Genomic DNA, 72,089 nt, shown 5'->3' with positions numbered 1-72,089 from the left:
AAAATCTTTATTATGCTAACGTATAAATGCAATTACGATGGTTAATTAATGGTTACCTCTTAAATCCTAGGATTCTTCTCATTTTTATAACTTGATAATTGTGTAAATTTTATCTTAAAAGTCTATAGTTTGAGACTTGGAATGATTGGATTGTGTATGACCAATAATACAAGATGTGTACAAATGATTTGTCGATAACTTGGGACCTTTCGGCATAGGGGAAACTCTGCTGAAATTTTGGTAGAAATTTCATTAAACTATGTATGAGTTCAAATAAAAAAAAATTATCATGTTTCTTTTTTTAAGTTTGATGCATTGGTTCTGGTATGGAGAATGTTACATGTCGTCATATCCTTTTTTTATTGACACAACACGTAATATCTTTGATTTTCTGTTTTTGACCTTTTTTTGAGTTTATTGAGTTGGTAAATTGGTTTATATATATTCTAAGAATGTTTGTGAGATGTTTTGAGGTTGAAAATGAGTTTTTTAGGCAAAAAATAATCTCTCTTGATTTTTTCAGCCTCATAATGGTGGTTAGAATCTTGGTAGATAGATGACACATAATCTAGAAAAAAAATACATACATGCATAAATATGTATGTGTGAAAAGCAAGCTTATATATTTCTATAATGTTATTAGCTAAAGATATTAATATAGTCCTTTTAGATTTGTATCAAAGAATTAAAAAAATAGTTTGGACAAAACAAAATTCATGGATGTATAAATTTAGATATGAATATTAACAAAAGCTAAAACTAGTTGAGAAATTACTGTGGTTGTAGACTCATTGATACTATTTTGTAAAATAGTATAATGATGTATTTTCCCCTCCCATGAAAAAACCTGTATTTAGCTATTGGGAGCATTAACATCTTTTTCACAAGGCACAATAGTCATTTCCAAATTGATCATGGGTAATTATATCTCTTCTAATTTAAAAAACATAGTGAAAAGACCGTAAAAGCAAAAAATTCAATATTGGCATCAAGGTGCAATTTGATACTTTCAAAATGATTTTTTAGTTATTATTATATGAGATGATGGGCAATTTTATATTTGGTCAAATATAAAAAATCAAAAGCACAATGAAATGACCCAAAAGCCCTTAGAAGTCAGAAAAGGCTTAAAAGGGCTTTTTTATCTTTTCTCAAAGGTTTTTTCAATGTTAACATGTCAAATCAAGGGCAATTTGTATTTGGCTAAACAAAAAAAATTAAAAGGACAAAAGTGCATAACATAACTATAGCACATGCGGTGCCTCTATATGTTCAAAAATGCCTTTCACCATGTCCATGGAAGCGTCACCATTTTCTCTTTTTGTTGATGCGATATGTGTCTATGATGATGGTATGATTTATCATTACTAAACCTTTCTTTTTTTCCCCATTCTTGTCTCTTCCCGAGAATTACAACTTGATCATCTTAGTTGGTGGTATTTCAACTTCAATCCTTATTTTTTTAATTTTTTTTTATTGGTCTTTTTGTAGAAGTTTTATTTATTTTTAATTGCTTCAATCACAATTTACCAATTTTATACTCTCTAATTTGGACCTTATTTTTTGGATTTCTATTTTATTTCCTTGATCATTTTGTAAAAGTTTCATTTGTTTATAATTTCATCATTCAATTCAAATTTATGGTGTCATAACCTAATTTTGGGTTCCCCCAAAATTATCTTTTTCTTTAAAATAAAAATATTAAAAAAATGAAAGATGACAAGTAATTTGGTTGGCAAGAACAAGTTGAAAAGGGATTTAAATGCATAAATGAGAGATGGAGGAACCAAAGTGAATCTTTGACAAAATTAGAAACTCAATTGCACCCTTGAAGGACCAAAATGTGAAGGATAGTGCAAATTCATGGTTACCTTAAGTGAATATTAGACAAATTTGCATTAAAATTAAGTTTAAGGACTTAATTTGCATAAAAATCAAGGTTAACTTATTTGATTTAATCATGGGTCTAATTAAAATTTTAATTAAGTTTAAGAATAATTTTAGTACAAAATTAAAAGAATTAATTAAGTGCAAGTACTTAATTAGACTTTCAATGGGTCAAATTAAAAGAATTAATTAAGCGTGAGGACTTATTAAGAACTTAATTGGTGAAAAATTAAATTTGGAAGTCTAATTTGGGTTTAATTGAGAAAATTAGAATTTTGAAGGACCAAATTTAATCTTTACAAGCTTAGTCGGATGAAATCAAGGGTGAAATTTCAAAAAAATCAAAGTTTAAGGGTTAATTAAGGACTAAATTGAAGAAATCCAAGATCAAGAATCTCTTTGCAAAAAGCACATGTATACAAGGACTAAATTTGGTTAAAAATAGAGATGGATTTGAAGAAATTGAAAGTTTGAAGGTTAATTGAGGATATAATTGAAAATATCCAAAACTAGGGACCATGTTGAAAAAAGCAATAAAATCAGAGAGTCTTTTTGAAACATCACGAAGGTGAAATTGAATTAATTCCAAAAAATCATATTCAATTGAACAAATTCGAAGATTGAAGGCTGAAATTGAAAGGGATTCTTATGACCTAATTTGATCTATGGTTACCAAAACGACATCTTTTTATTTAAATAAAATGATGCATTTTGATCAAAACAATTTATTTTGGTTTAAAACAACGTTGTTTTATCTACTATTAAGACAAAATAAATAAATAAATAAATAAATAGAAAAAGGCTAGACGACACATCGTCGCGTACTGTTTATCATTTTCCTCAAAAGCACTTGAGGAAGCATGGTTATGAGGCCACTTTTCAAGCCTTTTTTCTCTTCCATCTCCTAACCTATAACGTCTCTACTTTTATTTATAAAATAAATTCTCAATTTAACATAAAAATCCAGGATTTTGTTTTTCGCTTAACATATTAAAAGGATGCTTTAATGAAATTAATTGACATCAAACATTATCTAACGCATGCACATGATTTTTATAATACGCAATAAAGACATCTAATACATAAACAACTTAATAAGTTAAGGGTTGTTATATTCTACATATTCATGCAGAATATTACAATCCTCAAAAGAAGCATCATTTAAATATTACATATTATCTATTTCCAAATATATATTTTCCCAAAAAAATCATACTATAAGTACTCGAAAAGCATCTACAAAAAAGGTAGGAACTACACCATTATTGTGATGGTTCTGAAAAAAAAAATCAACATTTTATAAAAATAATATTATGCAATGCAATGTACTAATTATATTCAATTTCATATAAAAATATTTTTCCCAAATATTTTTAATGATGACTCATACATATTTATATTCGCCCCATTACCAGGCACTGGCCCCTTATCAGGGACACTAGTCCAACCTTTACCAAGCATTAATCATCATTTATCGGGCACTAGTCCCTTACCAGGAACAGTAGTTCAGCTGCCTCTTTACCAAGCGCTAGTCCTTTACCAGGGACACTAATTCAACTTACTAGGCACTAGTTTTTTTTAGTTAACAAACATTAACTTCTAGGATTTCTAGCAAAGTACTTTTAATTATACAGATAAATTAAATAAATTTCTAATAAGAAGAGAATAGGTGTCGGGCACCTACCTGCCGAGTGTACACGATTAATGGCTATTTGTTATTGTCCGGAACCTCCTGCCTCTCATGTTTCAATAAAAATCCACAAGAGTTAAATACTACATCAACTTGCTGTTTTTCTTAAACATTTCATAATATGCTTAGGGTATGTTTGGGATCGTAGTAGCGGTTGCGGTTTAAAGTGCTTTCGCTTAGAAATTCATTAAAATAATGTTTTTTTATTTTTTAAAAAAAATTATTTTTGATATCAGCACATCAAAATAATCTGAAAATATTTATAAAAAATAAGTTTTAGCAAAAACAAAATCAAAATTTAAGGGAACACGGTTTGCACCGCGTTCCCAAACACGCTCTTAATATTTTGATTAATCACACATGAAATTCCATAATTATTTTCCAATATCTCCATTCAATCAAGAATAAGTACATCTAAAATTTCATTGGTCAAATCACCATATCTTTTGAAGTACTTTAACACAATCATGTAATATTCCATATACTAATTCTTCTTTTCATTTATTATAACTACATAATTATTTTCTTGTCCCGGAAATAATTTCATATCTATTCAATTAACATTAAATCCCAATATATTTAATCCATTCTATCATTTTTAAAGAAATGATCAATTTCTTTCTCTTCATTTTTTTTATTTAAGCATTTTTGAATTTCAACCCAAAAGGAAAGGGGTGATTCTTCATTAATTTCAAGTCTCAAATTTTTATCTAGACCCTATTTGTTTGTTGGAAAGTAGTTTCCTTTTAGAAAGTGAATTCCAGGAAAGTAAATTATTTTCTGATGTTTAGTAGTATAATAAAAAATAAGTTAGAAAATATTTTTCAGTATTTAGTTATGTCATGGAAATGAGCTGAAAAATAGCTTATTAATGTTTTATTTTTTTTTCAAGTTTATTAAAATAATGAGGAACAAATCTTACAAATTAAAAAGTTGAATGAGAATGAAATTAAAAAATATATATATAATTTCATAAATTATCTCAAATAAAATAAATAATAATCAAAATAATAGAGATCAAATCTAACAAATAAAAAAAATTAAAAGATGAATAAATTAAAATAATTATAATTATCATTTCATAAATTATTCAAATAAAATAAGAATCAAAAGAATGAGGACCAAATTTGGTAGATAAAAAATTTCAATTAAAAAATGATAAGAGAAAACAAATAACAATTATAAAAATGAGGACTAAAGTTAATATAAAAATCAAATTCTAAGGGATGAAATTGAAAAAAAAATATTCAAAACAAAATATATATAGCAATCAAAAGTTTTGAGGACCAATTTTGATATAATCAGCAAATAATATGACATTTCTAAATTTTTCACAACTTCTGGAAAGTATTTCCGGCCTAAAATAAAAGGAAAACACTTTCCTGAAAATCAAGTCAAATTTTTCTTTAACTGGAAAGTGTTTTCCGTTAACCAACTTTTCTAATGACAAACAAACACATGAAAGTTTAAAAAGTAGTTTTTGAAAAATCACTTTCCGCCAAACAAACACCCCCTAAATATAGTTCATTTATTGCAGCATGATAATTTTATCGTCTAACCAATTCCACACATGTCCTCCACTTTTATTTTATCTTATCTTGGCTAAATTGTTACATTTCAAAGAGGGGAATATATATTTTTTTAATCCAAGTTTTAAACCAATATTTAAACCTAATTCACTCATTCAAACACAATTATTATTATTTTCTCTTTAATAATTTCTCATCCAAAATTATTATTCCCTCATTAATTCTACCTTTGATGCATTTTACTATTTTTTTCTCTTCTATTTGAAATCATTATCTCTTACTTAATATATTTAGCCAAAGTTTTTAATTGGATAAAAATCCAATTTCTTTGTCTATTATTCTTTTTCATTACAATATATACAGGGCACTTGCCCCATTAAATATATTTCCTTTCATATTAAGTTCCAATTTAATCAAATACATCTCTCCTTTTTTTAGTTCCTTTAATTCCTTCATCAACCATGCATTCAATTCTTCAACTAGCCCAAATAAACATAATTAAATCAACATTCATTCAATGAAATCAATCATCACTACTAGGTTTTTTACCTCTAATTAATGAAGAATGAAAAATCCAACTTTTCTAAAACAACCTTTCTCGTCATCCTGGCTCCAACACAATTCTCTCCCATTCAAGCTTACTTTATTCTTGGCCAGCAACAAGAAAATAGGGGTTTTATTTTTAAAATTTTTCATTAATTACACTTTAGTCCTTAATTCTCTTATGTTAGTTTATGTGGTCCAAAAGCTTCCCTTATTTCTTTTAATTTTAGTCCTGTAATATTTCCATTTCCTCTAATTTCTCTCTCCCTAATTAAAGTGGATCCCCTCCAATTTAAATTTAGTCCATCATATTTTCCACACGTAATTAATTTAATTAATTAAATTCAATAATCCATCATTCTAAAGAAATAATTTAAATCGGGATTAATATAACCAAACAAGATAAAAGACACCCATCCCTTACATACTAACATTATACTATACCCCAGCATGGTTTCTATCGAGTGGTCACCCCTGGAGTCCCTGCAACACCAGTACAAAGAGATTGGCCCATTCAACTTTAACAATCTGGTTTTATAGCACCGGGTTGTTGGCTTATTACCAATGATTGAAATTTATCTCTGACGAATCAATGGTCAGGATTCGAGCCTGTAAGGGATTCCAAACACCATCTCCACGTCCTATAAATAGGAATGGATATTCCAGCTAAGGAGGACGAGGTCCTGAAGAGAAGAAGAGAAAAACAAGCCCCTTACACGGTTACACCATCCAAAACACAGCTTACCCCTTCCCTGTTCCAACCGAAAACCAAGCCAACATCATGCTTGCACCGGCACCTGACAAACCCTAGATCATTTGCCATCATCCTAGTCACCCACGATAGCTTCAGGCAGGATCTTCAACCATGAGTAGCCCTTTCCACCAGGTTCAACCGTGAGCCTCCCAGTGTATCTTCTTCATTTCTAGACTAGCAGCGACATCAACTCCAACAACCCAAGGCCGGGTAATGTTCCCTTCCTACTTCACTGTCTCGTACGTAATCCATGCCACTTCTTTTTGTTGAAAAATCCCCCCGCACCCGGCACCTTGGCTTGATAAAAGGGTAGATATTGCATGAGTGTATTTTCCTTTTGTTTTACTTCAATATGTATGAATGGTGAATGGCCACGGGCTAAGATGGGCAATGGGTTGGTCTTTTGGTTTGATGGGCTATAATATGTTGTATGGGATGCTAAGTTTTTTTTATTACGATGGGCCATGTTGCTGGCCAAATTGGACTTGGGCCCAGCCCATACAACTAGGTTGGGCCTCTCTAAAAAAAAGGGCAACTTTGGGTTAGGAAGCCTTTAACTGCGTAGGTGGGCGGAGTCCATTTTTAATAAAACAGTGTATGTATGGTTTTTTTTAAGTAACAGTCTTAAAACATTTTCTTTAAATCTGTGATTTTTTAGTTAAGGACATATTTGATAAACATGTCTTATTAATTTTCTAGCAATATTTTTTTTTTTTGTTTTTCCAAACAGACCTCAAATAATTTCAAGAAATTATAACAAAATTCAATGATCATTTTAAAATTGTTCGTGAGTTTCTCACTTGTTTTCCAATCATTTCATTTAATATATAGACTTTTAGACTTATAATGTAAAATACTTCCCTAATATTAAAAATACTCATTTTTTTATTTTCAAAAAATACCAAAAAAACCATTTTTATCATGCTTTTAAAAATACAAAAATCAATCAATGAGTATCATAACAAGTTTATAATTATCCATTAGAATTTGACTAAAATTTAAAAAATACTACAAAAATTAATTTGTTTAATTAATATTTGATGTATGAATTTTATAAAGTATTGCATATTCTCGGTATTAAATTAAATAAATTTTAAAAAATGAAATATTTGAAATTAATTATAGATTTTAATATTTGAGGGAATAAAGTTATATTGTAAAGTATATTCCCGAATATTAAATATACAAAATAAAAATAGATACAACATTAAATCCATGTCTTATAATGGTTAGATTTTAACTTGATAAGACAGAGATCTCCTTACCGGGGGAGATTTGTCTTTAATTATAGATAGACCAATGAATAGAAACATGATCTAAAAACAATCAATCAATAATATAGTTTATAGCAAGTAGGGTGCACTTTGGGTAATTCATCTTTTCTATACATAATTAATTCCTTTACCCAAAGTCTTGTAGACCAGTAGATTTTTTGGTAACTATAATACTAGATTATGACTTCTCAATCATTCAAATCATAATTTTATGGTTATTCTCAATATATTCAAAACCTTCTTAATCCAAGAGGCAGATCTATTATTCGATGTCATGCACACCATGAAAAATGATATTATGTTTTTCAATTTGATCCTCTTTTTATTTTTTTATTTTTTTCTTAGTTTTTTTGTAAAAGTTATTATTCTTTTCAACTTCACCCTTCAATCAAAACATTGTTTGTATTTTTATGCCAATTTTGATCCTTATTCTTTTGATTTTTTTTCTTTTACTAAATTTATTTTTCTTTTCAATTTCACCCATCAATCAAATATAAATTTTTTTTAAAAAAAATTTTGATCTTCATTCTTTTAATTGCTATTTTTTTTAATTTTTTGTATAATTGAAATTCTTTTTTCAATTTCATCATTTAACATTTAATTAATTGAGAATTAAATTTCATAATTTGTCCAAATCAGATGCTTTGAATCTAATGATAAAGATCACAAGTTTGAAAAATTAACTCGACTTTATAATCTTTTTTATTTTTTTACATGACCATTCCAATCTCAAGATCTAAGTTACGAGTTTAGCAAGATATCCTGAGTAGACGCGACTCTAATCACCATGGTACCAAAACTAATTTTTTTATGTATTTTTTTACACGAACATGTTTTTTTCTAAAAAGAAATTATCCGACCCCACGGTGAAATGCATATGTCAAGGCTAGTAATATCTAAAATCCAATGAACATTTATTTAATATTGAGATAGGAGTCACAAACTTGAAAATACTTTGTTATTTAAAATCAAATTGAGTTTCTCAAAGTATTTAATCTTCTTTTATATCTTCCAATATAAACTTTATTTTGAAATTTAAAACTAAAATCGGAATCGGAGAGACCGGTAAATAAAATAATAAATCTAATTTCAGAAGTGAAACCCGTATTTACCTTATTGAAAATGGACTTTCCATTATCCATATTCCATGCTTCCATACAGTAATTAAGTCAAGCAAAGTAGATCCTCGTTTCTTAACGGCTACAAATCCAAGCTATAAAAATCACAATCCCGCTAAAGTCTAACGGCTCTGCCTTTTTGCCCTCACTATTCAAATCCCATTCTCCAACGGTCAACAACCCCCAACAATATTTAAATCCCCCAAGTTATTTCCAAAACTAGCCGTTGCCATCATTCTCCCTTCCCTCTCAACAAACTCTCTCTCTCTCGCAAATCAGATCCATAACATTAAACAGATTACTTTTTGACACTCAATTCAAGAAATCAGTCAAGATTTACCCGTAATCAGTACTTTGGCTAAAGAATCCATGGCTGCAAGCAAGAAGTTGGATTCTCGCTCTCCAATGCCAAGCAGACCAACCAATCCTAGTTCAAGAAACTCAGAGACTAGTAATCCAATGAGAAGGAGTTTTAGTGGAAGCCCATTTGTCAAACCCTCTATTATTTCCAATCAAAGAGGAGGAGGAGGCTTTAACCCCAACACTTCTGTTAATACTCCTTCAGGTTTGATTTCTTTTCTTTTCTTTTTTTCTTTTTGGCGGTTAATAAACGATTACTATATTTTTATTGGGTTTTGTTTCATCTTTTCTATAATTGAGTTGGGCTCTGTTTTTATTTGAAAATAGCTTGTCGGGTTTGATGTTTGTTTATGGTTTGATTGGTTTACAAGAAAATGTGGGGAAGTAAGGGAAAGGATAGAAAATCGTTGCATTAGGTGCTTGCTTGTATGAGTTTTTGATATAATGATGGCTTAATGGCTTGTTAATTCCTGGTCTAGCAATTAAGTATTTCATTTATGAACGTTTTTGTTTTGCTGCTGGAAACTAGTTCGTACGTCAATTTTGCAATCTAACATGTTGGGTGTTTTAGAGTGAACTCTGTAGCTTCATGTTAATGTTTCGCTGAAGTAAGTTTACTTGAAACCAATAATTACTGTTAAAATTATAAAGTACAAAATGTTACAATCCAGTTCCCTTTTTGTCTTCAGCAGCCTTGGAATTGCTTTATTGGTTCTGTTAAAATCCCCTTTTGTCTTTAACAGCCTTGGAATTTCTATTTTTGCAGATTATCCTCGAAGAAACTCCATTAGCAGAGAAAATATAGTAGTTGCTTTCCCTGATCACGAGGACAAAGAAAATGGTAAAGACCAGAATTGGAAATCAGTGCGAATACGTTCACCAGCAAAGGGTGCAAAGAATTTCATGTCTCCAACAATTTCTGCAGCTTCAAAAATTAATGCATCTCCAAGAAAGAAAATCTTGGCGGACTGGAATGAGCAAATTCGCACTTCAATCTCGTTTTCTGATACTAAAAGCCCTTTGATGGAAGACTTGTACTCAAAGCCGAACAAGGGTTTGAATCAGAAGAAGGAGGTCTCGTTTGATTCAACAGTCACTTACTTCGGAGACAATGAGGATTCCAAAAGTGAGGAACATGTTGATTTAATGGTAGATTCGAGTTCTAAAGATGATTTGGATTTGTCATCAGAGAACCTAACTATGGAGAAGGATTGTGTTAATCTTGATCCAAGTTTTGAGATTAGTCCAAGGGTTTCTTCTTCATTTCCAAACCCTGCTTTGGCACCTCTTGATGCAGATCCATCAGTGCCTACTTATGATCCTAAGACTAATTACCTCTCACCAAGGCCTCAGTTTCTTCATTATAGGCCCAACCCTAGAATTGAGCTTTATCTAAACAAGGAAAGAGATGGCCAACCACTTGAGGAGATTTTTGCATCTGAGTGCTCTTCGGAAACTGAAGTTAGTGAAGCAGAAGACAGTCACTCTGATGATTCACGGAAAGAATCGGATGTTTCTTTGGCTGATGAGATGAAAGAATCGGATGCTTCTTTGGCTGATGAGGTGAAAGAATCGGATGCTTCTTCAAGTGATGAGGTGAAAGAAGAAGAGGAGCTGGAAGAGTTGTTGCTAGCATCCGAGCCCATTTCCATTGGTACTTATGTGGAGGAGGAGGAGCTGCTTGTATCTGAACCCAATTCCATTAGTACTTCTGTGGAGAAGGCTGAAGAGAAAAGGGTGCCTAAATCACGTTTCTATACAAGAAGAAAGTTCATCGCTTTGCTTTCGGTCCTGACTGTTGGATTTTTATATGTTTCAGTTTCTAAATCCCAAGTCATGGATCCTTCTGTGCTCAATAACTTTACCTTTTTCGAGCCATATGTCCCACCTGAATTCTCAGAGTATAACAGGCAAACTTTTGATGTTCTAGCTCAAAAGGTCCAGCTTTGGCTACATCAGTCTCTGTGTTACACGCATAATCTGATAAACTGCTTCAGAGGCGTGCGCATTTTGGGCCCTTTTCAGTATGCTAATTTGACAGTTTTGCTCGAGGATGACATAGTTGATAGTCAATTTGTATTTGACCAGAGCATTTTAAGATCGAAAGTTAAGTATGAAGAGAAAGTTTTGGAGTCCATAAAGGGGGCAGAGGTCAACTTTAATCTAGCGGATGAAGAAGATCAACCAAGGGCAGTTGACAAGAACATTGAAGTCGTAGGAGATAAAAATGAATGGGATTTTAATAGTGCTCCGGATTCTGAAGAGCTTGGTGTTCCCGAGTCCATAAAGGGGGCAGAGGTCACCATTAATCTATCGGATGAAGAAGATCAACCAAGTGCAGCTGACGAGAACATTGAAGTCGTAGGAGATAAAAATGATTGGGATTTTAATAGTGCTCCGGATTCTGAAGAGTTTAGTGTTCCCGAGTCTGAAGTAGCAAATCTGCGCCCCGGATCTGGGGTGACTGAAACTGGTAAGTCAGCACAAGAAGTCATCCAAGAAAGTGCTGAAACTGCTGCCAACGTTGTGGAGCTTCAAAGTAACATGGTCCTTGAAGACCAGTCTGTTCTGATCCCACAAGCTGCAGAAATTCAACCAGAAATCTTGAATTCCATGCCATCTCAAGGTATAAATGATATTAGTTCTGCAGGTATTGAGTCCCCTGCATCAGAGGTCAATTTTGAAATACTTGCAGGTGCTGCAACAGAAAATCTACGGAGTTCAGAATTAGTGAACGCACGCTCAGCACAGATAATGATGGGATTTTCCTTGATTGTTTTCAGTCTACTTGGAACAGCCTTCGTTTATATGAAAAGTCAAACTCCCACAACTCGAAATGCTGCATCTACAGTAGATCAAATGCCAGCCACTAAGAAACTGGATGATAGCCCAATGCCAGTTGCAGCAGAACATACAGACATTGTTGGAGAGTCATGCCCATCGGAAATGAGCAGTTTCAGCTTGTCCTACAGCAAGAAAGGACAGGGGGGTGCAAGTGAAGCTCATAACTGTGAGAGGAAGCCTAGGAAGAACATTTACAGGAGAGAATTCATGGCTTCGCCGGATTACTCTGTTGGCTCCATGAGTTCGCCTTCTTACGGCAGTTTCACCACATATGAAAAGATTAGCAAGCATGTAAGATCCGATTGTCCATTTATGTTGTGTGTATAATTACAGCTATAACTTGAATTTTTATCTTATGTGTGTCTTTCTATTTTGGTTTTGAAGGGAAATGAAGATGAAGAGGTGATCACTCCAGTTAGGCGCTCTAGCAGAATTAGAAACCAAGTCACTTCTCCGTGACCCACAAATCAAAAGCAATTTCTGAATGATGTCCTCTCTAGTGATTGAATCGCTATTTAATTGCCGAGTTAGATTGTTTCATTGTTTGTGATTAAGCAGTGATTCTCAGATTCTGTAGTTTTCCATTGTTAATACAGGTTTTCTTTTTTCTTTTTGTTTTGCTCAGCAATTTTTTAACCAAATATGGCAATTGAGCTGATGTTGTTGCATCTGGAGTTATAAAAAAAAATAAAGCTAATCTACTAAACTCGTGACTAAAATTATAATAATTTTATAAAAACAAAACTATAAAATTTTATTTTCAATAAATTTAATATTAAAGATTGAAATCGAGAAATAAAAATAAATTTATAATACTGGGATAACTCTACAAAAAATAAATTGAAAAAAAATTATGAATTATAATTTCTAAATAACCTAATATTGTACGATGACATTAAAAAAAAGATTGTGTTGTTGGGGGTGAAATTAAAAAGAAAAATATACAATTAACAAAAAAAAAACTAAATCAACCTATTAAACCTATAATTTAAGTCTTGAGATTGAGATAAACTCATAACTACTTTTAATAGATCTAATATATTAAAGGTTAAAATTAAAAAGAAAAATAAATAAATCAAATTAATATATAAAATCAATCAAAAAGAAATATTTTTTAAGAGAGTACAATTTCCTAAACAGAGAAATATATATATATATATTAAAGTGTTAGATTGAGAAAAAACCAAAAAAAATAATATCTCAAATAATAATATTTTGTGAATGTTATTTTGTAAACTTGGCTATATTGATTTGGTCATTCAAAATGAGGTTCTTTACACGATGTTGTCACATAGATTCTTATCACCAGTCTAGCTAAAAAAATTACTAGTTACTTGACACACACTACACCACATGTTATATATTTTTTCAATAAAATAAAGGATATACAAGCTTTATAAACACATTTTTTAACATAAAAGCAAAAGGCCTATACAAGCATCTGATAAAATAAACCATAAACCATCTACTTGAATAAATGAGAAAAAAAAAAGGCATTAACATTAATTGAAAAAAAAACTAGAAAAAATTAAAAAATAAATATAAATTAAAATATTTGATCTCGTAGTATTGAACATTTACTCGATTATATTTAATGAATTTTTTTATCAAAATAAATTTTTTATTTAATCGAATGATAATATAAACAAACAAACACCTGAAATTGATTGAACAAATTAGAGGAAAAAAAACATTTATACAAATTTGCACTTATTATAAATATTTTTTATTTTTTTTAAAAAATTAATCTAAATAAAAGATAAAAAAATATTTATAGATGAACCATATTAATATTTTCAAAAAATAAAAACATAAAAAATAACTCAGAAAAAACCTCTATTAAAAAGAAGTTAAATAAGTGAAAAATAAAATAAAATCATGGAGAATGAAAATTAATCGAAGCATAAATTAAAAAAATATTTTAAAAAGAAAAGACAACTTGGGTTATAGCCCCAATCTTTAAAAAACAAATAATGTTAAATGATGAAATTACAAAATAAAATGAGAAAAAAAGGAAATTGACCCTAATTAACTACATGTGACCTGGAACATTATACCGGAAGCACCATGAATAAAAAACTTGGAAAGCTCAATCCTTAACAAATCAAACACTGAAGAATTATACAGGAAAAAAATTACACGAAAAGATCTAAAATAAAAAATTACAATTAAAATAAACAGGCTAAAAATAAAATAAAAATTAGAGGGCAACCAAATTTTTTTGATTGGAAGGTTAATTTGAAAACAAAATGACTTTAACAAAAAGGAAAAATAAAAGAATAATAATCAAATTAGAAAAAAAAAATACACCGTAAACTTTGATTGAATGATAAAATTAAAAAAATAAAAGGGTCAATAAAAAAATGAAAAACAAAAAGAACAAGGGTCGAATTAAAAGATATAACATATGAGAAATTGTAATTAAAGGACTAAATTGAAAACAAACAAAAATTTAATAAAAAAAACCAAGAACAAAAATAAAAAATCATGAGAATAAAGACTAGAATTTAAATATCAAAACCAAAGAGGACCAAAGTGCACATTTTAGGGTGAGAAGAGAGAGAGAAAAAGAAAAGAAAAGAAAAACAGCCACAAATAACGATGCGACCATTCATTGCCTACACGTACCATACACATTATATTTTATATTATTAAAATACAAAAATACCCCTAATTGCACGTGGCAATAACTTTTAAAAAATATTTAATATTATTAAAATATATAAATACCTCTTATTGCTCTTAAAAATAACAAATAAAATCGATGTAAAGACCTTGTAAGACAATTTCATTTTTTATTTTAGAGATTTTTTGTTATTTAACTATGCAATAAGAAAACAAAATCACTACAAACCAATTGAACATAAAGCTGTTTTTTTTCCTTTCTATAAGGTAACTTTTCTAATTACATTGTTTTGATGAGGTGTTTGGGGTGTGGTAGTAATTATTTTTTAAAGTGTTATTTCTCATAGAAAAACATCAAAATAATGATTTTTAAATTTTAAAAAATTATTTTTAATATTAGCATATCAAAATGATTTTAAAAAAAATCAAGTAAAAAAATATATGAAACATTGTTTAGGTTGCTTTCCCAAACAACGCCTAAGAAAAATATAGGTGTCCCTATGCAAAGACCATAATACCTTGCCTCTTGTTTTGTGTAAATAAAGAGCAAGGTGGGGTTTTCATTCTTGCTATAGTGAAAGCCCCATATCTTTTAGTATTTTTTATTGGCCTTAATATATGTATTTTGCTGTGAGGCCAAACTATTTTTTTATAAAAAAAATAATGTTTAGGTATTGAAATGAGGTTAAAAATACATAAAAACAGTCATGATAAATATATAACAACACTAATTAAGGCTAGGATAACATTGTTTATTTTTGGACAATACGCGCTACCCATAATGAAAGAGGAGACAACGATGAATCAAATTATAAGGTGGAAGCCTATTTTTGACCACCCGAGCCTAAAATGCCAGCATTTTCTTCAAATTTAAAAATATTATTGAAATATTAAATTACATTATCACCCTCAATCAAACATACAATTAACAACAACAAAAAACCTAGGCTAAATGACCCTAACACCCCTAACTTCAATTGCTTACATTTCTTGGATTTAAGGGCTCATGTTTAATTTGATTATTTATTAAAAAAATAAAAATAATAAAATACCATTATCTCTGTTGTGTTCTTTTATTTTCTAGGATATTTTTGTTATTTTACTGTTATTAAAAATATTTAATAAACAAAAATACCTCTAACCAAATCTATAATAACTATCAAGTTGTGTGAAAATATAAAAACACCCATGGCTCTAGGCTAGGCCCTTTTTTAAAGGTCATCGACGTCACTTGACCATTATAATGAATAGTTGATTGTCTTTATAGCTATAGGGAAACCCTTCCTTTTTAGTTGTTTTTTTTATCAATTTCATTATTATTATCATTATTAGTATCATCATTATCATCATCATTATTACCACCACCACCACAACTATTATTATTATTAGCATTGCTATTATTATTATCACGCATTGCTATAATTATTGTTACTGTTACTAATACTACTATTACTATTAATGTTGTTGTTGAAATAACAAAAAATATAAACTTGATTTGAAGATTATTGTTAGTAGTAGTGGTACTACTACAACTAGTACTATTATTATTAATATATATTACCATTATTATTATTATCACTATTATTATTATCATTACCATTTTTATTTTTATTTTTAGTTTAACGTGGGTGTCCGGACCAGCTTGCGCGCATCTTAACTAATCCTACGGGCCCTGAAGTTAACGACCATGTAAGCCTCCAGTGGCCATCATATGAGCAACCACGAGGCTCGAACCTGAGACCACAGAGAGAACAAACCTCTTGGTCCCAAGCTCTTACCACTGGGCCACCACCTAAATGGTTTACCATTTTTATTCTTGTTCTTACTACCGTTGTTGTTGTTGTTATAATCACTACCATTATCATCATTACTACTATTGTCGTGTTTGTTTCTTGGCAAAATGAAATTTTATTATTCAATCACATCAATATTTTTTTTTATCTTGGTATTGACACTCATTATCTGGATCCTATATGTTAATAGCTATGACATATATTCTACATCTAATTACCTATTATATTTGATTAATATACTACATCTAATACATTTAAATTTATATAAAACATTTAATTTAAATAATATATTTTATATATTGGATTTTTATTCCATTTTATTTTAATAGAATTCAAATTTATATTCATTTAGAATTTATTAAAATGTAATTTAGAATTTCTTAGAATTTATTGTTCTAAATTATAATTTAGAATGATGTACCTTATTATTATTATTAAAATAACAAAAAAAACATAAATTTGATTTGAAGAATAAAATTAAAGACCATAATTTTTTTTGACAAAAAGACAAAAAAAAATAGAAGAAAAGGAGCCATATCAAAATTAGTATTATTCCTATTGAAAAAACAAAAACACAAAACTTGATATGAGGGATAAAATTAAAAATCATAGAAACTTTAACAAAATAGCAATGAAAAAAAATCTAGAGTACAAGGACCTAATTGTTAATATTACATATACAAATTTAAAATAAAGGATTAGATTGAGAATAAATAAAACTTTAACATAAAAGAAAATGACAAAGATAAAAAATCAAAACTCAAATGACTGAATCTGAAACACCAACATCAATAAGGATCAAAGTTGATTTTTTAGGGTAGGAGAGAGAAATGAAGGGGGGAAAGAAAGGGTCATCAACGACAAACCAACCATCTTTAACAGACACAAGCCACCAATAAATGAAAACGACTTGAAGGATAGCCAAATGAGACGGTGGAAGCTCATTTTCTACCACTAAAAGACGCCACACGCATTGCCCAAAGTGAATTGCATCTCTCATGCGCCAATAACTTTTTGCATTTAAAAATTATAAATTACATAGTAAATCATATTACTACCCTCAATCAAACCAGCAATTACAAAAAAAAAATTGAGAGAAAAAGATGTCAATACCCTTGTTTCAATGACTTAATTTTTTTGTCCCTAAGATAATATATGTAATCTTACAATATGCTAAAAGAGAAAAAGACAACATCACTGCCTATAGTGTTATTTTTCTTTTTATCCCAAGGGCATTTGGGTTCCTTTACTTTTCATAAATATATTGTATATATAAAAATATCCCCAAACAAATCTATAATACCTAATGAACCATATGCATAGACAAATATGCCCCTGGTTTAAAGGCAAACAATTTGTCATGTGAAAGACAAAAAAAGTCACCACCTGAGGGAGGCTACAATGAATTCTCCTTCTGTTTTAGTTGTTTTCTTACTAGACGCATATTTGCACATAAAAAATTATAAATTTAAATTTAAAATTTTATGCATGCATATAATCAAATATATTGAGAACCATGTGTGTTAAAAAATAAAAAAAAATCGTTAAGAATAAATGAATATAAAAAATAGAAAATTGATAGACATGTATGGATCAAGATATTTGACATTGCTACACATGTCTTTCACTCGGTCTCTTTAAATATTTTGTTTACCAAAATCAAAATTTCATTCAATCAAATAATAATAGAAACATAAATACATGAAATTGATTGAAAAAAATAAAAGAAAAAAAATATTATATAAGGTTACACATATTAGAACTATTATCTTTAAATAAATATCTTTTTTTATATAAAACATTAAAAAAATATAATGAATTAGAATAATTTCTTTAAAAAATAAACACATAGAAAATAATTGTTATTTAAAAGAGGCTATATAAACAAAATAAAAGGGAAAATAGATATTAATTTAAATAAAAATAGAAATAATAATTTTGAAAAAACATAAATAAGAAGCATCAATTTAAAAACAATTTTAAAAAACAATTTAGAAAAAGAGGAAAAGACCAGGCTCTGTTGAGCCTTACAAGCCAGGTTAACCTATTTGACGTATTTTGTTTAGGCATGCAAGCCCTTGATATATTTTTTTACTGTAAATGGGGTGAATGATTATTATTCTTTGAAAAAACATATATCAGATGATGTGTCACCTGTTGTCAATTCTTTTTGAAAAAAAATTAAATCAGTTTATGCATCATTTACTGCGTCAGACAACGTGTCATCTTTTGTTACTCGAGTTCAGACCATTGTGAAAGCCGAAAAAACAGGGCTCAAGGTTTTTTTACCTAAAAAACCTAGAAAACACCTTATGAACTTTGATAAACCTATAAATGGCCTAAAAAACCCAAAAAACATACCAAAACCCGAAATCTACCTAAAACCAAAATCTTTTTCAAGCTTAGATTTAATTTTTAGGCACTTTCAAGATTAAAAAAAAAAGCACCTAAGCTGAACTCCTCTTATAAAATAGAAACATTTCACATAAATATCGATCGTTTTAGTAGTCGAAATAAAGGCTAATGATATTTTTTTCTCTTTACCATCAGAATTCAGTGGCCTCTCTCTCCTCTCTCAATGCACGGACTAAAAATAATAAAAATAAACTTTCATATCAAAATTGCCCTTGAACTTAGCCCAAAAATGATGCACTTGTGCAGAACAAAGTTCGAGGACTAAATTAAAATCAAAGTGAAAATTTTGAATAATAGGTTCACAATAAAATGTGAGAAAGTCACTATGGAAAGGCCACCTCTTTCTTTTAGATTTTTGTTAGATACCTGACCCATACTTCGCCGCAGGTCAAATATTTTTTTTCCAACAAAACAATTATACATATAGGCTTTTTTGAAATATTTTTGTAGTTTATATATACATGTAATCAAATAAATAAATAACTACGTGTGTTAATAAATGAAAAAAAAAAGCCATAAACGATAAATAAAAATAAAATTAAAAAAATCAAGAGACAGATGTAGATCAAGATATTAATCTCGTAAGAAGGGACATTTACTCGGTTATATTTGCTAAATTTGTTTATTAAAATATTTTTTATTCAATCAAATGATAATAAAAATAGACACTAACATTAAATTGATTTAATAAAATATAATGGAAAAAATAGTATGTAAGGCTGCACATATAAAAAATATTATCTAAAAAAAATATTTTTTATTTGAAAAACAAATTTTATCTATACAAAAGATAATAAAAATTATAGATAAATGAGAAAAACCTCTTAAAAAATTAAATGCATACAAAATAACCAAAAAATAATTAATCTAAATATAAACAAAAAAATATTTTTGAAAAAAAAAGCATATAAAAGGCATTAATTAAAAAAATAGAAAGAAAGAAAGAAAAGGCAACGCAACTGAGCCAAGCCATGCCAACTCGCCTGACCCATTCCATTAGGGCTCGCCCGACCAGGATCTTTTTTTTTTTGTTTTTGCATATTGCCCACCCTAATATTTTTGGAAAAAAGGTAAGATAATGCGTCATTTATATTGCCAAGTTTTTGACAACTGCGGTAGCCGAAAAAATAGTGCTAATGGTTTGTTCAACCCAAAAATTGAATTTCCTGCCTATTTCTTTCACCAAAAATACCTAGAAAATATTACAGGCAACTCGATAAACCCGTTCATGTCCCCCAAAAACAATCCCCAAAATCTGAAACCAAAAATCTTACCAAGATCAAATATATATTTTTTTTAAAAAACCCCTAATATGAGCTCCCCTCATCAAAATGAAAAATTCAACATGAATTTCAACTTTTTAGTGTCCTAAATTGATGCCAACAAAATTTTTTATCTTTCTAACACCGAATTCTAGTGACTTTCTCTCACATTTCTCACACCTTGGCTAAAAAATAAGGAAAATAAAGTTTGAGGCCAAAAATGATTTTTCCTTCTAATTTTGGAAATTGAAGGGACCATATCTATAATTTGTAAAGTATAAGGACCACGTTAAATATTTTGCCGAAAGTTTTTGAATCCACCTGTTCCCTGTGTAATTTATACTTTGGTCCCCTTTCTTTTAATCTTATCCTCCCCTAACAAATTGGCTTATAATCTATTCCAATAAGGGTCAAATTAAAAAAGAAGAAGAAAAAAATGGACCAAAAAAAGCACTGGAAAAAAGTTAATTCATAGTGCCATGTGAGGAGATTCATAATGCATTTTGCCCAGTGTATGCCCCCACGAGTTCTAGTTTTTTATTTAATTAATAGAAAAGGATATTATTATGTAGGTTTGATGGATGTTATATGTTGATACATTAGGAGCGGGGAGATAAATCAAAGTAAAATACAAACATAAAAATATTTTATTTTATGTCATATAAATATTTTATTTTATGTCATATCCTTTGATGAGGATTTGATTGTTCATTTGCTTTTTATGTGGATTTAACATGTTATAGGTATTGACTTGATTATTGGCTCGCGTTGCACTGTAGTTTAAATCAACTTTTTTAATGTACAGGAATATCTAAGTATCGTTAATGGTTTAATCATGAACTCAAAATATGATGCATATTGGACATGTTTTTTTTTTATATCTTGATGCAATGATACACTGGATAATATTTTTTTAAAATATTGAGATGATGACATATTGAATCCATCCGAGTTAACCTATTAAATTTGTAACTTAGGTCATGAGACTATGACAACCCTATAGAAAACAAATCAAAATAAATTATAAAGGTCAATTCATAATCAACCCGATCTTGAAGGATGAAATTAAAAAATATATTAAATTAAAAAAATATATTTGAGTCAACCAGTGCTAACCTGTTAAACCTGCGACTCTGGTCATAAGATTGAGATAACTCTGTATAAATAATAATAAAAATTTATGAAGCTCAATTTCCAACCAACTCAGTATTGAAGGATAAAAATAAAAAATAGAAAAAAATTATAAAAAAACAATCAAAGTCAACTGAGCTATCATGTTAAACTAGCGACCTTGGTAATGAAACCATGATAATTTCATAACAAGCAAAAGAAAAAAAATTCAAATCTCCATTTCACACAGATGCAATGTTAAAGGTTGAAATCAAGAAAAAAAAATCTATGAGATATGTGCATAAAGCAAATCAAGAAAAAAATATGAAGCCTAATTCTCAGACAACCTAATATTGAATGATGAAATTAAAAAAAAAAACTAAATAAGAAAAGAAGAAGAAGATTAAGTTGATAGATGGTGAAATTGAAAAAATAACCAATAAAAGGACAAAAAATAAATTGAGTCAACCTAAGTTAACCTACAAAACCTACGATATGAGCTATGAAATCAAGATAACCTTATAAAAAGTAAATCAAAACAAAATATGAGTCCAATTAAAAAATAACAAAAAAAAACTCAACCTGAATTGACTTGTCAAAATCACGTCATGGATTATGAGATCGAAATATTCTCATAGAAAGAAAAAAAATAAAACTCAATTTTCAACTAACATAGTGTATAAGGATGAATTAAAAAAAATAAATTAGAAAAAAATAACAAAACAAAGTCGAGTCAATCCAGGTTAACATGTTAAACTCATGACATGTATCATGAGATAGAGACAAATTCATAGCAATCAAATGAAAAATAAATCATGATGCCCCACTTTTAATATATCTAAAGTTAAATGTTGAAATTGAGAGAAAAAAAATCTATGAGAACGATATATAACCCAATAAAAAAAATATAAAACATAATTTTCAAAACAACTGAATATAAAAAAATAAAATTAAAAAGAAAACTAAATAAGAAACTTTGGTTGTTAAAGAGTCAAATAAAAAAAATACTAAAAAAACAGCTACAACTTTTAGAGTTTGGTTATTATCGGTGAAAATCATAAAAAAAATGTTGTTCGTATATAAATGAGTTATCATAGATAAAAATCAACCAGGCCTTTAAAGCCAATAAACAGTCATTTTGGGTACTCTTCGGAAAAACACAAGCCCGGGATGAATACATTTTCACATTATTTTTTAAGAATAAGCCATACTTGATTTAAGAATAAGCCCGGGATGAATACACTCATTTCCCATTCATCAGAAGGGGCAAAGATCTCGAATTATACAAACCCGCAATTAAAAATAAATAAATAAAAGGTATGCTCATAGTGTTTATTTTATTTTTATTATTTAACAACATATTTGTTTTTCAATTTTATTCTTTATTGTTAGGTTGTTTTGAAATTAATTTTTATTTTTTTATTTTATTTTTTTGTTGGATTATATACTGATCGTGTAGATTTATTTATTTTTCTTAATTTCAACCTTTAACGTTATATTTGAGTATGACTTTATTATGTTTCTCAATTTACTATCTATGAGGATATCTTTATTTCAAGACTTGGATTGCGGGTTTCAGAAGTTAACCTGAGTTGACTAATATCATTTTTTTATCTTTTTTTTTAATTTAATATTTTTGTTTTAATTTTGCTTTCAACATTATGTTGATTATGAATTAAGCTTCATAGTTTATATTGTTTTACTTTTTATAGGGTTATCACCATAGTTTTGCTCGGCGGGCGACCCGGGACCCGGCCAACCCGGGGCTGGAATCGGCCCGGGTTGAAGAAAAAATAGGGAAACGAAAAACCCGATTGACCTGGTGACCCGATTGACCTGACAATACCCGGTCAAAAACCCGGTTGCAACCCATTGACATTTTTTTTACTAAAACAATATCATTTTGATTTAAAAAGAATTGACCCGGTTAAAACCCAGAACCCGGGCCTTAAACCGGGTCGGGTCCAAAAACTATGGTTATCACAGTTTTGTAATACTGATTTTCTCTTTTTTTTTCTTCTCCTTTATCTTTTTTTTGGGTTTTTTTTTCTAATTCGTTTTCTTTTCAATTTTGGTTTTTGACATTTAGTTGCTTGGGAATTGGACTTCGTCATTGTTTTAAAATTACTTTCTATTAAGATATCTTGATTGAATTTACTAGGTTAACCCATATTGACTCATTTAAAAAAAATGTTTATTTTTTTATTTCATAATCCAACAATGGGTTGGTTTATAGCTTAACTTCATGGTGTTTTTAGATTTATTTTATATGTGATAATCTCGTTCTCATTACTTAGGTTGCGAGATTAGTTGATTGAGAATTAAGTTTCGTGATTTTTTTAATCTACTTTATATATTAAGTTATTTGGTCTCATGACCCGAGTTGCAAGTTTGTTGAGTTAACTCGGGATTACTCATATTATTATTTTTTTCACTTTTTTTTAAAATTGTTTATAGTTTATACACTTTTGTACTACCACTTCTTATTATCGTATTTATGTTAATGCATTTTCCAATGATACATAAGTAATGTATTTAAGGTAGGGGTGATCATTTTCGGTTCAGTTCGGTTTTTACCTATGAAAAACAACCAAACCAATTTTTTTGAAAAAAAACCGAAACCAAACCGAAACTGAGTCAAACCGACCGGTTTCGGTCCGGTCCGGTTCTTGATTTCAAAAAACTGAGAAAACTTATACGCTCATATTTCTTCTCGAACTCGCCAGTAGCCTTTTCACAAATATTGTTTTCCCTGCATTGTGCAAACTGCAAACAACCAAAAGCCAAAAATCAACAACATTGATTTTAATTAAAAAATAAAAATAAAATCAACATTCCAAATCCAAAACTCTGCTATAAATCAAAACTCTAAATTTCTTGCAAAATAAACATAGTTTTTTTTATATTTTTCAAATACTCAGATGCCAAAAATCCAAACCCGATTTTTTAAAATCAAAATCCCAAATCTTCTTATACAGATAAATCTTATCTTCCTTGCATTTTAAAGAATACCTATAAGCAAATGGAAGCAGTGATCTTCCTTTTCATTCTCGACAAGTTCAACAGTTCCCTTCCATTTACTCCTTTTCAACTTGTCATAATAATTCTTAACTACAACAGTCAAATAGTCTTCCTCAATTACAAAGATCAACATCCTCTTGCACCTAAGCCTAGCAAGATCTTCTATACCCAGATTCATCTTAGGATCAAGAGGCGAGAGGGGGCTGCTTCTAAGTCTTGGGGGAGGGAGAGGGAGAGAAAGAGGGAGAGGGGGCTGTTGGTGGCTTGGGTTACTGGGGGGATAAATTTTTCTACTTATAGCCTTTTTTTTTTAACCGATCCGGTTCGGTCCGGGTTAACCGGTTCTTGCATTACAAAACTGAAAACCGAACCGAACCGAACCAAGATTTTTTATAACTATTCTAATCAGTTTAATCATTTTTTTCTCATTTCGGTTATTTCAGTTAAATTTTTTTTGATTTTATCGATTTATTCGGTTTTCCGGGTTTTTTGGACAACCCTAATTTCAGGTCTTTTTCGATCTCATTCTTTAACAATGAATTGGCTTGAAATTGAGTTTTGTAATTTTTTTATTTGTTTTATGGGGTAATCTTATTCTCGTGACCTAGGTTGTATGCTTAATTAGTTGAGAATTGATCTTTGTGAATTTTTTTAAAGTTATTCTAATCTTATGACTTGGGTCACAAATTTGTTGTGTTAACCCATGATGACTTAAATTATTATTTTTTGTTTTTTATTTAAAAAAATGATTTTTTTTCATTTTACCCTCCAACAATGAATTGATTGAGGTAAAAATTTGCAATTTTTTTACCAGTAAAATCATGTTCAATTAAAAAATTAAGAATAAAAAATAATTTGAATTGATTTTTCATAAATAATTTATTATTAATGTTATTATTTTCATAGATACATAATAATTGAAAATAAATTGTTATTATTAAAAAAAATTACAATAATATTTAAGAATGGTGTCAAAAATGATAAGTGGACATAATAATTTTTTTAAAGGACAACAAAAACAAGGAAAAAAAAATGAAATAAAAGAAGAAGCAAAGGGCCAGCCCATCCATGTACTTGGCCCAATATTATTTTTAATAAAAAGATGAATCACATGTTATTTTATTTATTGAAAAAAATATAGAAAATCAAGCAACCCTTATGTTACAATCACACTTTTATATATATATATATATATTAGATTCATTTTAAATTTAATGATGTTTATGTTCTATTTATTATTTTATGAATAAAGTTATTATAAAAAGACCCACTGTTTACTTGAGATTAGTGTTTATGAATTAAATTTTCATAAAAGAAGTTTCAAAATGAATAAAAAAAAGAAAGTCCAGATATTTTGCGATTTTTAGACTCTGTTCCATTTTCTTGTTCCTTTTTTTTTTTTTTTAATATAGACAGTCTCGTCTCTAAACTAAAAAATAAGAACATAAACGGTCCCGATCCTGGACGCAACGAACAGAAAGCGCAAAAGGTGAAAGATAACAGATGCCCGTCATCACTCGCTTCTTGCAGCCTCCAAGCGTACTTATAACGTGTGCATCTCTCTCTTGAAATATAAAAAATAGAAAATAAAAGACAGAGCACAAAAAAAAAAACCCTCTCGAATTTGAAGTATCTCCCCTCTCTCTGTGAAAGTGAAGCCCTCGCTCTCCCGCTTTCCCTTTTAAGAAAAGTCGATGTCTTAAACAAGATCCATACAGCAATTGCTGCTAAGTTAAGTTAAGTTAGAGAGATTAGTAGCAGGTAGGTTTCTGTTAAAAATGGCCTCCACATCGCAGTCCCTCCGTTTTCTGGTCGGGCCTGCAACCACCGCCCCCGGCGGCGGAAGTTTCGACGCTCTTAATCGCATCCTTGCCGACCTCTGCACTCGTGGCAACCCTAAGGTATCGCTAAATCTCTCGTTAATTTCAGCGAAGTTAATTGTCGCGTAGGTTTTTGTGTTCAATTAGTGATCAGCGATAGAGTTACTAGTAATTATCAAAGTTAACATTCAATAGCTTTTTGTACTGATCACTAATTGAGTTACTAGAAAAATTAGAAATCAAGAAAGGTGAAAGCGGAAACGTGAGTGTGTTAGAGTTACGCGTTTTGTTGCTTTTCCTCTTAGTAAATTAATTTTTCTGGTTTTGAATGGAGAAATGTGTTTCTTGTTAGTTTTTGCGTATAATCAGTAATTCATGATGGAGTTATACTTGATAGAAATTAACAAAGTGAATTTTTAATTAAGCATTCGTATTTAATTACCAATCAGTAATTAAGTTATTAGAAAAGTCAGAGACTACAATGGAAAATGAGAGTTTTTGGCTCTTTTGTTGTCTGTTTTTGTGGTTATTTATTCATGCATTTAAAAATTTGTTTGGTTTTGATGTTGGAATGCCTGTGCTGTTATGTTGAAGGAGGGGGTGACATTAGCATTGAGAAAACATCTAGAGGAAGAAGCACGTGATATAAGTGGAGAAGCATTTCCCCGTTTTATGGATCATTTATATGAAAGAATTTCTAGTTTATTAGAGAGTAACGAGGTTGCTGAGAACTTGGGAGCATTAAGAGCAACTGATGAGTTAATAGACGTAGCACTTGGAGAGAATGCATCCAAAGTGTCAAAGTTTGCTATTTATATGCGGAGTGTGTTTGAGGTAAAGCGGGATCCTGAAGTGTTGACACATGCTAGTAGAGTTCTTGGCCATTTGGCTAGGGCTGGTGGAGCAATGACTGCAGATGAAGTGGAATTTCAGGTTGGTTATACGTTGTCTGGTTTGATTATGTTGTTGTTGTTTGTGTGGCTTCTGATATTTTTGTTTGTGTTAGGTCAAAATGGCACTAGATTGGCTTCACAATGATAAAGCAGAATTTCGCCTTTTTGCTGCTGTCTTAATTTTAAAAGTAAGTGACTTACTTTCCCTTTCCTTTTCTTTTTCAGTCGACAAATTAATTGCATGGTTGTTTATTATTCTATTGACAAGCATATTTTTTGTTCGTTTGATGATGTTATAAAGACTGTACCTCACCATCTTAAAGACTTTTTTGCCTTTTTGTTAAATTTTTGAAAATTTCTACATCCTAAGGATGTGTTCTTGATTATTGTAGGAAGTGGCAGAAAATGCCTCTACAGTATTCAATGTTCACGTACCTGAATTTGTCGATGCAATCTGGGTTGCACTGAGGCATCCAACATTGGCAATTAGAGAGAGAGCTGTGGAGGCACTGCGTGCTTGCCTTCGAGTTATCGAGAAGCGTGAGACACGTTGGCGTGTGCAGTGGTCAGTTATGATAATTTGTGATATATTTTGATTTTACAGAAGTATATACACATTTTGCATCCAGAAGCTGTGAGTTATAATGGGAGGAAGGGGCTTTAACTGTTGCACAAAATTTTAAAATTCTGTACTGATGCGGCATTAATTCTTACCCCTTGGATTTGATTCATTTAACATACACCTTTGGGTTAAAATTTAAATGATGAACTGGTTGATTACACAGTCAGTTATCATGCTGTTCAGCTTCTTCCTCCCGTTTTCTTTTCTTCATTTAGTTTCCTGAACCTAAATGAATATAATTAATTTCTTGACATCGATGTGAAAATGTACCTTCTTTTTATAAATGCAATTTATTTATTTAATTATATGGCAAACAAGAAATCCCCTATTCCCTATCTTAAAATCATTGATTTTCAAAGATGCAAATCTACAATTTTTTTGGTTCTTAATGATTTAATTACCGGTTTTCCCATTCTTGTGAATAAACTTTAATTCCACGAAAGTATATTAGGGTTTTATCTAACAGTGATTTGATTTCTATGTTTATGTAAATTTGCAATTGAAAGGACAAACATGTGAGTTAGATATGTCAATGAATGAAGGTTGTCAAGGAGAAACATCTTAACAAGCATGCAAGTTTAGGATGGAAAGAAAAGAGATTGGTATCTGCAACTACTTTTTTCTTTTCTTTTCTTTTCTATTAGGAGAGCTTTTCTTATTGTTATTTGTTTCAACCAGGAGAGTAGGACTAGAGAGGCTCGTAAACACAAATAACATGTTTTTGTTATTTCTTTTAAATTAACCAGGTATGGCCGGTTTATATGTGTTGGGTTGATCTAATCCAATGGTTATAAATGTTCTTTGTGGGTACAAAATTTTATCTACTCTGTATTGTAGAATGACCTAGGAAAAGGAATTCCAACCTGGACTAGACTTGTTTTAAAAGATTTTGTGGGCCTTTAGTAATTTATTGGTTTACTAAATAGAGTAGCGTTGTTTTCAATTTGCAAATTGATTAGGGCCTTGAATGGTGCTTGTAATAGTAATAGGGGGTATTTTTGAGCTTTAAGTTGTTAATGTTTATCGTGTATGTTAAGAAAGTGGTAATGATAGCAAGAATAAGAAGAAAGAAAATACCTAGAAGCTTAAAAAGCGCTTATTGGAATTTCACCTAGAATTATGTTGTTGGGATGTCAGCGCGGGTTTACTAGTTTACTCGATTGTAACAAGACTTGATAATGTAGGAGTTAAATTGAGATTTTTTTCTGCCACTTGATTAGCATAAAGATTTGATTGGGACTTCGCATCAAATGCTTATTGTAAGGCACTAAAATAAGATGAACAAGCTAAGTTCAACATGCCATCTCTGTATTTTTGCTTGTCATAAAGATTTGATTAGGACTTTCTAATTGATACAGTTCTAATAAAATTTGATCTAGGAGCCTGCCTCAATGCTTGAAATATTACTCCGATGAAGTGTTGTTTTCTCCAATTCTTAATGCAGCAACAAGGCAGGCGTTTGCTGTTTGAGTTTGTCTAGTGATAGGTCTTGTAATGGGCGCTTGGAAGTAGTTGGAGCTAATTCTTTCTGTGTCTCTGTTCCTTTTATATATAGATAAGTGAATATCACATATTGCCTTTTCACTATGCTTGAATACATGACTTTCTTGCTGCTTGTTTGATTGTATTGATGTTTGTGTTGCCTTCTACAAACAATTTTTCATCATACTTATTGAGTAAACACTTCAATTTGATTGGGTATTTGGCAGGTATTATCGTATGTTTGAGGCTACACAAGATGGATTGGGTAAAAATGCTCCTGTTCACAGCATACATGGTTCTTTGCTTGCTGTTGGAGAGCTCTTGAGGTTGTTATAAATGACTGAATGTGTTATTGTGGAAATGTTTCTGACGTGGACTAATTGAATTTTCTAGCTTGAATGAATGGTTGCAAAATGATTGCTTGCTTATTTTTGAGCTAACATGTTGCTGTAAATTGTCTTGTAGTGACTATTGTCCCGTACTTCTATTGGATAGTGTTGGCTATGAGCTTAAAACTCTGCACCCTATCTCATGCTATGTGACATTCACAGCTAACCAGTACAAGTCTAGTCAACAGCATTATATTACGAACTGTTGCGTATGAGCTAACAAATGAAGCACTTTATGTTCTGTCTATAATAATAAATAAATAAATAAAAGATTAAACAGTTAAACTAACTTGCTCAAAAAACAGGTTCATGTTTCAACTTTGATAACAGGTTTTAGGAGATGAATCATGAAATTAGTTTAATTGTGGGATTTTGTATTCAAGGATCCACTAGTTTGACGTAAATGAATTAATTTTGGAAAACAAATTTTGGGACAATGATTTTTTTTCTGATATTTGCTTTGCCATTGAAAATGTGCTGGAAACATTCCCAGCTGTTTGGCAATGGTAAAAATAACTTCCCTTTTCTATATGCTATCCTGTTTCTGCTTTGAATTTATGATATACCATTTTAAGTTTGATAAGGAAAGTTTTTTCTCCTTTTCAAACTGGAAAACACTTGGCCTCCAGGAAACTAAAGAGCCCAAGTTTCAATTCCCATTTTGCAACAAACATACCAAACTATTGGACCTTACACTAACTTCATCTCAATTCCTTAGTACACTCATAATAGAAATGTTAATTATTTTGAGTTTGGTTGTCACAGTTATTCATAGTTCATGGTCTCCTTCACACCTATTTGGCCATTCCTCAGGGCTTATGCTGTTGAAGAATAAATACACGCTTTAGTTGAAAGAATGCTGTCAGCTTTATTTGTTGAGTTTTAGCTCTGATTAAAAAATTTCCAGTCTTCCAAAAATTTATGGTTTCGTTATATATTCTTGCTTTGATAGCAATAAAATTGGAAGGAGACTTCCAAGGGACAGTAGGGAGCCAGCAGTTTAATTACTGGTTGATTGGTTGGAGCTAGCTTTGCTAATTTGCTTATTGTAGAATTGGAAGCTGGTGTACTCATTGTATTTAGTTTGGCATCATGACACTTCAATTATTCTGCAAAATTAGTTATGGAGGGTGGGTGTTGTGGCATTTGGCATGTGAATTATTGATGTGGTGGGATCATGGAAAGGTGCCGAGAAAGACCTTGGAAGCTTTCGCTGAATGGATGGATTTCCATGATCTTGCTGATACTTTCTATTTTGCAGTTCTGTTAATTAGTCAATATATGTTCATCTTATATCCAATAAGGTATAATCTGAATTTATTGCTATAGATTCATTTATAATGTATGTGACTGTTAAGCTAGTAAAAAAAAAATGCAAAGAAAAATGACATGACAGTGACATGACATACTTTTTGTTGGCGAACTCACTGTCATGATTTTAAGATACCATGCAAAAGTATTCATAAGGACCACATTACCGTTTCTGATTATAATGATATATTTGTGTGCCAGCTGCACTTGATAAAATTCTGAATAGATTGACTTATTTCTCAGGAATACAGGGCTTCGATATTGCATAAACTGTATAATATTTTAAGCTCCACATGATTGTTTGTGATTGTATAACTGCTGGCAATTTGATGAATGTTGAACAGGAACTACTACCATGATGTAGTTTCTTATAGCATCTAATATTCATGTAATTGAACATGATTTATGTAGGAATACTGGTGAGTTTATGATGTCAAGGTACAGAGAAGTTGCTGACATTGTTCTTAGATACCTTGAGCATCGAGATCGACTTGTTCGCCTTAGCATAACTTCATTGCTACCACGCATTGCTCACTTTCTGCGGGATAGATTTGTTACAAACTACTTAGAGGTTTGTGATTTTCACTGCCTCCTTAATCATACTGCAGCAGCTATAATAAATAGCATTTTGGAACAGAGTATCCCAGATGTATCAACAATTATTTAACTGATTATGATTAACATCAAATTGTGATGTCTTGCAGATATGCATGAATCATATTCTTGCAGTGCTAAGAATACCAGCTGAACGTGGGAGTGGATTCATTGCCCTTGGGGAGATGGCTGGTGCTTTGGATGGGGAACTTGAACATTATTTGCCGACAATTACAGCTCACTTACGCGATGCAGTAAGCTACCCACTATGTGGCTGACATTATTTTCTCCAGTGATTTTGGTTTTCTTTCTATTTCATCTTTTGCAGTTTGGGGTTTATTGGTATTTTTCTGTCTTCCCTCTGCACCCCCTTTTAGATTGCTCCACGCAGGGCCAAACCCTCACTTGAGGCTTTGGCTTGTGTTGGAAATATTGCAAAAGCCATGAAAACTGCTATGGAACCTTATGTCCGCAGCCTTTTGGATGTCATGTTCTCTGCTGGGCTCTCTCCCACGCTTGTTGAAGCCCTTGAGCAGATAAGTGATAGGTATGGTGTGCCATTTAATAACCTCATTTTTTTAATAAAAATTTTCCCTCAAAAGTGGTCAGGAGCTTAAAATCTCTATGCTATCATTTGCTGTTTCAGTATTCCATCATTACTGCCGACTATTCAAGAGCGGCTGCTGGATTGCATTTCGTTAGCTCTTTCGAAGTCCCATTTTTCTCAGTCAAGGGCAGCTATTCATACTGTTCGAGGGACTATGACGAATGCACCTCAGCAAGTATCGGACCTTAGTGGTTCAGCACTGGTGCAACTTGCTTTGCAGACGCTAGCTCGCTTTAATTTTAAGGTTTGCTAACATATATATATACATACATATATATATATACAAATTGAAGCATATTGCACTTAAGATTCTGTTCTGAAGCTATTTTGTTGTCCAGGGGCATGAACTTCTTGAGTTTGCCAGAGAATCAGTGGTTGTATATTTGGATGATGAAGATGGAGCTACCCGGAAAGATGCTGCACTTTGTTGCTGTAAATTAGTTGCAAATTCCTTTTCTGCCATGGTATCTACACAGGTTGGTTCTGGCAGGTCCAATCGTACTGGGGGAAAGCGATGGCGTCTTGTCGAGGAGGTTTAGTTTGTTCTATTTCCTGTCTCTTGATGTTCTATTCTTGTTAAATGATGTTTTATGCTCCCATGTCTAGAGCTGTTTGTTTGTTCCCATCATTTCCTGTGACCTGTGTCCTTCCAGTTGTGGCTTCTGTCTATGCATGTCTGTAACTGTTTTTCAAATTTTTGTTACGTGTTACATGAATAGACAGCTCGGTTATATGTATTAATGTGTCAGCTTCATGTTTGCTTGAGCTTGTCAAGTAGTTGAGACCTGTATTAAGATTAGTTTATCATGTTTGCCAAAAACAAAAGTTGAGTGTGATTGATAATGTGAGCTTTCTTAGCTCTTGCTTGTAATCTGACATGGTGCATCTGCAGCTTGTGGAAAAGCTTCTCATTGCAGCTGTTGCAGACGCGGATGTCACTGTTCGCCAATCTATCTTTTCCTCTCTTCATGGAAATAGAGGTTTTGATGATTTTCTAGCACAAGCTGATATTCTCAGTGCAGTTTTTGCTGCTTTGAATGATGAGGTGTGTATGTGGCTCCTGGAGTTATTTCATGTGATGGAAGACTTTATTTTGGTTATGCATTAATTGTGACGGGTGAATTTGTCAACTGCTTGTCGGTAATGGAAAGTATATTTGATTTGAAACTTGCCCCAGATTTTCTGTGATATTCTCTATCATTATTTTGAAGTTATTCTATTTTGTAGCCTTTGTACATCTTGCAATTGAATACTTGAAATGTTGGCTTCTAAAACTCAGGATCAGAATCAAATTACACCACTTAGACCCCGTTTGGAATTGAGGTTGAACCTGCTTTTCATCAAAATTTGATTTTTTGTTTGCTTCATATTAATTGTTTTTAGTGTTTTTTAATTGTTTTGATGTGCTGATGTCAAAAATGAATTTTAAAAAATAAAAAAACATTATTTTGATGCATTTCCAAATAAAAAACACTTTGAAAAGCAACCCCTACCACATTCCCAAACACCCGTTCACAAGATTTCATGGGTCATTAACATTGCATTAACAATTTTATTCTTTTTCAAATTTAATTTTGGATTCTTGTCTGATAATCTTTTGGTTTACTATCTATTTGGTTATTTGGCAAGGCTAGTTGCTTCCTGTAATGTCTATTCTGGAAAGTACATGATATCTTGCTAGTCTTTCTGGTTCCAGTAGCTTGGTAAATGGATTGCTTACTCCTCTCTATCTATTCTTCTCATCTGTTTTGAAGAATCACACTGTGATCTGTGAAATGTTTTTATTTTGATTTAGAATGGGAGATTTAGAAATAATTCCACTTCCAATCATGGGTATGTTGTCTGTAATTCCTGCTAATTTGTGAAATTAAGCAATAGGGTTTTCTTTACAGTAAATAGGACATGTGATGGAAAAATTCCTGAGTAGCTGCATCTTTTCATAGATATGGGAAATTCCAGGCATACTCTGACTGCAAGTTTCCCTGTTACCTTCTTTTTCTGTTCTTGATTTCTGTATTAACCCTTTTTCTTTGCATGCATTTGTTAGTAAACCTGATACACAGAATTTTTTCAGACTGTTTTTTTTCTCCTGTAAATGGTGTTTATTGTTAAGGTGGTCTTCTCATCTTCATGTTCAATTTTTCTTCTGTAATTCTAGAATTTGCATATTTGAGTAAGGATTTGGTTCAGATACTTCTCACATTAACATCTTTCCTCCAAAAATAGAGAGTTGGTCATTATTTGGGCCTTTCGATCTTTATAATCTTCATTTGATGTTTCTGTTCGGTTGTACTTCATATAACTCAGTTCCATAAAGTGTATGTTTCTGTTTTTGAATGCTTTTATGCCATCATTTGTTTTTTTTGGTAAATGGAAATTGCTGTTTTAACAGGATTTTGACGTTAGAGAGTATGCAATCTCTGTGGCCGGGAGACTGTCAGAAAAGAATCCCGCATATGTTCTTCCTGCACTCCGTCGTCATCTCATACAGCTGTTGACCTATCTAAAACAGAGGTGATGTCAACAGTTAGATATTGTGCTATCATACAAACTTATATTACTTGTAAAAATTATAATAATTTGGGTTGGATGAAAGAAGTTTTCTCAACCAATCTGTGAAGTTGTCTGATATTGAACTTTCCTGTGTTGTCAGCAGTGCAGATAACAAATGCAGAGAAGAAAGTGCAAAGTTATTAGGTTGTTTGATACGTAATTGTGAACAACTTGTGCTTCCATACATTGCTCCAGTACACAAGGTTTGATCTGTGTATTGTTTTTATTTTGTTTAGCTCTTCTAGTTATCTTCCTTCTTAAAATATTGGGTGTCCAATGTGCAGGCACTTGTGGCAAGACTTCTTGAAGGCACAGGAGTAAATGCCAATAATGGTATCATTAGTGGAGTTCTTGTAACTGTCGGAGATCTTGCTAGAGTGGTGGGTGAACTCTGGTTTTATAGATTGCTTGCAATTAGGAAAAGAAAAGTTTTTTTTTTAAATTTCTGTGTGGTTGGGTCGGGTTTTGTGTTTTTGGTGTATGTGGTTTTTTTTTTATTAATTTTTTTTTTTTGGGGGGGGGGGGTGATGTGCTGTTATGAATTGGGTTTTACGTCTCATTTGGAAATTCATTATCTGGGAAATTCATTATCTGGGAAGAATATAAATCGTTGATTGGCCTTTTTCTCACGAACCTTTAGCGATGCTAATAAGTTTTTCTGTTTCTCTCTTATTTCCATGATGCTTGTTAACATTTAAATACTTAGAAATCTTCTTGTGGCACTTTCTGTCATTGATACAAGTAAGAAAGTTCAGCCTGCTTTTTAAGACCACATCTGATTGCTTCTCTTGCCCTCTCCTTCGATGTTAAACTGAAGTTTTAGCTGGATTAGGAATCAACCTGATTGCAACAATGTCTTTCAAATTTGCATTCAAGGATCTGTTTGATTTCATACCCATAACCCTACAATGCATGAAGTCTATCTATGTAGTGCATTTCCATGCCGGAACAATAGACCAAGGGACATGCTGTATCAGCTGTTTCCATATATGTTGTTTTGCATCCTATCCTTATCTACATGGAGCTGTGTGATATATTTCCCTCTTATTCTGATGTGTTTATGGTTAATTTTGATTGTGATACTTGTTTAGGGTGGTTTTGCTATGAGGCAATATATTTCAGAACTTATGCCTCTGATAGTCGAAGCTTTGTTAGATGGAGCAGCAGCAACAAAGCGTGAAGTGGCTGTTGCAACTCTTGGGCAAGTTGTTCAGAGCACTGGGTATGTGGCATGCCATTGTCTCTTTGAAATCATGATAAATATTTTATTTTCCATCCTTTTGTTTCATGGTTTTATTTGAATCGTAATTGGTAATAATACGTGCTAATTTTTTTTTCATGACTGAGATCATGTCGGGTTTTTCATCTTTTGGTCAGGATGGAGCATAAGATATTTTTTCTATTTTACTTTTTCTGAAATTTCATGATTTCCACAGAATGCAGCAACAAAAACTTTACAATACTTATTTTTCATTTAGAATTATTTTCATTTTGCTGTACTATGCATGCTATAGATCGTAAATAGTTCTTTCTCAGTAAAACATCTCACACCATAGAGAAAAAATGTTGCTAGTTGGATCTACAGTTCTGCCACTTGATTTTGTAGTTGGACCATCTTAGATGACTTCTTTATTCTATTCTATTTTTGACTCTTGATTAGAAATGTAGATGAGTGTTGGGCTAACAGCACATTCTTAAAAGCTGTGCATAAGGTCCCACATGCTCCTTCCTCTTCTCCTCTGTTTTTCTTCATTACGTAATGTGGATGGAATAATTCCATCCTGGGGAAAGTTGAACATCTAAATTAGCCAGTTTTCTTCATGCAAGGAAAGATGGTTCAGTTGTCTATGAAGGTGTTTGAGAGTGATGCATTTCCACAAAGTAGGGAATTCTATAGTGTTGACGGTTTTCTTTTTTCGTCCTGGTATAGACAACAAGGTCACAATGCAATGATGCAATGACTTTACTTTCACTTTTGGGATGTAAATAATATAAATTCTGGAGTCATTTATAAGGTTTGTTTTTTAATCATTAATGCTCGATCAGGTCCTTCTCTTTTTGCTGATAGGTATGTCATAACTCCTTATACTGAGTATCCACAGTTACTTGGCTTACTCCTCAAATTGTTGAATGGTGAATTAGGGTGGACTACTAGACGTGAAGTACTGAAGGTAGCTACATGCCAACTAAAATGCTTGGCTATATCCTTTTAACTATTTGATGCAAGGTTAACTTTTTGGCTCTCAGGTTCTTGGCATCATGGGAGCTCTGGATCCCCACGTGCATAAACGAAACCAACAAAACTTGCCTGGTTCACATGGTGAGGTTGCCCGTGCAGCCAGTGATTCAGGTCAACACATCCCATCAATGGATGAACTACCTATGGACCTTTGGCCATCTTTTGCTACATCAGAAGATTATTACTCAACGGTAGTGCTTATGTTGCATTTGTCATTGTTCTCATTCTTGTTTGTATAACATTCCTTTACGATGAATTTAGGTTGCAATCAACTCCCTCATGCGAATTCTAAGGGATCCTTCACTTGCTAGCTACCACCAAAGGGTGGTCGGATCTCTTATGTTCATATTTAAGGTAAATTATCACAGTGCATGCTGTTTTTTTTCGTTGATAAGAATGACTGCACTATCTTAATTTCATTTTTGATTTCTGACACCATTAATCATTGTTGGGATTTTTTATGATCCGCGAGGTTAGTCAATGGGCCTTGGCTGTGTACCATATTTACCTAAGGTTAGTGAATTAATCTTTAGCTGTATTTATTCCTTTTCTTTTTTTCCTCATACATTCTTTCTATTGGAACTTAAGTCTTTGAAATGGCTTCCTTTTGCCTTCCACATCATCTCTTTATTTCTATGTGCTTCTATCTGCTGGATTTTCGTTATCATGTTGCTTGCCCTTGTTTTAATCTTAACTTATTGACTCCTTTATTGGGAAGTTCACCTGGTTACTTATTTTGCTCAATTTCATTTCTGGGCTTTAGCTCTAGTTGTGGTAGTCTGCTCTCTTTCACTCACACACAAAACTGGAAAATTTTTAATAACACAAGTTGATATCAGGAAAGTTAAGAAAGAGTGTTTTTTCAAAAGGTGAAGATAACTTTCCATGTTAATGTCATTGTTTGGTTTGGAACTTAAAAAAGTTTCTAGATAATATATTTATATTGTTGGATGATGTTAGTGCTTGTTTGGTATTTCATTTTTGCGAGCTGTAATTTTGTTTGGTATCCTGGACAACATTTGTTGTTTTATACTTGATTAACATGTGTTCTCCTTTCCTATTTTATGTAGGTTTTGCCTGATCTCTTTCACACTGTTCGAACATGTGATGATTGTCTTAAAGACTTTATAACTTGGAAGCTTGGAACTCTGGTATCCATTGTGCGCCAGGTGAGTTATCATTTTGTGAAGTGATATGTAGTGCATTTTGGTATTTTTCTGTTAATGAGATATTGGGTTTTTGATTTGGTTGTGCAGCACATTCGTAAATATCTCCCTGAATTGCTCTCTCTAATATCTGAATTGTGGTCATCCTTCAGCTTGCCAGCTCCTATTCGTCCTCCTCGTGGCTTTCCAGTAAGTTATGTTTCCATTATTTGGTGTGGTTGGAATTACCTGCATGTCATGTTTGGAGGCTATGCTTGTAATTTCTTGTGTATAGTTTAGTCTCTTCCTCTTCCTCTCTCTCAAACATGCATGCTTTCTTTTTTTCTATTCAGGTTTTGCATTTAGTGGAACAGCTTTGCTTGGCTCTCAACGATGAATTCAGAAAGCATCTTCCTGTCATTTTGCCTTGTTGTCTTCAAGTTCTAAGTGATGCCGAAAGGTGTAATGACTATAGCTATGTTCTAGATATACTTCACACACTTGAAGTGTTTGGTGGTTAGTACTCTCATGAGACACTGGTTTTTTTCATTCTTCGATATATTTCTAGCAACTATTGTGAATCATTGTAATGCATTATTAATCAAGTGGAAGAGTGTAAAGAATGTAGAACCTTCTCTCTTCTGTATAGGATTCTAGAATCTACTAGGAAGTTATGTGTCAAGACTTGGATAATGTGCTAACGTGCTCTTCTATTTGCTAGTAATTAAAAATTGAAGCAATTCAACTCATCCTGGGGTATGGTCTATGGACAACTTTAGTTTCATTGTGGTGTTGTGTTAGAAAGGAAAGTGGTATTTTTTCATGAATACGTCAAAGAACTCCATCCTGGTTCTCATTCCACTTGGAATGTTTTCAGAGTGGATGCTGCAGTGGATACAGAACATTCTGTTTTCCAAAATGCCAAATTGCAGCCTGAATAGAATTTCTCATCATGCTTACACAATGTAGGGACATTGGATGAACATATGCATCTACTTCTTCCTGCGCTCATTCGACTGTTTAAAGTGGATGCCTCTGTGGATATAAGACGGGCTGCCATCAAAACTTTGACGAGATTGATCCCTTGTGTTCAGGTGGGCTCTCAGCTTGTAAAATCACTCTGCATCAAAATAGACCGCTATGATTGTTGCTTCGTGCTACCATGATAGGATCCAGATGGCTACTGTATATTATCATATTGTCATAGTAGTTAAAGTGTTTTGCATAAATGGAATAAAAACATATCTCTTAATGTGTTGTAAAGCTCTATCACCAAACACTTGCTAGCATGTGTATAGACACAAATGTATGCATGTGTATTTGAGGATTCCTGTATCTAATTGACATATACTCTTATATTATTTTCTTCAGGTTACCGGTCACATTTCTGCTCTTGTGCATCACCTGAAGTTAGTGTTGGATGGGTAGGTTTCACTGCTTCCACTCTCTATATAGAGAACCTGTTTTGGTTCCTGGTTTTGTTTGTGTGTGTATTCATGCATGTCTGTTAAAATCAAACATGGTCCTCTTAGTCCATTTTCCTTAACTATTCATGTTTCTGTTTGCCAATTTGAGTTAAACTCTTAAAAGGTGTACTGTTTTCTTTTCATACCTTTCTTTAATTGATTCTCCTGTCCTACCAGCATATTTGATGGTTTCTGTTGCATGGAAGTCTCTTCTGTGATGTAACCTGGTACTAAAAGTGTATCATGAACGGTTATCCTCGTCGTGGACTCTGAAACCTTGGTTAAAGATCCACCACAACCCACCCCACCCCCTCCCCCGGTAGCAGGGGGGGCTTTGCGAGCGGAAGTCCTCTATATATTTAAATGAGGTGTCGATGGTTTCTGGAATTCCATAGTTTTATTGATAAAGTCACGTCTCTGTATATTTAAATGATTGTCTTGACCCATATTTCAACCTTAGAAGAAAATCAACATCAGTTCTTCTATGGTTCTGTAATTGTAAAGATATTTGCTTGGTTTTACTTGGGGTTAGATTTTTTCACAATCTCTGTTTACTTCACTTTGGAGACAATATTGTAACTTTATTATGACATGCCCCCCCAATTCCATGTTTTTTGTGTACATGTTGCATTTTTCTCTAGCACGAGGCTCCAAATGTGCATGCTTGTAATTTTCAGGAAGAATGATGAACTCCGGAAAGATGCTGTTGATGCACTCTGTTGTTTAGCTCATGCATTAGGGGAGGATTTCACCATTTTCATCCCATCAATCCACAAACTCTTGCTGAAGCATCGATTGCGGGTCTGTGCTTATTTGACTTGCTAATATAACAACCTTCTCTTGGGTTGCTGCATTATATTTCAGAATTGATATGACTATTTTTTCCTTTTTAATTTAAATTTAAGTTCTTTCTGTTGTCAGCATAAAGAATTTGAAGAAATTGAAGGACGCTTTAGGAGACGTGAGCCTATAATCTTGGGGAGTACAGCTGCACAAAGATTGAGCAGACGAATTCCAGTGGAGGTTATTAGTGACCCTTTAAATGATATGGAAAATGATCCTTATGAAGATGGTATTGACATGCAACGACATCTTAGAGGCCATCAGGTAACTTTGTCTTATGTGTGTATGCTCAATGGTTTTTGTTTAGTTTATAGGCTATACCAAGTCTTTAAGTAAAAGTCTAGATTGCTAGCTCCAGATATTTTGTTTGTGTGCATGTAAAAAGTTATAAATATTAAATGATTTCGGTTAATTATTTCATGTGCATGGTTTTGATTGTCAAAAGATCATCCAACTTAAAAAGCATAAGCTATTAGGTGAGACCAGAACAGTTTTATATTACTTCCAGATATTCCCTCAAGTTATAGCCCATAGGGCTTGAATCTTGGACAAAACACAGGCATGTACCAAGTTAGAAGCATGCCATACACGTAGTAGCATTCTAGCACTGACTAATAAGCCATAATACTGGTGCATTGTGCTTATCTAAAAATATTATGGAATCCTATTCTAAATTAGCTATTGGAGACCTACCCTGAATAGATGAATTACCCATGATTTAAGCCCAATTGGCTCTTGTTTGAGAGGGCATGTTAAAAATATTGACTTTACTGTTCTGATGCATGGCATTTTATCTCAACCATGCCTGCATTATTGTCTTGTTGTTTGGTTTAACTAATGTAAGTTTGTGCAGGTTAATGATGGTAGATTACGTACTGCTGGAGAGGCTTCTCAGCGCAGTACAAGAGAAGATTGGGCAGAGTGGATGAGGCATTTGAGCATTGAACTTCTAAAGGAGTCTCCTTCTCCAGCATTACGAACCTGTGCAAGGCTTGCACAGTTACAGGTATGGACAATAGCACTGTTGATGAACCTACCCTTGCTGTTTCCATTCTGATCCACAGCTTTTGTAGCCTTTTGTTGGACGAGAGTTATTTGCTGCTGGTTTTGTTAGCTGCTGGGCACAACTAAATGAGGCTAGTCAGAAACATTTGGTTCGGAGTTTGGAGATGGCATTTTCATCCCCAAATATTCCTCCAGAGATTCTAGCAACACTTCTTAACTTGGTATGTCTAGTTGGGATGTTGTTTTTTATTAATAATTTAAGAAACCACGTTGTGGTTTAAGATGGAAATTTTTTTTCCATCCTTGTGCACTGGAATCTATTGCTTGGTTTGTTAAGTGTGTGAAAGCTATTATTTATTGTTTTGTTTTTTAGTAACCAACTAAAAATTTCCCTACAACTTGAACAGTTGGAGGTTCGTATAGCTATGTATTTAAAACTCCGCGACCTGAATCGATAACTCTCTGTTTGGCCACGTGTCAGCCTGACTTCATCTTAGCAATGATACTTCTTCCAGATATTGATGCTGTATGTGGCTTAGAAACAATTCAATGAAACTAGTCCCTTTTCTTCTATTTTGCCCTTTTTATCAGCGTAGGAATGTGCAATAAATTTTGGGCAAAGCTTGCTAGAGTAAGTAAAGCTCAAATTATTTATGGTGTTCCATTTCTTCCACATTTGAAAATTTAAGTTCAAAATTTCCCAAACTTTAGGCCACTATATAACTTTTACGAGGATTTACCTGAATCTTCACATGATGCATAATTTTGCAATTAAAAAATATTTCGATAATGGTCCTGATTTCTCATGAAATGATATCTGGTAATGTTTATCCATTTGTGGTTGCCCTTATTAATGATAATTGGAATTTGGATTGTGCATTGAGATTAAAGGAACAGGTTATAAGGACATGCAAGATTTAGTTGTATAATCCATTGCCATCATTAAGAAGTTATCCTATGCTATTGTCTCTGATATCCGGTGCCAGCATTATAAAATTTGTCAAGAGGAGTTATTGTGATGCTGGACAGCCTTGAAAATTGAAATTTTAGTGTTTTAGATGAGAATTTGGTTAGGGTGTAATGTATGTTGAATTGGGTTTTGGATTAAAGATGTGTTTTAGGAGAATTTGGGGGTCGATTTGGGCTGTGAATAATAATAAGTGATTGTAGCATTAAGAAATTAAAATATAAGAAAGAAGAAGAACGAGTGTTTAGTGAAAAGGAAGAGGAAGAAATAACACGGTTACAATCCTTAAACCAAATCAAATGCTTGTAATTTCAATTTAAATTCCTAGATGCACCAAAAACCCTAGTAGTCCTGATCTAAACACAATAAAAATCTAAGTAGGAAAAGGAAAACACAATAAAAAAACTCCTTACTATAGTCCATGTCCTAAATAAACTAAGATTCTGAATCGCATTAACATTCCTGATTAAAACAAATCCCTAAATACTCTAGTTTTACAGGATATGATAAAATATACAGTAACTGTAATTTCTAAACCTTTCTCTCTCATTGACCTCATCTTGGCTCCTAAATTGTGAAAAGGAAGTTAGAAATAATGTATGTAGTCCTTGTGAATTTTGACATGCTTTCCCTGTTCTGCTATTAGATGAAGGGTGCGCTGTTTATCTTATTGATGTTTCTTTGCAGGCAGAGTTCATGGAACATGATGAGAAACCTCTACCTATAGACATCCGCCTTCTTGGCGCTCTTGCAGATAAGGTTTTTTCCTACTAATAAGCAACTCTATAACTGCATAGCCCTCATGCTTCTGTCTATATTAAAAGTTGTATATGTCATTCTTTGTTTACGGTGAATGCTACATTCCAGTGTCGTGCATTTGCCAAGGCTTTACATTATAAAGAAATGGAATTTGAAGGTTCACGCTCCAAGAAGATGGATGCCAATCCTGTTGCTGTAGTTGAAACTCTCATTCATATAAATAATCAGCTACACCAGCACGAGGTCTGTTCTGAGGAAGAGCAATGTTTTACTTCTTGTACCTTTCAGCTGCCTCTTAAAAACTTTCTGTCAGTTTGTCTTAATCTCTTATCATTCTTATCTCATCCATTGTTGATTCTTAGGCTGCTGTTGGAATATTGACCTATGCCCAACAACTCTTGGATGTTCAACTTAAGGAGTCATGGTATTATCAAGCATTGACATGAAAGGAATATATATCTGTACTCTGAATAAAACATCGATGTTTATTGTATCAGATAAAAATATCTTATACTTCAATTTTCCTGCATTTTTTAGGTATGAGAAGTTGCAACGTTGGGATGATGCTCTCAAAGCATACACTGTCAAAGCCTCCCAAGTTTCGAGTCCACATCTTGTACTGGAAGCTACATTAGGTTTGCTTTAATTAGTCCATGTTGATTGTTATGACTGCTTGATTTATTTTCATTTCTTTAGTTAATTTCTTGGAGTCATTCCATCATACCAGCCTACCTTTTTATATAAAAAATCTGATCTTGGCTCTTTTTTGCTATGCGCTTAAAATGAAGAGGAAATTGGTGGAATCAAATGAAGAAATTGACTGTGATATCAGGGAACCACTAATTTCTTAAAGCTAGTTCATGTATATACTGATTGTATCAAATGTTCAGTATGGCTTTTCATGGGTCAGGATAGCCTAGGAAGTCAGATGTCCAATAAGGATCCTCTCTTGTGTTTTTTCTTGGTCTATGGGGAGGCCCATTGGTTGCAATCTGAGTATTCCTTTTTTGTCTCTTCCATAATATGTGTGGGTTTCTATCCAAGTTTTTTGGTATGATGCCAAGTTGATGCAGCCTGGGAAGAGGAAAACAACACTAAACATAAATTATAGCTCAATATTGACTAAAACAGTAAAGAAAATTGAAGTTGGAACAAGAAAAGGAGGTCTGAAGTTCACAGAGAAATCTCTAAAATCTGAAATTGATCGATAGGATTTAAAACATTGACTAGTAAAAATATCCCTAGTAGACAATCATACTAGTTAAGACTTTAGTCCTAATTCTTGTAGGAAATTTTTTTCTCATTTATATGTCAAATGTTAATCACATGACAGCTAAATAATCCAAATAACTTAGACATTTATAGCTAAAAGAAAATTAATACGGAAAATGTTAGAAACCTCGTGCATTACAAGTGACTACTAGCTAAGCTAACCTGTATCCTCTCTGCTTGTATTGACTAACTGCATGGCTTTGCTTTTAGTCATTTCTTGTATCCAACTTGACGAAGCTTGTCAGATGATTTCTGTCAAGGGCTGTGATTGCTAACAGTAGTAAGTATCGGTTCTTACAGGATGAGCCATGTAGGATGTCCCTTTTGGTTTGCTGAAAGATCATCTTTAAATGAAGCATTTTTTATTGGCGATGGAAGCCACCTAGAGGCATTGGGTCATTGGGCCTGCATTACCTTGATAGCCTATTCTTGCAATGACATCCCCCCTAAATCATCCATTTAGATATTGAACTTCATAGTCAGCTTCCTCCCATGTTTTTTTACAATTTGAGGGATGGGGATGCATTATGTTTTTATGCTTCCATATTCCAAGAGTTTAAAGATCTTGACTTGTGTCCTGAAAGTAATCATCCTTGTGTTCTATGCAGGGAGGATGCGTTGCCTTGCTGCATTAGCTCGTTGGGAAGAGCTTAACAACCTATGCAAGGAATATTGGACACCAGCTGAGCCATCCGCTCGATTGGAAATGGCTCCAATGGTTGTTTTCTGAACTTCATGCATATTTTTTAACTTAATCCCTGCGCGTGCTTATTTTTTGTGATGCGCTTGTTTCAGGCTGCCAGCGCTGCTTGGAACATGGGTGAATGGGATCAGATGGCAGAATATGTGTCTCGGTTAGATGATGGTGATGAAACCAAAATTCGGGGTTTGGGGAATACTGCTGCTAGTGGTGATGGAAGTAGCAACGGCACATTTTTCAGGGCTGTGCTATTAGTTCGTAAAGAGAAGGTACTCTTTGAATTAGATCTATATTAATTCCAATTTATTTGCTTTTTTGTTTTTGTTTTGTGTGGTTAATCATTTCATTGTTACCATTGTTTCTGCAAGTATGATGAAGCTCGTGAGTATGTCGAGAGAGCTAGGAAGTGCTTGGCAACTGAGCTTGCTGCTTTGGTTAGTTTCTTATTTCATTACTATACTTCCAATGAAGCATGGGTTTTCAAGTCAGCTTTTGCTTAAATGACTTCTCTTTCCAGATGAAATTCTTTCTCATCTACTATTATGAATTTATGATATCTCAAGTTATTTTCTTCTCTAGGTTCTGGAAAGCTATGAACGTGCTTACGTCAATATGGTCCGTGTTCAGCAGCTGTCAGAACTAGAGGAGGTTTGCTCAATAGTTTTTGAGAATTCATCAACCTTTCTCATTCTATTTCTGCATACAGGCATGAAAATTAAACTGGAGTATGGATTGGTAATTTGATTTTTAACAGGTCATTGACTATTGTACACTTCCTGTGGGAAATCCTGTTGCTGAAGGACGGCGGGCCCTTATTCGAAATATGTGGACAGAGAGGATACGAGGAGCAAAGAGAAATGTTGAGGTAGAGATTATTTTATACTCTCTCTCTCTCTCTCTCGCGCGTGCGGGCGCGCACGCATTCTTGTTTCCTGCTAACTGACTGAAGTTGAGATATTTTCCTGCAAATGAATATTGCTAGATATGATGTGGTGGTATATGAGGTTTCCAGGATGTATGATTGTGAAAATGATGTTTCCTGAGGATGAGTAGTTCATGGCATTGAAAGCTAGGTTAAAAAATATAGGAAGTTTATGAGAGTTTATTGACAATTGCTTCCCACTTTCAGTGAAAAGCTTTTATGGATAGTGACAATTGTTTTTGCTCTGATCTGTTTGACCATTTTTATGCTTGATTTTTCAGGTCTGGCAACTTCTTTTGGCTGTAAGAGCGCTTGTACTGCCTCCAACGGAAGACATTGATAATTGGCTCAAGTTTGCTTCTCTTTGTCGAAAAAGTAATCGGATTAGTCAGGCTAGATCCACTTTGGTTAAACTTTTACAGGTCAGTGGTACATGTCTTGAGAGACTAACAAAGATGTTAATTTTGGGATTGACTTTCATTTGTCTTTGCATGCTGAAATCTTGTTTTGTATTGTAAACAGTATGACCCTGAGACAAGTCCTGAAAATGTGCGATACCATGGGCCTCCTCAAGTAATGCTGGCGTACTTGAAATATCAATGGTCACTTGGGGAGGATCACAAGCGAAAAGAAGCATTTGCTAGGTTGCAGGTGTGTATAACTGATTTAGCTGTGACCATGTCAGACACAATTATCATATTCATATAGTCTCATTTGCTAATTCTGATTCTGATTCTGATTCTGATTCTCTTGCTACATATTTATCTTAACTGCCCTATAACTTTTACAGGATTTGGCCATAGAGCTTTCAAGTGCCCCAAATATGCAATCAATCACACCAATAGGTTTAATGGGCAGCACGGGTCAAAATGTTCATCTCCTGGCACGTGTGTATCGTACACTTGGAGCCTGGCAGTGGACACTTTCTCCTGGTTTGGATGATGATTCCATACAAGGTGCCTGCTTCCTTTCCCCACTAATTTCTGCAAGAAATTGAGTTTTTCTTGTCTTATTTTTTGTATTCATTTTTTTTTCCTTTTGTGCAGAGATTCTTTTTTCATTCAGGAATGCCACCCAGTATGCAACAGAATGGGGAAAAGCATGGCACTCATGGGCTTTGTTCAATACAGCAGTGATGTCACAGTATACATTACAAGGGTTACCAAATGTAGCCTCACAGTTTGTTGTTTCTGCAGTCACTGGATATTTTCATTCAATAGCCTGTGCAGCAAATGCTAAAGGGGTTGACGATAGTTTACAGGTAAATAATACTCATATATAGGCTTCCTAAAAGAAAGCGGACACCATCTATTGACTAAAGCTTTCACTATAAACTTTGGTCTTTTCATTGATGACTTTTCTATTTGTTCTTTCGACATTATAGCTTTAGTCACTCTCTGTTGAATAGGCTCCTTGTTGGTTGTTACAAGAGATGGAGATTATGGTGGGAATCTGGTCATAATTTCAATGAACTGCAGTTTGTACTTTCAAATTTATATGGAGATGTCTTAGCATGTATTTGATCATTTTTAATACTGTTGGTATGAATTTATATCGTGATGCCTTCATTTTTTGCAAGGGAGAGGAGTGTTGTTTATTATGCATTGTTTCCCATTTTCCTGATATGTTATTAATTGTGCTATATTTTTCAGGATATACTCCGCCTTCTTACCTTGTGGTTCAACCATGGAGCTAGTGCAGAAGTTCAGATGGCACTGCAGAAAGGATTTTCTCATGTTAATATCAACACGTGGCTTGTTGTTCTACCTCAAATTATTGCCAGGATACATTCAAATACCCATGCTGTGAGAGAACTAATTCAATCACTACTTGTGCGAATTGGACAAAGTCATCCACAGGTGAGCATTTTCTGCTTGATGCTTTCCAAATTGATAACCATGGTGTTTTACTATTAGATGGAAGAACTGAGATATAAAATTGTTGAGTTTGTGCATTGGATCTAGAATTCCATTTAACAATCCAGGACTTTTTCAAATCAATTTTGCACTATGAAATGTTATTTGTTTATTGTTTCTTTGAGTTAATATTCTGTTGTATTTCATTTCTTTAAGCATGGACAAAAACTTCTGAGAGTGAGAAAATCCTAATTGAATTGAAGTCAAAAACACAAGTTCTAAAAATTCTTACAGCAGTAACTGGATTTTGACTGCTCTATACCTAAAAGGTGGGAATCTTCCTTTATTCAACACGTGGAATCTCTTCCAATACATTCATAAAGGTTACTTTGGATGCACAAGTTTTACCTTGCATGTAGATTCTTAAGATAGATGTCTCTTAACTCAAATGCTTCTGGACCTCTGCATGGGTTTGAGGAATTGATATCTTTGCAGGCTCTTATGTATCCTCTTCTTGTGGCTTGTAAATCTATAAGCAATTTACGTAAAGCAGCTGCTGAGGAAGTGGTAAACAAAGTTCGAAAGCATAGTGGTGTGCTTGTGGATCAGGTTAATTAAGTGTTTTATTTGCAATTGATTAATTGTTTATTGTAGTTTGGTTTATCTTAATAATGATCTTTTATATGTAGGCACAACTTGTATCGACGGAATTAATTAGAGTCGCTATACTTTGGCATGAAATGTGGCATGAGGGACTGGAAGAAGCAAGTCGTTTATATTTTGGTGAACATAACATTGAGGGAATGCTAAAGGTGCTAGAGCCTCTGCATAAAATGCTCGAGGAGGGTGCTGTGAAGGAGAATATTACTATAAAAGAGAGAGCATTCATTGAGGTTGCTATTAATATTATTGCAGTAGTCATTTCATATTTTTGCTCTGCGGTATCTGCTATCAGTGCATATGATCTTATTTTGAAACTGTTTTGATTTTTTAAGTACAGTTCAATTATTGAATTCTGGATCTTGCCTTTTTTTAGTCCGAATGTGCCATGTTTCTATTCTGAATCTTGAAACCTATTTATAATTCTTGAATCGGGTCATTTCTTGAAGCATCTAGCATTATGGCACGCTGTTTCATTTATACATTTAGCTGATAACCATAAGCTGTTATGACTGCAGGCATACCAGCATGAATTGTTAGAGGCATGGGACTGTTGCATGAAGTACAAGAGAACTGTAAAAGAGGCGGAGCTTACTCAGGTATGATAGCTTGAGGGAATGATTTATGTGAGTTTTTATTTAGGTCTTTTCTACTAGTTAAGAAAATGACAAGCGTTTCTTGTGTGTGCATGAATCTGCATAGAGGTGGATGGTTTGGTTGAAAAATCTTTGTTTTTTCTGATTGCCATTTTCAGATTTGCAAACATGGATCTTTCCCTGTTGCCTTTTATACATAACTTTCACGTCAAAGCATCAAAAACATCAACAAATTTTTAGAGTGCCACTTAGTTTCATTAGAGTACCAAAACCTCTTTACCTGTGATACACGAGCCATTTTTTTCTTTCAATTTACAGACGTAGTATTATTTTTCAAGTTTTGTTGTTTGAACAATCCAAATAGCTGTACATGCATTTGTCTTGCATGCAATCACCCTTGTAGGTTTGTAGTCTAAGCCAAGTCCATTAAGGACATAGTTTAGGTGAAACTAGATCATTGACCTGTATTATGCTGTGGGTCAGGTCAAGTTTTTCTTGAACGGAGGAAAAATGTTCAAATATTGCTAATTTTTTTTTAGTGGAAATAAAATTTAAACCTTATGGGGGTTGACTTGATGTGACCTAGTTGACTTTATGGGTCCAAAAGCAACTTGAATGGCCTGTAAAAGCATAGTTTGACTCCGAAATTTTCAAGATGACATTTTTTTTAATATTAAGATAACATATTGGATTGACTTTGTTCAACCCGGGTTAACATGTAAAATCTGTGACCCAAGTTGTAAGACTATGATAATCCCATGGAAAACAAATCAAAATAAATGATAAAGCCTAATTTTTAGTCAACTTAATGCGAAAGGATGAAATTAAAAAAAAAACCTAAAAAAGCAACCTGAGTTAATTTGTTAAACTCGTGACTCGAATCATAAGACCGAGATAACCTCATAGAAAGAATATTGAAACAAATTATGAGGTTCAATTCCCAATCAGTTCAATGTTGAAGGATGGGACTTAAAAAAAGATATCAATTAAAAAAACACATAAAAAAAGACCCAAATCAATCCGTTAAACCCATGACCTGGGTCATGCTACCAAGATCAAGAAAACCTTATAGAAAGAAAATAATAAAAAAACGACCTGATTTAACCCAAATTTATAACTCTGGTCTTTAGATTGAGATAACCCAATAAAAAGCAAATGAAAACAAATGATGAAGCTCAATTCTCAAGATCATGTCGGATCTAATGTTGAACGATAAAATTTGAAAAAAATTTAATTAAAAAAATGACACAAAAAATGAGCTGAGATAACCTTGTAAAAATCAAACCAAAATAATTTATGAAGCTTAATTCTCAATCAAACACTATTAAATCATGAAATCAGAAAAAAGTGTCAATTAAAAAAAAGAAAAAAAATGAGTCAACAAGATTAACTTGTCAAACCTGTAACCCGGGTCATGAGATGGGGAAAACTCAATAAAAATCAAATCCAATGTTGAAGGACATGAGATTGAGATAACCTCTTTTGGAAAGAAAATAAAAAAAATGACCTGGTTAAAATACCAAAACTCCCTACCTTGATCACGAGACTAAGATATCCCTATGGAAAACAAATCAAAACAGACTATGAAGATCAATTCCCAACCGACCCAATATTGAATGATAAAACTGAAAAAATAAATAAATTAAATAAAACACAAAAAACAACTCGAGATAACTCGGATTAACCTATTAAGCACTTTTCCTAGGTCATGAGACCGGATTAACATAGTAGAAAGCTAAGAAAACAAATCATGGAGTCTAATTTTCAATTAACCAAATATTAAAGGATGAAATTGGGAAAAAAAGGTTAAATAAGGAGAAAAAAACCTAGCCAATTGAGTTAATCCACCAAACCCGCAATCTGTGTCATGAGAGTAGGATAACCTTATATAAAAAAAAAATCTGATATTAAAGGATAAAATTTTAAAAAAACATTAATCGAAAAAAAACCAAAGAAAAAAAAAAGGCAAATGTTTTTTTTGTAGGGCCAGGGAAAGTTCTATTCATTACTACAGTTCTTTCCGCACATATTTTAGTGTATTGTTAATATACTCCTCTCTAAATGCTGATACAACAACAAAGCCTTAATTTAACAAGCCGGGGCCAGCTACATGTATCTTTTTGCACCATTTGGTGTAATCATAAACCATATCCATCTCCATATTAAGTCTGTTTAAGTCATTCGATACCACTTCCATCCACAATGTTTGGTCTCCCTCCTTCCACAATCTCCTTTTGATTTCTCTGACTCAGTGCCTCTGTGCCTCTGATAGCCTACTCTAAACATACCCAAATCATCTTAGTCATTCTTCTCATTTTATCTCCAATTTTCTGAATAGTGGAAAATTGGTTAATTTCTAATATTTCCTTCTTTTTTTGTTGCCATTAATCCATCTTAGCATGCACATTTCAACCACACTCATTTTATGGGTATGCTGTTTTCTTGCCCGTGATTCACTCCTATACAGCATGGTTGGCCTATTGTGTCATGTGGAGCATACCTTTCACTGATAATATATAAATATATGAACGAAAATATGTATGAACGAAGAACGAGAAATACACCTAAAATACCAAGAGCAGGAACATCTTTTTCCATAGCTGAAGTAATCTAGTCACATGTTAGGCTTGCTTAGTTGAAGCTATGGATGGGGAGGTGTGCGCTTGTATCAAAACTGAGAAGAAGCTAATGATATGAACTATGATTTGAACAGGCATGGGATCTATATTATCATGTCTTCAGACGAATAGACAAGCAGCTTCAAGCCATGACAACTCTTGACCTGCAGGCAAGAATTATATATCTTTATGTTGATTTTTAGCTTGTTATTGAAATGGAACTTACCATTCTCTGGTTGTGGAAAGATAGTCTGTTTCTCCTGAGCTGGTAGAATGCTGTAATTTGGAGCTTGCTGTTCCTGGAACATATCGTGCTGGTAATCCTAGTTACAAAACTTATTAATTATCAAACCTCAGTTTCCTGGCTAATCTTTCAACTCGGTTTCTCATGCTTCAGATTTACCAGTAGTAACAATAGCATCATTTGCACCTGAGCTTGTTGTCATAACATCAAAACAGAGACCCCGGAAATTGACTATTCATGGGAGCGATGGGGAAGATCATGCCTTCTTACTGAAGGGACATGAAGATTTGCGCCAAGATGAACGTGTAATGCAGGTAAACTATGTTTTGCGCTTGAGATATTTATTATTGTGCTCTGTTGTGCTAGATGTTACTATTTGGGTCTAATTGCTGGTTAATGCTAAAAATCTGTTGGCTGTTGTCAGCTGTTTGGATTGGTGAATACTCTGCTGGAGAATTCAAGAAAAACTGTCGAGAAGGATTTGTCTATTCACCGATATGCTGTAATTCCATTATCTCCAAACAGTGGGTTAATTGAATGGGTTCCTAATTGTGACACACTACACCATCTCATTCGAGAATATAGGGATGCCAGAAAGGTACATTAAAGTTTATCCGTGAGTAATGGAGTAGTGGGGTGATGACTGTTGAAGTATCTGCCTTCATGTGTTTAGTATATGGTTATGTTGGTATTTTGTCATGAGACAGCTGCAATTGATGGATTCCTGTTTGTCTTAATCATTTCAGATCACCCTAAATCAAGAGCACAAATACATGCTCAGTTTCGCTCCAGATTATGACAATTTACCACTCATAGCTAAAGTTGAAGTCTTTGAGTATGCTCTTGACAATACTGAAGGGAATGACCTGGCTAGGGTATGGAATGAAAATTCATCTCTTCAATATTTATTTCTTCCTCTCCTGTGGAAACTATTTAACTTTACCAAGTAATGTTATCTGCCAGGTTCTTTGGTTAAAAAGTCGCACTTCTGAGGTATGGCTAGAAAGGCGAACAAATTACACACGGAGTTTAGCAGTCATGAGCATGGTATGTGTCCACCTTGTATTATTGTTTAGCAGTCATGGATATATTATGTGTCTGCCTTGTATTATTTAACAGCTTTCTTAAAGGATTCCATCCCTTGATTAATGAAACTCTCAATGAATGTCATTATATTGCCAGTCTAGCTGACTGGCAAGTTTTCCAAACAACCTTGCCAAATAATTGAATTGTGTTTTTTGGTTAACTTGAATACTTTACTGGGGATGACTTTTTGGCTATAATTTGACAATCATTTCTGGTTCCATATAGTTGAATAGTGTCTAAAAGATTTAGGACATGGAAGCAGATAATCCCAAATCATCCGGTCCTTTATGCCTTTGAACTGTTCCAGATTATGAACAGGGAAATAAGGTCTTGATGCATCTAGTTGTTGGATTCGAAGTTTTAACTCCTAACCAAAGAAGTTGTTGCTGGCCATCTCACGTGCTTTTGTCTACTAGGCTTTTTAACCTTGCTTTGTTTCTATCAAATAAATTAATAAAGCTGCTTTGTTTTGATTCAGGGCACCTACAATATTTTTCTTTTAATTCACTCTCTTTATTGTTGAGTTTTTTATTTTTTGAAAACATGGTAATTATTTAACGCTAATTGCTTTTTCTCAGGTTGGTTACCTTCTTGGCTTAGGTGATCGACACCCTAGTAACCTTATGCTGCATCGCTACAGGTATATAATGATTAGAACAAAGCAGAGGAAAGAAAAGTGCTAGTTTATGGGATTAATCATACTCGTTATGTTTTGCAGTGGGAAGATCTTGCATATTGACTTTGGAGATTGCTTTGAAGCTTCAATGAACCGGGAAAAGTTTCCTGAGAAGGTGCATTCTAGAAAATACTGCATTATCATACGCTTCCTAATGCACATGATGGTTCTTTGAATTTAAAATGTGGCAGTATGCGTAAAATTATATTTTCAATGTAGGTTCCTTTCCGTTTGACAAGAATGCTTCTGAAAGCTATGGAGGTTAGTGGTATAGAGGGCAATTTCCGCTCTACTTGTGAAAATGTGATGCAAGTTCTCCGAACACACAAGGATAGTGTTATGGCCATGATGGAGGTATGAACACTGAAGTTTATTTTTCTATTTAGTACTTCTGTGAGCCTACTCCATAGGGAAACAGAGATCAAATTAATTGCATGCTTTGAATATCTTCTGAAAGTCCACATTTGTAGAACAGTGGATACTGGTGAAAGCAACAGCAATCGATGAGTATACAAAAAGTTTAAAATTTTGCAATATTACAAATGATATAAGACTATTAATTGTGTGAAAAACAAGTTTCGTTTCTTAACTTATAAGAAATTTATAGTGTTGAGGTAATTATATCCAGTTCAAGGAAGAAAAAAGGTAAAGGTTTCCAGTTGGTTAATATATTGGTTTGGTTTTCAATACAATGCTAAAAGGAAAATATAGATTCTTGTTTGTTGAAATGACAATAAGGTAAGTCAATCTGGTTCCCCTATTTTTCAGGCTTTTGTTCATGATCCCCTCATCAATTGGCGCCTTTTCAACTTTAATGAGGTCCCACAAATGTCAATGTTCACCAATAGTCATGTCCCTGCTGTTGTGAATGCTGAGGAATCTGCTCCTAGTAGAGAGCTCCCTCAACCTCAACGCAGTGCTCGTGAGAGGGAACTTCTTCAGGTATCATATAGTATCTTAAATGTAGGAACCTTCGCAATAATGTTCTTCAATGATGTTTATATATTCAATTGGTTTTATGTAGGCTGTTAATCAGCTTGGTGACGCTAATGAAGTTTTGAATGAACGTGCTGTGGTTGTCATGGCCCGGATGAGTAATAAACTGACTGGACGTGATTTCTCCACTCCTTCATTTACTGCAAGCTCTATCCAACATGCAGTAGATCACAGCTCCTTAATTTCTGGAGATACTCGTGAAGTAGATCATGGCTTATCTGTTAAATTGCAAGTTCAGAAATTAATTATTCAAGCCACATCACATGAAAATCTGTGCCAAAATTATGTTGGGTATGATGCCAGTGTGCCTTCCCGCCTTTTTTTACTTGTTTTATGCACACTCGAAGTTTTGTAACAAGGTGGCATACACTAGCCAGTAAGTGCTTAAAGATGACATGCGGGTCAGTGTCGCATTTGTTGGTATAACATGCATGGTTTCATTTAACTTGTTAGCAGAAATGACAGCTGAACGAAGGTGGCATTGAACAGTTCCTTTTCACTTTTAATTTCATCATAAAAAGTTTGTTTCATGTCATTCTCGTCATCTAATTTTGCACTGATTGAAAGAATAATTCTACAAGTTAGCAGGCTTTGTTAACTAATGACTTTTACGTTTTACTTTTCAGGTGGTGTCCTTTTTGGTGAAGGGAAGCAACCCTGTTGTATGAAGTGTACATAGTTCAATCACAGTAGACCTCGAGACGTCCTGGTTTGCATTTTCTCTCATTGTAACTTCTGTATATAGATACCAGTTTGAAGCAACGATAGTTGCATGTATTCTTGTATAGTGGAATGGCATTTAAAATGTATGGGAATGACCATCATCCCCACAGTATGGCTGCTATTTATTCTCCGCTGTGTATTTCATCCTTGTGACATTTGCAAGAATCGGAATTTCAGAGTCCCGGTAAATATTGTTCGTTTGGTTTCACACGGGTGTCATTTATTATTTCCTCCCTCCCACCAAGTACTCTCTGTGACATCTTGAACTATAACTTCCTTGACGAGGCCTATTAGCAAATTTAGATACAGTGCATAGCGTTGACGTGACCATTCCAATTTACATGGAAAAATATATATTTCTCCATCCTTTGTACTAAAGGATGCAAATTTGTATTTTGGTCTGTTACCATTGTCGTACTTTATGTAAATGTATGGAACACTGAATTTAGTGGCACTTAGATGGCATTGGTGGCGCACCAATGATGGCATTGACATGAAAGCCTCATATTTTGTCATGTTTTGATGTAGTGCGAAGGGAGATAGTAATTGGTATTTGGAGCTATACTTGTCTTGTGTTTCTAAAGGAAACGGCCTTTAACATTTTCCTGCTTAGAGAAAAACGCAGATCAAAATGAAAAATGCCACTCTCGTAGAACATCCGTCCAGAGATTCCTCAGTCTATGGAGGATTCGTTTGAATGCTTGGTATGCAAAGACAATGATTGGAAGCGCATGAAAGTAAGGCCTAAGCCTGTACCAGGGTCTGCTCCATTTTCAAGTACCCGGTTTCGGCATTATGAAGATCTTTGCAGGTGTGGTCTACTGATCTTTACATCTACTCCCGAATCAAAGCGGTGTTGATTGTTGTGACAAAACTTTTAACGGAGGATATGAATTCTGAGCTAAGAGAAGTCATGTTGTTTTTCAAAGCATTGAGGAAGTGCAAGCACCTTTCTCTTATATAGTCATCCAGTCGGTCTTTGGACATCCTTAATAAATTATAGATACAATAAGTTCATACATTTAGTCCATAATGCTCAAAACCATCTAAGGAAGGGAGAAGCTGAATTTGAGACAAACTTTAAAGTCTAAAGATTAAAATTAATTAATTAATTAATTAATAATAATAATAATAATAAAATAATTTTGTGGCTAAAACACTATGTATCAAGACACAATGATCTATTATTGTGGATGCTATTGCGGACTTGCATCATGATTTTTTTAAAAAAATACATAGCTTTCTAGCTGCAAAACCCCTTGATTTTTTTTATACCAGAAATCACATATTTTTTTGTTTCTATTTTTCTTTTTCAAGAAAGAACATACAAAGGCTCTAGATAAAAATTTTCATCCCAAATCTCAAATCTCTCTCGGTTCTTTTGAAAGAATTTCTTAATTTTCTCTAATCTAAAAGCAGGTAGAACTCTAATTTACCCTCAACAATAAAAGAATCGAGAGTGACTGAATTGAAGGAGCAAAAGATGCATAAAATAAGGTATACGCTATGATGTTGAAGATGTTGTTGCTGGCCATAAAGCTTCTAAGGTAGATCACAAAATGTAGGAAAACCTAGAAAATAAGGTCTGCGCTATGACTGAATTTCTTTGAAACCCTGAATGTTTTATGTTTTTTTTTTTTTTGCAATTTCATATTTGGATATAATGAATGTGACTCTCTCTCTCTCTCTCTCTCTCTCTCTCTCTCTATATATATATATATATATATTATGGGTTTTTATTTCTGAGATTAATTTGCGATTTGAGTTCTTAGTTGATTGTGGATTCCTTCTTTTTTAGTATTTGCCTTTGTTTCTTCTTCGATCGAGTTTGATTTCTTTGCCAATTTGCTAGGATGGTTTAATCGATTTGTTTTGTTCCTTCTCTTACCAGATACATATTTTCATGTTCACCTCATTTCATCTTTTTATTAGATCTTCACTTTGTTTCTTCAATTTTTTGGGAGTCGTTTCTCTTTTATCAGAATTACTTACTGGTTTGTTTTGGCCTGCCTACCTAAGGAGATTTATAGTTTGTTTTTACAAATCATGGGTCCTTTATATTTTGATATAAGAAAGAATTTTATTGAGAGATTATTGCCTATTGTTGCTTATATTTTTATGTGGCCTGCTCTTGTACTTGGTAGACATATGAAGCTTCCTATTGGAAATGTCTTGCTTAAAAGGTAGCATCTCACCTGCTCATTGTCTGTATTTTAAAATTAGGATGTTTGAAGAATTTGTTTTTGCCATGGCACCAACACCTTTAAAGACTTGTTTATTGTGTCTTTTTTAGTTTTATTTTAGAGAGCATTAATGATTGCCATTATTTTTTAACAAGCTAGCTTAAATGGTTTGTGTTATTTTTCTCATTTGGTTAAACCTTTGGGCTAGTGTTATGGGTATTATGATAGATTGTCATGATTGTGCATTTAATTCACTGTCATTGCATCTTCTCTTTATCACCTCTTGAATCTATAGGAAATTGCTTCTATTGCATCAGAATTGCTTGTTCGTTCGTTTTGGCTTGCCTTTTCAAAGTGATTTGCATTTTTTTTTCTTATAATCCTCACTCTCATCCATCCTTTTTTTTGTTTGTTCGCAATCAAGCTCTAACCAGATAGGTTAATTGCCACTGATTATCATTTGTTTTGCAATCATGAAACTACATTAGTTGCTATCATTTCACTTTAATTTTGCTTTGATCATGATTTTTGTCTCGTGATGCTAGAGTTAGAGTATGAATTAATACAACTACACTTAATTTAGTTCATGTGAATAGAGAAAAGTATGTCACACTCATCATGCATGAAATAAGACTTAGTTATGACCATAAAAATTCAAAGAGACTGGAGAGAAAGTTTAAATAGTCTTTTGTTTATTCTTCTGTAACTATTTTGTATGCATTCAAGGTGTCTTTAAATAGACTTTCAATTTGACAAAAGTAGAGTAGAAATGCAATAAACATCCTATTAGTTAGCTTGTACATGATATACATTTGAAATCGATAAGTTGTTATTTTTATCTCCTCTGTTTCAGGAGTTTGCTGCTGGATTTGAAAAGGTTTCATTGACTTGTTTTTCTACACACCTCCACAGTTGAAAGGGTAAGGAACGAACATTAAGACTGTCATGTAGGAGAAGAAACCAAGTGGAAGACAATGGTTTCATAAGGGCATCTGCATATTGATCTTTGTTGGAAACAAATTGAACATGAAGTTGACAACGTAGAACTTAATCACGAATAAAATGAAAGTCAATTTCAATATGTTTTGTGCGAGCATGTAATAAAGGATTGCTGGTCAAATAAGTAGCTACTATGTTGTCACACCAAAGAATTGGAGAATGTACAAGCTGAACATGAAGATTAGTGAGTAAGGATTTTATCCATTGAATTTCTGCAGCAACATTTACAAGTGCTTTTTATTCAACTTCAGTACTATTTCGAGTAACAATTTATTGTTGTTTGCACCCCCATGAAACCAAATTCTTACTTAGATAAACACAAAAGACAACAACTAATTGTTTGTCATCGCGATCAGATGCCCAATCTGTATCGCTGAATGTATGAAGTTTTATAGTAGGACCGGGTTGAATCAATAGGGCATGAGAGATTATGTTTTTTAAATAGCACAAGATATGTTTTACAGCCACCCAATGTGGTTCAAGTGGATGATGCATATATTTTCTAACCTTATGAACTGCAAATGCAACACCAGACCAAGTGAAGGAAATGTATTGCAGTCCACCAATTATGTTGTGATATAGATGAGGGTTATGAAAAGGTATTCCATCAGACTTTGTTAATGAGTGTGAGGTGGACATGAGAGTTAAGCATGACTTTGCTTTGTTCATATTATTGTGGGTAAGGAGATTTAGAATGTAACGTCGTTGTGATAAATATAAGCCATTATTGTTTCTAATTGCTTCAATGCCTAAAAAAAGTTTAATTCACCAATGTCTTTTACTGCAAACTTGTTTTGCAGCAAGCTAATCACATGGTTAAATATGTGAATGTTAGCACCAACTAGAATTATGTCATCAATATAAATGAGAAAGTAAATAAGTGTTGAGCCTTGGTGGTAAACATATAAAGAGTAATTTGTTTGACTGCTGATAAAGCTAATAGCTTGCAGGTGATCAATCAATCGAAAGAACCATGCTCATGGTGCCTGACGAAGACCTTATAAAGATCTGTGCAGCTTACAAACATGGTGAGACAATTGAGAATAAATGAATATTGGGGGTTGAGTCATATAAACATCCTCTTGTAGAAGTCCATGTAAAAATGTATTTTGCACATCGATTTGATAAAGATACCATCCGCGAGAAACTGCTAGGGATAACACCAAACTAACAGTTGGTGGTTTAACCACGGGACTGAATGTCTCACTCAACACCCTCTTGTTGATGAAATCCTTTTGTGACTAAGTGTGCCTTGAAACGCTCAATGCCACCATTAGCATTTCTTTTAACTTTGTACACCTATTTGCAGCCAACTAGATTTGCATTAGGTGGTTTAAGAACCAAAGTACATGTTTTATTTGCTAACAAGGCATTAAATTATTTGTTCATGGCCTCACACCAATAGTGGTGCTTGACTATAGTTGAATAACAAATTGGTTTTTGGTCTTTTTGTTGGATTGTAGTCATAAGTGCTTTGGGAATCGGATAACGAATGTGGTGATCAAATATGATTTTTGTTTTGTGGATGTTATTCTTGCTTCTTGTGATTATGGGGTGTCCGTTTTGAGTCTGCTGCTAAGGTAGAGAAGGTAATATGGAGGGAAATATATTATTCTACTACTGAGAATGAGTATCATTTCTAGTATGGAAGCTAGAATCAACATGAAGATCAATTGAAGGGCTTGACGTTAAAGCCATATGCAGATAGCTTTGTGCAAGATTCTGAATAATTATACCTGTAGAGATAAGAGAACTAGAGGGTGATAATTGAAGATTTGGTGGAATGACAACACGATTGAATTTTTTTATAAACGTAGCAGACTTATGAACTGTATATAGATAGATAGATTCATCGAAGACAACATGACAGGAGATGAAAATTTTTCCTGTAATGACATCTAAACATTTGTATCCTTGATGATTAGTACTATACCCAATAAATATGCAGTTTTTGGATAAAAAATCCATTTTGTGTCTATTGTAAGGGCATAAATAGGGCCAATAAACCTAATCAAAGGCACGTAAAAAATGGTAGTCTGGTTTTTTTTAACCATTTTGTATAGGGAAAGATTTTTAAAAAATAGAGTAGGCAATCTATTAATAATAAAAACAGCAGTTAAGAAAACATCTTCCCAAAATATTTATGGTAATTTTCAATGAGCAAGTAAAGTTAAATCTACTTCAACAATGTCTATGACGCCTTTCAATTGCCCCAGCTTATTAATGGGTATAGGGACGGGTTATTTGGTGATTAATGCCTTGAATTTGTAGATATTTATTTAAGTTATGATATTCACCACCCCAATCTGATTGCAGGGCCTTTATTTTTGTATCAAATTGGCATTCTACAACATTTTGAAAATAGATAAAAGTTTGATATGCATCAGATTTGAGTTTAAAAGGATATAGCCATAAATATTTAGTTGCATTATCTAGAAAACTAATGTAGTAACGTGCACCAATGGTAGATAAAACAAGAGTTGGCCCTCAAACATCTGAGTATATTAATTGCAATGGTTTCAAAACAGAAACATAAACATGTTTAAAGGGCATAGCATGGCTTTTAGCCAACTGACATTCAGATAAAATATAAGAATTTTTATTTTGATGTGCTAATAAAATTTCTTTATTGATGACTGGAAGAGAAGCATGACTGAGGTGGCGGTGCTAAATATTGGCAGACACATGAATACTCGATAAACCTTTAGGATAAGGATGAGCAAGAGATGCTGAGAAGTTGTAAAGACCATTACTGAGTGGACCTCGATGCAGGATGTTTCCCAAGTAATCATTCACAAGGAAGAAAAAAGCATAAAACTCATAGAAAACATTATTGTCTAGACAAAAATGATGAACAAATAGAAGATTTTTTTTATATTTCGGGAACACATAGAATTTGTTTAAGCACAAAGGATTTAGAAGAGGAAGAAAAAGTGGAAGTTCCACTTTATATGATTTTCAGACTTGCACCATTAGCCATCTAAATATGATCACAACTATTGTCGTCTTCATTTGGAAAATGAATATTGTTTACATTATTAGTTAGATGATGGGTAGCTCCAGTATCGGGATGCCACTCATTATCAGTAGTGTCGTAGTGTGCATCAACCATGGCTTAAGGTTGGTTTCTAGGAATGTGTTGATCCTAATAAGAAAGATCAAAATGATGATAGCATTGACGAGCAGAATGGCTTATTTTGAAACATACCTGACATGTAACAGAGTTTGATGGACCATTTTATATGAATTTAAACAAGAATGATATCCTCTATAATGGTAGATTTCATGACTACGATTTGAGTGGTGAAACTTTGTAGTCATGTAAGAAGAGGACAAGTTTGGTTGCAAATGATGCTTGGTAGCCACATTTACTAAGGCAGTAGCTTAAAGTGGTTAATTGTTGTAATTAATTTTAGACTCACATGTAAGAAGAAATAAGTAAAGTTCCTCTAGAATGACAGGATCAACACGAGATGTAATTATAGAAACCAAGAAATTATACTGCTAGCCAAGTCCCACAAATATATAGGTGATAATGTCATTAGCTGTGAGTGGTTATCTAGCAAGAGCAAGTTCATCAGCCATTTGTTTGATGGAGAGAAAATATGCATTAGCAGATAGAGTCCTTTTCATAATATTTTTCAATTAAGTGTGAATTTGGATTGATTTTGCACATAAAATTAAGGAAAACATTCGCTCTAATGCAAGCTAGACCTCACGAGATATTGTATAAGACATGATTTTAGTGAGTGAGGCATTGATGGTGGCGAGGATTAGAGAATCTTGATAAAGCCATTAAATATATTAAGGATTGGGAATTTTGATATCAGCACCGTGCTGGGATGAAGAGCATTAATTTTTTGTAGTGGGATTAGGATTGTACCATCAAGATAACCAAAGCATCATGACCTTTGAAGTAGGGTAGGATTTGAGCTTTCCAAACAGGATAGTTGGAGAGTTGAGTTTGATGCTAATAGTGAATGGGAGATTGAAGAGGGATGAGACAATGAAGAGAGAATCAATATAATTATTTAAGGTGAAAAATGAGGAAGTCATTGTAGATCAATAGTAAATAGACGTTAGTCTTTAAAAAACTCTGATACCATAAAAAAAACTCAAAGAGACTAGAGAGAAAGTTTTAAGAGTTTTTTATTTATTCTTCTGCAACTATTTTGTATGCATTTAATGTGTCTTTAAATAGACCTTTAGTTTGACAGAGGTAGAGAAAAAATGCAACAAACATCATATTAGTTAGCTTGTACATGATATACATTTGAAATTAAAAACTTGTTATCTTTATCTCCTCTTGTTATCTTTATCTCCTCTGTTTTAAAAGTCTGTTGCTGGATTTGAAAAGGTCTCATTGAACTGTTCTTCTATAATGACCTAACATTATGCTATGCTTTTTTTACTACATGTATTTTCACCATAAACGTTCAAAGCTTACAACTCCTTAAAAGTCATGATATTTCTTAGTTCTCCCTGATAATTAATTACCTTTTTATGCAGATTCATGTCTTAATACATGGTGAAAATATAGAGCTTTACCATGATTATTAGTACATATATGCAGGTAATGCTTCGTATTTGGTTCAAGTTAAGAAGTTTTAGAGTTGCAAAAAAAAAACACCTATAATCCTAAAATTATATTGTCAAATTTGTTCAAGTGGCGTGTATATTTTTTTTAAGTGGGCACAAATTCACTTAGTCGATTCAACATACTAAAAAAACATTGGCTAAATCCATTTTGTGTAAATTTATAGACTTTTATTTTGTAGTTGTCATTTGCGACAAACGAGTCACAAATGTCATTTGTGACTTTCTTCGTAATTAATATGCAAAGCCTTTTTCTCCAATTCTTTCCTCCTTTCACTCTCTCCCTACAACAATCCGCCCCTCTTCTCTCCTCGTTATCAATAGCCTTCTCTCTCTCTCCACCGTGGTTCATCCAATTTCCGACCAAAATAGCCACCATCAATTACCATCACCAACTACATTCTACATTTTGAGGTGTATTGAATACATTTTGAGGTGTATTTGATGTAATTTATGTTAATATGTGTTAATTTGATTTCATAGAATACACAGGTTTTGAATTAGGGATTAACTTAATTAGATATAATTTGAGTTGATAATTAGGTTATTTTATAAAATAATCAATGATTTTGAGTTGTTATTGATTATGAATTAACAAAATTATTTTATTGGATTTAATGTTGATTTAGGTTAATCTATGAATTATACTGAATTACATATAAAATAAGAAAATTGGCTATGAAATGCATGAGTTTGATTAATAATTTTGTTATGGTATTGAAATTTGATAAATGTAGGTGCTCGCTAATTAATTTAAAGAATTTAGATTTGAACCGATTAAGTTGCCAATATGGTTTTGTTGATAAATTATGCACTTTGATTTACCCTAAGATATTAATAAATTAGAATTATGTTTTGTTATATTGTTTGACAGAATGTCTGTTAATTTAGGAATATTATGCTTCCATAATGGTATCATTGTCAATACCGACAATGATATCACTTATAATGAAGAAAGTTATGAGATCCTAACAGCTACATTAGGCATATTCCTTAACGAGTTATCTAGAATGTTATGTAACCAACTTGGCTAAAATATGTTGTAAACTAGGGTAAGTCAAGCTTGTTATGTTGGTGTGCTAATTTGTAGTGATGGAAGTGTGAATTCAATGTTTGGTTTGTGAGGATTAATGAGATTAATATGCTAGAGTTCTACTTGAGTAATAGACATAAAAGAGGAAACTCTTCTAGTATGGAGTTTTCTCGAGTTTCAAGTAACTCTCAGAGAACCACACAGGTATCATGAGCAACTAGTCCATCTAGGTTAGGTGGTAGTACAAGTAGACAAATGTCAATATAGAAGATTATTAATATGGAACCTTAGTAAGGTATGATATTTGCTCTATATTGCTATGGAGAATCCAAACAAAATGACTATGAAGATGACCATCACATTGATAAAGTTAATGTTGAGGAGGAAGATAGAGAAGATGAGGATGTTGAGTTAGTTGAGCATGTTAATCAATACATGGCTCTTTATGCTCCTAAAATTGAGGTAGTAAGCATGGATAACTAATACAGATGCAATGATCAGGCTAATAGTCGTAAGCATTCAAGCTTATAAGTTGATAAATTAAAGGTTAGAAAAAAAATCAAAGATAAAGTCTGAATGTAGTACTACAATGAAGTGGTGTCATATAAATAATTCATTGCAATACATGATTCATCATTCAACTAAAATTTATATTTAATTGAAATATGTTCAAAAACCAGTTTGTGAATGGTATTTGCACTAAGGATATCACCAAAGGTCTAATTCATGTGAAATTTCAAAATTGAAAGAGTCACGTGTATGTCAAAACCCTCTTGTTTTGTAACGTCATTGTTAGATTGACTCAGGTCTCATTGTTGAGGTAATGTTGACAATTTTGAAGAGGAATTTAAATAAGATTGTTGCAATGATTTAATGTATTATGGAGAAGATTATAAGTACAGAGTCTCCTATTGAAAGGTGTGGATGGATAAACAGAAAATATTGAAGTGGTTATTTGATACATATGAAGATTCTAATCAACATGTTATTTATATAAATCTAATGTAAGAAATATACTAACTTTGTGGTTTGTCATGTTAGATGGTGTGGGCTAGATATTTCATAGTAAATCTCACTCATGACCACGTGTTTTACCTGTATGAGTTGGATGCTTAACCGCCACATCAGGTATGTGTTACAAATATTTTGAATTTTTTTATATTTGAATGTAAATTATTTAGTTTTGATTTGTTATCTAATAGAAGTCTTTTATATGTTTTGATAGGTTATTTAAGTGTCATATAGAAAGAACTTGATACTTTCAATTTTGTCTATATGTCGTGAGGGATCTGACATTTGGTTAACATAGGTTTTCTTGCACTTCTTTGAAATTGTTGAGATGCATTGCCTATATCGAGTAATGCAATAATTTGAATTATCTCATCATATACCGGATTATATTGATACTAGTGATGAGCTACATAGCATTAGTTGCCAGGGTAAACTCAAGAGGAATTGGTTGGTGATTCATGCATCTTACCTAAATCTTTGAAATGTTAGGAGAGATTATGTTTTTTAGGAGCGACATACGATGATTAATGTAGATACCTATATGAGATGGTATTTGTCCATTATACATTTTTTTTATTACACCTACCTAGTCATGTATTCTAAGGCGTCTATGCAATTCAATGCATTATACACCCTGACATTCAAGACAAAATCAATTGGTGTGTAATATTGTTGAACATATAACATTTATTAAATATTTTAATATTATTATGGATAATGACCACTAATTGATTTCTAATATATATATATATGGATTAAATACTTTATATGAGAGACTCGGAAAGCAACAATAGTTATCTGTGAACGTGTCAATGAGATGGGATGTACTGTGACCAACACTAAATCCAATTTTAAATCACGGTGAACTTCAAAATGCTTGAGAGGCTAAGCATCTTGAAGTGGCATTAGTTAAAGATAAGATTGTTTATAGTGAGTGTTGGGAAAGCTAGTCCATCCACGAACGTCCTAGGTTCACCCACAAGTTGGGATGATATTGGTCCTTCTCACACCTACATGCAGGGACGTAATTAGAGGGAGGCAAGTAGGGGCCCAGGCCCTTCCAAAACATTTCAAAAAAAATTATTATTTAGTGTTTAAAGTGTGGGCTGGTGAAATATTTTTTTATTTTAAATAGATAGGCCCTTCTAATAATAAATTACTATTCCCTTAGCTATCATTTGACATTAAAATTCTTTATTTTATGCTCTCTACATGGAAAAGAAAAGACAAACAACTTTTTCAATTTAATTTCCTTTGTTATCTTCTCTCTCTTTTCTTTCTAGAGCCCTAACACAAAAGGTATAAGAATACAACTGGCGACATGGAAAGGCTAAAGCAAAACCACCAATTAACTCATTTTTCATCAAAACAAGGTAATTAGTCAATGGTAACCCAAACTTAAAATCTATTTTTGTTTTATTTTGGGATGTTTATTAAGAATTTGATGAGGTTTTTATATATATAATTTTGCCATTTTTGCTTCTTTTTTTCTAGATTCGCATGTTTTATCATTTTTTTTTGAATTATTGTTATAGTGAACATTTTTTTTCTAATTAATTGCATATATTTTATGGGTTTGTTTCGATTATACTTGGATTTTTTTATGTTTTATTTTAGCAAAGCCACCAAAATTATCAATTTTTCTCACGTGTACCTTACTATCACCAAGTCCAATAAACAATTAGACGCGATCTTTCTAGCCAGATTGAGTTCTTTGAAGAGCACATACCCAGCTTTGATTCAATATAAGTTTTCTTCTTTAGGAATCAATAATCCTATTTTTTATATCAGATTTGCTTTTATATATCATTTTCTTTTTTTAATATGTTAATTTTGCTTTTATATGTTAGTGCGGTTTACATATAAAAATTTATCTTTGGTTCTCATTATTGCTTCAGCACATCGTCATGTGTAATCATTTTTAAAATAGGAAACAATAAAAATTTATGATGTTTTGATTTTAGGTTGAACCATAAACAAAATAAGAACAATTGATTTTTTTTAGAAAAAAAGGAAAAATATTGATAACTCACAACTTAGTGAACTAACTCCAATGTGTAAGATTGAAGTTGTGATTGAGCAGTCGCAATATGCTTCAGTTTGCAACGAACTTGCATTGATTAGTGACCAGCCTCCCACTAAAATCAACATTACTCATTAAATTAGAGATACAAGCAACCATCCTTGAATTTGGGAATACCCAGTTAATTAACAAGATGAAATTCGAAGAGCATACATTAATCTGGGTCCATATCAACATTTGATGTCTGAATATTCGTTGACTGGTGAAAAGCATCCTCGTTGATTTCAATCTCATTGGTTCAAAAATTATCCATGACTTGAATATTCAGAGAAAAATACTCCATTTTGTTTCCATTGCTATCTATTTCCAGGTAAGTCATCTGGAAAGTTAGGATCAAATACATTTATTGTTAAAGGATTCAATTATTGGAAGAAGTTAATGATAGGGAACTGTGTGTTTTTTTTACTCATATGGAAAAAGGTCCAAATTCAGCTCATAGATTTGCTAACGGGTGCTTGGAAAAATTGAAAAATCAATCATGTGATATTGAGAAGGTAATTAAGACGCAAACTACTCAAGAAATTCTAAATAATCAATTGAGTATTAAAGCTTCAATAGATATTATTCATTGGCTCACATTTCAAACATGTGCTTTTAGAGGGCATGATGAACGTCTAGAATAAAAAAAACCGAGGTAATTTTTTGAAATGGTGGAACTTTACAATGAACAAGTATGTGCTCTTATTTTGGGTAATGCTCCATAAAATTCTAAATACATCTCACATCAAATTCAAAAATAAATTTTACATGTCTTTGCTAGAAATGTTCAGTCTTCAATTCATCATGAGATTGGTAATGCAAGATTTTGTTTAATTTTGGATGAAGCTCGAGATGAGTTCATAAGAGAGCAAATGACCCTTGTTATTAGGTTTGTTGATAGAAGTGGATTTGTCGAGAATGATTTTTGGATATAGTTCATGTCAAAGATAAACTGCTTCAACTCTTAAGGAAGAGATTTCCTTTGTTTTATCTCATCACAATCTTGATGTTCAAAGTTTTAAGGGCCAATGGTATGATGGTGCTAGTAATATGCATGGAGAGTGGAATGGTTTGCAAGTTTTATTCATTAATGATTGCCCTATGCATATTATGAACATTCTTTAGCTCATCAATTACAATTGGCTATTATTGTTGCAGCTAGAGAAATATTTGATGTTCACACTTTTTTTCAAAATTTGATTTTTATTGTTAACGTTGTTAGTGCTTCTTGCAAGCGTAATGATGAATTATAGGCTTTTCAAGCAGTTATAATTGAACATTTAGTTGATATTTGTGAGATTAAAACGGGTAAATGAGTTAATCAAGTAGGTGGTTCGCAACGACCTAGAGATGGCAGATGGAGTTCACATATTAAATCAATTTGCATTTTGATAAAAATATATAGGGCAACTTGCTTGGTTCTTGAAAACAATTGTAACAACTAAATAATAGATTTAATGAGCAGGCGATCGAACTTCTTAAGTTGAGCACAATTTTAGATCCTAAAAATAGCTATAAATTATTAAGTGTTGAAGATATATGCTTACTTGTTGACAAGTTCTATCCTGAAGGTTTTTTTGACCAAGAAAAAATTCATTTGATATTTTAATTGCAACATTATGAGCTTGATGCACTCAATCATCCAAAGGCAAAGAATATGCCATCGATTGCTGATTTATGTCAAGGATTGGTTGAAATAGAAAAAATCACAATTTATCCACTCATTGACAGGTTGATTCGATTTATTTTGAAACTTCATGTTTCAACAACAACAACTGAACGAGCTTTTTCAGCGATAAAAATTGTTAAAACAAGACTTCGTAGTCGAATGGAGGATGATTTTCTTGCAAATTATTTGATTGTCTATATAGAAAAAGAAATTGTTGAAAGATTCATAATTGATATGATAATCGATAATTTTTATTCTATGAGAAAATGACGAGCACAGTTAAAATAAATATGTAAGAATCATTCATTATTATTTTTTTACTTTATTTCAAAATTTATCAAACATAAATAATGTTTCCCGTTATCTAATCTAATGTTTCTTATATACTTTGAATGTTTATATTTGATATGTATAAAGACCAATAAAATTAAAGTGATGAATATATTATAAAGATAAAATTAACTTCATCGCTTTGACTTCAATTTGGTATTGCTCAAAACTTCTTACCTTGTGCAAAGATCATTATATGTTTGTATTTTTTTTAATAACTCGTATACAATAAATTAAAAAAATATTATGTCTTAATATATTAATTTAACCCTCCTAATAAATAATCTTAAGTCCGCACCTAGCTATACGGTTGAAGATTCCACCTCTGAAAGTGATACATTTATGGAGGCTGGCACAGTTTATTAAGACTAACAATGTTTTGCTAATATGTATGCTCCAATGCTAGCAGCTGATGAATGTAAGAGAATGAAATTAAACTACCAGGTCTATAGGTCTCTATGACTATATGCTATATAAAATTATGTAGAAAGTACAAAGCAGCAATTAAGTGATAGATACTACTAACTTCAATAAGAACTTTAGGACAAGAGAAAAACTAGTGAAGCCATCGCATCAACAACAATAGCTTCTAACACTAAATAAAATAAAATAAAATAAAAATTATTTCAAAACTTTTTTAAAAAATATTTATATTTTATTTTTTTTTGTTATAAATTATTGTTCTTATGTTTTTAAATGTTTGGATGCATTGAAGTTAAAAATAAATTTTAAAAAATAAAAAAATATTATTAAATTTTATTTTTAAATAAAAACTATTTTTAAAATAATCGTGTTCTAATATCAAACAGGATGGGAAAAAAAATACATGAACACTTGCATTTTCATTTACTCTATGCATCACCCCTATATTTCATGAAGAATAAAAAATAAAAAATAAAAACAAGTAAGCAAAACCAAATGAATCTATAAAGAAACCAAACCTAAATTTTTTCAAAAAAAGGCATTACTTTTATGAAAGAATTTTGGAGAAATTAAGGTACCCAGATAATTTAAACTGTTTTATTAAAAAAAAAAAGCACCGAGATATTATTGAGGAATCCATGTAAGAGATCAATTATATTGCCTAGCCATTAAACCACTCAAAAATCATTACTTACATCATCATCGTTTATGCAACTCAAGAATCAAACTTAAGAATTCAGCTCAATTAATTTAGGGGTTAATTTAATTTGTCAGGTTTTGAATTTATTTTCTAATAATTATAAGTTTGAATTTTTTTAAAGTTACTAAAAATTTATATAATTGTTAATTTCAGAACTTATAAAATTAGTTAAAATACATATAAACTAACCCAAACATACATATTAATAATAATAATAAAAAAAAAATCCAGCCCAACTAGCTCTAACTCGTCCCAGCACAGTCCCACAATGTATTGCTACTGTCATCTTCACACCGACACAAAACCACCCCAACACCAGCCAAATCGCAACCTATAATCAACCCTCCACTCTTTCCATTTTTCACGACCAACATTGCTACAATCACTTCCACACTAATTGAAGAGTGTTATATATAATGTGTATTGCTTACAGAGCTAAAATAAAGAGTCGTTTGAAGAGAAAAATGTCATGGATGGAAATCATATTTGTTAGCTATTATAGTTCAAGTGGTTTTTTCCAGACTAACATAGGAGTTTGAGAAATAGCACTGCCAGAATTATTATTATTATTATTATTATTGTTGTTGTTGTTGATAATAGCACATCCATAAAAGATTTAAAAAAACCATGAATGATAACTGCAGTTTTTTTAAAAAAGAACTTTACACTAAATTAAAAATTGAAATGCTATTTTTAAAAAATAACATTTCCTACTTATTGCGTGTTTAAATACTCTAGTTTTCTCTTGTTATTTTTTAAAAACTCGCAAATGAAAACTAGTTCGATTTTTAATGTTGCTACTTTGTTTTTCATGCTAGTTTGTTGATTTTTTAAAAAAAAATTGTGCACACCCTGTCCCCGTCACTTTCCCATGCGAAGGGTCGGTGTTAATGTACCTGTCCTAAAGTTTTAATCTTTGACTTTCAAAATTGAATCTTGTTCCAAAAAACTAAACTTTGATTTTCATTTACTCAAAATAAGCCATGGCAGTTTCTAGTGATTCAATGCTTCAAAAGGTCTTTGCGAAGAGCCCAACTTTTGTTTCAAACAAAAAGGTTCTAGGAAAATCATTGGGTATATCTGGTGGGGTAATTTCTTGCAATGAAAGGAAGCTGAAAAGTGAAGACAAGATCGCAGTAAAAGCATCGGCAGAAGCTGGTTTAAAGGGTTTGAAGAGTTATGAGGTGAACTTGGATCTGGGGTTTGATGTGGTGGCAGAGAGAGAGTTGAGAGAAAAAGGGTTCTTGGGGATAAGGAAGACAAAGTTAGTGTGTACCATAGGCCCTGCTTGTTGTTCTTTGGAGGATTTGGAGAGATTGGCAATGGGAGGGATGAATGTGGCTAGGCTTAATATGTGTCATAACACAAGAGAGTGGCACCGTGATGTTATTAGGAAAATCAAGAAGTTGAATGAGGAGAAAGGTTTTTTTGTTTCGGTTATGATTGATACTGAAGGCAGCCTGATTCATGTAGTGGATCATGGAGCTCCTTCCTCTATCAAAGCAGAGGTATCTAATTGGAATAGCATTATCTCTCTCTCTCTCTCTCTCTCTCTCTCTCTCTCTCTCTATTTTCCATGTTATTGGAGTGGTGTGGACATTTTTCTAGTAGCTGTTACTTCAGGAGAATTATGAGTAGAATGCAGCGTCACTAGAACCCAGTATTTAGTTTCCCTTTAATTATGGAAAAACATGACTATAGACTATTTCTAATCTTGGATTATAATAATAATTTGCTGTAATCGATGGATTTTTGTTTTTACTTGGGCACCAGGAAGGTTCAGTTTGGGTATTTACAGCTAAAAAATTCGAGGG

The 72,089-nt window shown here is 32.6% G+C and overlaps 3 protein-coding genes across 5 annotated transcripts in view; all 3 read left to right on the top strand.

Annotated features, from left to right (window-relative positions):
* Positions 1-8,931: 8,931 nt before the first annotated feature.
* LOC133694003 (uncharacterized) lies at positions 8,932-12,612 on the top strand. The gene is made up of 3 exons (XM_062115410.1): positions 8,932-9,360; positions 9,922-12,290; positions 12,384-12,612. The coding sequence occupies exons 1-3, from the start codon at positions 9,165-9,167 to the stop codon at positions 12,456-12,458; spliced, it is 2,640 nt and encodes an 879-aa protein (XP_061971394.1). The 5' UTR covers positions 8,932-9,164; the 3' UTR covers positions 12,459-12,612.
* A 13,075-nt stretch (positions 12,613-25,687) lies between these two features.
* On the top strand, positions 25,688-55,477 carry LOC133698913 (serine/threonine-protein kinase TOR). Of its 3 annotated transcripts, none has more exons than XM_062122033.1 (57): positions 25,694-26,126; positions 26,640-26,978; positions 27,052-27,126; positions 27,331-27,503; positions 29,270-29,368; positions 31,154-31,313; positions 31,447-31,590; positions 31,714-31,883; positions 31,983-32,187; positions 32,282-32,476; positions 32,836-32,988; positions 34,336-34,457; positions 34,600-34,699; positions 34,781-34,876; positions 35,588-35,718; positions 36,565-36,667; positions 36,744-36,926; positions 36,997-37,089; positions 37,213-37,248; positions 37,806-37,904; positions 37,992-38,090; positions 38,234-38,396; positions 38,850-38,974; positions 39,252-39,304; positions 40,024-40,147; positions 40,268-40,453; positions 41,043-41,195; positions 41,263-41,415; positions 42,849-42,920; positions 43,029-43,163; positions 43,283-43,344; positions 43,458-43,555; positions 44,801-44,910; positions 44,988-45,161; positions 45,261-45,326; positions 45,472-45,540; positions 45,647-45,757; positions 46,096-46,236; positions 46,337-46,465; positions 46,605-46,770; positions 46,861-47,075; positions 47,467-47,673; positions 48,166-48,279; positions 48,360-48,563; positions 48,849-48,929; positions 51,640-51,714; positions 51,795-51,861; positions 51,942-52,102; positions 52,213-52,386; positions 52,535-52,663; positions 52,752-52,835; positions 53,453-53,514; positions 53,593-53,665; positions 53,770-53,904; positions 54,319-54,492; positions 54,575-54,837; positions 55,173-55,477. In XM_062122033.1, the coding sequence occupies exons 1-57, from the start codon at positions 26,004-26,006 to the stop codon at positions 55,189-55,191; spliced, it is 7,425 nt and encodes a 2,474-aa protein (XP_061978017.1). In that variant the 5' UTR covers positions 25,694-26,003; the 3' UTR covers positions 55,192-55,477. The 3 variants fall into 3 exon arrangements, 2 of the variants coding, with proteins under 2 accessions (XP_061978017.1, XP_061978009.1); XM_062122025.1 differs by having other exon boundaries at positions 34,597-34,699; XR_009843211.1 differs by lacking the exons at positions 52,213-52,386; positions 52,535-52,663; positions 52,752-52,835; ... (4 more) ...; positions 54,575-54,837; positions 55,173-55,477 and having other exon boundaries at positions 25,688-26,126; positions 34,597-34,699; positions 51,791-51,861; positions 51,942-52,015.
* A 15,567-nt stretch (positions 55,478-71,044) lies between these two features.
* The window catches only part of LOC133691410 (pyruvate kinase isozyme A, chloroplastic-like), a 4,703-nt gene continuing 3,658 nt past the window's right edge, over positions 71,045-72,089 (top strand). The window contains exons 1-2 of the mRNA XM_062111906.1: positions 71,045-71,783; positions 72,049-72,089. The exon at positions 72,049-72,089 is cut by the window's right edge and continues 47 nt beyond it. Of these exons, the coding sequence (XP_061967890.1) occupies positions 71,259-71,783; positions 72,049-72,089 (566 nt within the window). The 5' untranslated portion in view covers positions 71,045-71,258. The remainder of the gene's footprint in view (positions 71,784-72,048) is intronic.

Source organism: Populus nigra, chromosome 1 (assembly GCF_951802175.1).
Source record: "Populus nigra chromosome 1, ddPopNigr1.1, whole genome shotgun sequence".
Lineage (NCBI taxonomy): Eukaryota > Viridiplantae > Streptophyta > Magnoliopsida > Malpighiales > Salicaceae > Populus > Populus nigra.
This window is presented reverse-complemented; position numbering and strand designations above follow the sequence as displayed.

What these genes read in the sequence shown, in the direction of transcription:
- LOC133694003 (XM_062115410.1), top strand. Translation starts at nt 9,165, where the DNA reads ATGGCTGCAAGCAAGAAGTTGGATTCTCGCTCTCCAATGCCAAGCAGA. An exon ending in TTCTGTTAATACTCCTTCAG is followed by an intron (nt 9,361 to 9,921) that starts GTTTGATTTCTT and finishes CTATTTTTGCAG; the next exon opens with ATTATCCTCGAAGAAACTCC. An exon ending in ATGAAAAGATTAGCAAGCAT is followed by an intron (nt 12,291 to 12,383) that starts GTAAGATCCGAT and finishes TTGGTTTTGAAG; the next exon opens with GGAAATGAAGATGAAGAGGT.
- LOC133698913 (XM_062122025.1), top strand. Translation starts at nt 26,004, where the DNA reads ATGGCCTCCACATCGCAGTCCCTCCGTTTTCTGGTCGGGCCTGCAACC. An exon ending in TCGGAGATCTTGCTAGAGTG is followed by an intron (nt 34,877 to 35,587) that starts GTGGGTGAACTC and finishes ATACTTGTTTAG; the next exon opens with GGTGGTTTTGCTATGAGGCA. An exon ending in AAGAGAGAGCATTCATTGAG is followed by an intron (nt 48,564 to 48,848) that starts GTTGCTATTAAT and finishes TTATGACTGCAG; the next exon opens with GCATACCAGCATGAATTGTT.